Consider the following 72,089-nt stretch of genomic DNA (forward strand, 5'->3'; position numbering starts at 1 on the left):
TAATGCTAGAAGCGGTGGTGCACACTAGTGCAGGAGCTGCCGGCAAGCCGTGCAACTGGCAGAGGAGTCTGCCAGTCTGTGGACTCCTGAATTGGATATCCTCAAGTTCTATTCCTTAGTGATGAAATGAGTAGCCTGCAGGACCACACCGACTTGAAAAGTTTCATGTAGGTAATCCTGCCGTGGCATGAGAAGTCATTCTCAGGCAAGAGACTGAGGGAGCACTGGAACAGCCTCTACAGAACAACGTGGAACTCAGCGACTGATAGACCTGAGCAAAGAGAGCATGCAAAATAAAGGCTTAAGATAAGCACAAGCAAGAAACTGTAATAAGGCTCATATTAAACATGCAATTTGATGATTTATGGGCTTCTAGAAACCATGAGACATGATATCCTCTTTTATTATAGGACTTGGATATTTCCTTTTAAAAAATTATGCATGCCATTCTTATGGGAGAGGTCTACTACTCAACAGAGGTCATTTTGATCCTAATTTCATGGGCTTCAATTGATATGGATCGATTTCCTTTCTTCCTCTATGTATATTTTTAGAAATGCACAATAACTATATAATATAGATATTTCCATTAGAAACCACAGAGGAACCTGAGAACAGTCACATAGGCATTAGGGCTTCTTCCCAAGAAAACGTGGCAGAATCAACAGCCCAACTGGAGTGCATCTATACCAATCCATGCAGCAAAGGCAAGAAAGAGGAAGACTTGGAAGCCATTGTGCAGCTGGAAAACTGTGATATAGTTGCAATCACAGAAGTGTGGTGGGATAACTTACACAACTGCAGCTCTGCAATGGATGGCTCTAAACTCTTCAGAAAGGATGGGCAAGGAATGAGAGGCGGTGAGGTAGCCCTGTGTGTTTTGACTGTCTAGAGCTGGTAATGAAAGGGTTGAGTATTTATGAATAAGAATCAGGGGGAAGGCCAACAAGGCAGCTGTCATGGTGGGAATCTGTCATAGACCAACCAACCAGGATGGAGAGGCAGGTGAAAGATTCTATAAGCAGGTGGGAGAAGTCTCATTACCACTAGACCTTGTTCTCAAGGGGGACTTCAACTTACCGGATGTCTGCTGGAAATACAATGCAGTGGAGAGGAAATGGTCTGGTTCCTGGAGCGTGTGGAAGATGATAACTTCCTGACACAGCTGGTGAGTGAGCCATCCAGGGAAGGCACCCTGATGGACTTGTTGTTTGCGAACAGATTAGGACTTGAGGGCGATGTGATGGTTGGAAGCCCTCTTGGGCATAGCAATCATGAAATCAGAGAGTTTTTGATTCCCAGAGAAGTAAGGATGCGGTTTAGCAGAACTGCTACCTTGGACTTCCAAAGGGCAGACTTTGGCCTATTTAGGGGCCTCGTTGACAGAGTCCCTTGGGAGGCAATCCTGAAGGGCAATGGAGTCCAGGAAAGCTGGACACTCTTCAAGAAGGATATCTTCAAGACACACAAGCAGGCTGTCCCCATGTGCTGAAAGACGAGCAGCCGGGGAAGAAAAGTGTCCTGGCTGAACAAAGCACTTTGGCTGGAACTCAGGAGAAAAAAGCAAGTTTATGAACTTTGGAAAAAGGGGCAGGCGACTCAGGAGATCTACAAAGGTGTTGTGAGGCTATGCAGGGAGAAAATTAGAAGGGCCAAAGCCAAATTATAATTTATTTGGCTGCTGCAGCAAAAGACAATAAAAAAATTCTCTATAAATACATTAACAACAAAAGGAGGGCTAAGGAGAATCTCCATCCTTTATTGGATGGGGGGGGGGGGGGGGGAACAGTGAAAAAGGCCGAGGAAAAGGATGTGATACTTAATTCCTCCTTTGCCTCAGTCTTTAATAGTAAAACCAATTGTTCTTGGGATACCCAGCCCGCTGAGCTGGAAGACAGAGACAGGGAGTAGAATAAAGCCCCCATAATCCAAGGGGAAATTGCTGGCGAGCTGCTACACCACTTAGACACACACAAGTCTATGGGGCTGGATGGGACCCACCCAAGGGTACTGAAGGAGCTGGTAGAAGTGCTCGCCAAGCCACTTTCAATCATTTATCAGTGGTCCTGGCTATCTCGGGAGGTCACATTGACTGGAGGGTAGCAAATGTGATGCCCATCTACAAGAAGAGCCAGAAATCCAAGGAACTACAGGCCTGTCCTTCTGACCTCGGTGCTTGGGAAGGTTATAGAGCAGATACGCTTGGGTGCCATCACATGGCATGTCCAGGACAGCCAGATGATCAGGCTCAGTCGGCATGGGTTTATGAATAGCAGATCCTGCTTGACTAACCTGATCTCCTTCTATGACAAGATGACCCACTTAGTGGATGAGGGAAAGGCTGTGGATGTTGTCTACCTGGACTTCAGTAAAGCCTTTGACACCATTTCCTACAGCATTCTCCTGGAGAAACTGGCTGCTCATGGTGTGGACGTGTGTACTCCTCACTGGGTAAATAACTGGCTGGATGGCCAGGAACGAAGAGTTGTGGTGAAAGGGAGTTAAATGCAGCTGGCAGCCAGTCACAAGTGGTGTTGCCCAGGGCTCAGTATTGGGGCCAGTTCTGTTGAACATCTTTATCAACAATCTGGCTGAGGGGATTGAGTGAATCCTCAGCAAGTTTGCAGATGACACCAAGTTGGGCAGGAACGTCGATCTGCTTGAGGGTAGGAAGCCTCTACAGAGGGATAGGCTGGATCGATGCGCCAAGGCCAATGGTATGAGGTTCAACCAGGGCAAGTGTTGGGTCCTGCATTTGGGCCACAACAACCCCATGCAACGCTACAGGCTTGGGGAAGAGTGGCTGGAAAGCTGCCCAGCAGAAAAAGACCTAAAAGTGTTGGTCGACAGCTGGCTGAGTATGAGCCAGCAGTGTGCCCAAGTGGCCAAGAAGGTCAGTGGCATCCTGGCTTGTACCAGGAATAGTGTGGCCAGCAGGACTATGGGAGTGATTGTCCCCCTGTACTTGGCACTGGTGAAGCCCCACCTCGAGTACTGTGTTCAGTTTAGGGCCCCACTACAGGAGGGACATTGAGGTGCTGGAGTGTCCTAAGAAGGGCAACAAAACTGGTTGAAGGGTCTGGAGCACAAGTCTTATAAGGAACAGCTGAGGGAACCAGTGTTGTTGAGCCTGGAGAAAAGGAGGCTGAGGGTAGACCTTATCACTCTCTACAACTACCTGAAAGGAGGTTGTAGCAAAGTGGGGGTTGGTCTCTTTTCCCAAGTAACAGGTGATAGGAGGGTAGCTCCGGAGCTCAGTTCCTTGTCCTCTGCAATGCCTTTTGTTCTTTCACCCCCCGGCATTTACCTTTTCTTAGAGGTACAGCACAACATGGGCCTGGAGAAGTGCTTACAATCACATCTCACTACTCACTCACAACTAATATCCTGGGTCTGGCTGGGATGAAGTTAATTTTCTCCATAATAGCCCCTATGGTGCTGTGTTTTAGACTGGTGACCAAAACAGTGTTGATAACACACCAGTGACATAGCTTCTGAGGAACTTGCACAGCCTCGAGGTCTTTTCCACTTCTCTCACTGTTCCCCCTGGCGAGAAGGCTGTGGGTGGGCAAGGGCCTGGAGGAGAAACAGCCAGGACAGCAGAACCCAACTGACTGAAGGGATAGCCAACAGTATACACTGCCATTGCCAGCAATAAAATTTTGGGGAGACTTCCACCGAAGCAGCCATCACTCAGAGGCTGGCAGGGCACCGGTCTGCCGGCGGGAGGTGGTGATTGCTTTTGCCCCATTTGCCTTTTTTTTTTTCCCTTCATTTGTTAATCTGTCTTTATCTCCACCCACAAGCTGCTCTAACTCCTGCCCTCCCAATTCTCTCCCCCCAACCTGAGCAGGTGGGGGTTGACTGCCAGCCAGGGTCAGCCACCACACAACACACAGACCACAGAGCACCAGCATTGGCAACAGACACCTGATGAGCAACTCAGAGAAGGACTTGTGCAGTGAAAACATGCTCAAGTTCCACTCCTGATAGTCCCCTCACTGCCTCAGCAGCAGGTGCTGAGCTTGTGACATTTAAAAACGCTGGCATCCATGGCAAGACCTTCCAGAAAGACTTCAAACTTCAAGCACTTTTACTGAGAAAGGCAAAAATCTGCACTCCCACTAGAGCAGTAGAGTAAGGTTTGTAAACAAATATGAGCTCAGACTTCTGACTTCTGCTACGCAATGTGGTACTTTTTCCTTTATTTCAAAATAATGCTGCTGAGAGAAGAAAATTCCCCACCAGCTTGAACTGTCATCTGATCTTCAGACCAGAATCCTAGCATGGGTCAGGGGCATAGAACATTGAACACCAAACACCTCTCCAGTTTCTGTTCCCATGACTTTTAATTCTGTCAAAATGGATGGGGTTTTCACAGTGCTGTTGGAATTCACCTATAACTCTTCATAAGCATTTCAAGGGTGCAAACTGCAGCAGACATAGTGAGCTTAAATCTGTGTTTACCTTCTGTTCTTTCCCCTATCTCAGCCTGTTGAATACAGCTGAGGGTGTTTGCTTACAACCATCTGAGAAATAAAAACTTCAGCTGCTCATTAAGCGTTAACTCAAACCCCCAATGAAATTTAAACATTGTGTCCCTTCTGTCAGACCATAAAAAGCTGGAGAAGGATGATCTTACTATAAAGAAGTGTACCGGTCTGGTGTGATTAACAGTTCATCCTTATGTCCAAGACAGCTGGAGCATGATTTATGAGCAAGGTTTGCATGAGAATCAATGCCTACATTCTTCCCTGTTAGACCTGTGCAAGGCATGGTCTTAAAAAAAATAAAATATCAAAACAATAAAAACACATGCAATCTTTCGGCATGAGTACTTTTCAAGTTTTATTTATAATACTTGTGCACAGTAAAGGCAAACAATTCTGCATTTTCTTGTAACAAAGATGTGACTTATAAAGCAATTGAACTGATACTGTGCATTAAGAGTATTGTATACCTTTTGCTTAGTAGTAAGGTCTAAGCTTTGGTATAATGACCTGGCCACAGACTTGGGGTTAACAACTTAACTGTGAAGTAATATTTTGAAGACAATAGGTTACATAATCTTACATTTAAAAAAAATTGCTTTACCAAATGAAAAAAATAATGTAAATTAGTTTCCATTGTGTTATAAAGTATTTTTTAAAATTAACCCATATTGAGGAATTCCTCTGAGAACTGGTGGCTGAATTGAATTCTCATCTCAGTATCTTATATACTCCATCTTTGTATTCATCACTGAAAGTAGTACAGGTTGAATTCTGTATTACTCAATATAGGAAAAAGAAACACAGAATAAATAGAAAATTACTGGAAAAAGTATAGACAAAATATAGATTTATTCTCAAAGAAACAAAAAGAATAGTCTGTCTGAGGGCTGTCTTAAATGGAATGGAAAAATCCATTTTATAATACAGCATTGTTCCATTGTAGAATGAATAAGCAAGGTAGGATGAAATAAGGCTATTTTTATGTAGCTTCACAGTAAAGAAGCATCTCTCAAGTGTGGCAAATGCTTTTGTAATTAACTACTGCAATTTCTGGTAGAAAACTGAGTCTTCCCATGATCTAGGTGCAGGAAAATTATCTTAATACACAAAGTCTTCCTTTCTAGCAGGAAGACTGAAAACACTCCATAGAAGGATTCAAAGACCTAAAATTACAATGTTAGAATTCCACCCACACACCCCCCACCCAGAATCCATTACCAACTGCATTACCAGTCCTTAACCATAAGCTTTCTCAGCATACAGAGGCAAAACTATTTTCATAAGGATTTTAATTCTCTAACGTGCAAGTATTCAAGACTAACTAGTCTACCATAGTTCTCTGGCTGTACAGTAAAGTACTGGGGTACTTTGTAATAGAAATGTAAAGCCCTATTGACTGTGCAGTGTGGAGAAAAAAAAACAACAAACCACACACAACCCACACCAAAACCCTATTTTCAGATACTTTTTAATCAAGTAACTGTGGGTAGAGACCAACTTGTATAAATACATCTGTTTAAATTCGCTGGATAGAATTTGCATAGTGAAGCATTACAATGTTAACAGAAGAACTGCTACGAAATGATTCACATGATCACAATCGAGCAATGTCAAAAGTAAAAATTAAATTTAAACCAGACCGCTCGTGATTAAAGATTGGTCCTTATTATTGACACACATGGAATGAATTATCCCAGGAGTACTGAAACATTAATTTTACAACTGAAGGCAGTAACTGCACAGAATAGATGTTAAGTAAATGACTTAATATAAAGAAAGCTTTACAAAAGAAAACAGCACTCACATACATCTTGTGGAGAAAAAGAGCATGAAGTGTATAGAACACAATTAATACTATGGATGTGTCAACAGTTCCTCAAAATTAACATGAGGTTTACATTCTGTTAGGGCTCAAAGTACTGTTCATGGTAGTTAAACGTAACAAAACAAAAAAGCAGCTGCTTGCCTGACAGATTAATAGATACAAGATACCCAAGCCTGCAGCATTTAGCTTAACACAGAAAGTGATCTTATATGCACATCCCATTAAGTTCTATGAACAGACAGTTAGTAGTTCTGTAAAGAAAAATGGATCCAAAGCAGCAGTTTAGTGGAAAGTGAAGACGGGTACAGAAAAGAACTTACACAAGACACAAGACTTCCAGACTCTCAAGGGAATTCAAAAGATTTCTGCAAGACAGATTTCTTGCCCATTTACAAAGAACAACTGGTAATTACAAGACAAATATAATAATTAAACATACAAGCTCTGGAATTGTACAAAGATACTCCTTTCTTGTGGCTGAGATGCATTGTTAAGAACAGTGCTAGCTGAAGGGACCTTTGCAAAGATGCAATGTAACCTCCTGCAGTTACAAGGGGACGTGACTGAAGAGGTAAGACACAGATTCACCATTGTGTGTTCTTCGAATTGCCTCAGCCAGGATCATGGAAATGTCAATAAACTGAAAGAAAAAAAAAAAATAAAATCAAGATAACTTCTACGGGATGCCAGGAACAACCAACTATACAGTTCACAAACATATAAACAAACATTCAATTTACCATTGTGCTCTCTTACCTCTTCTAGGAAATAAAAGAACATTAAAGCATTAGGTAACGTATACATAATAACTGCATTAATACAAAGTAGAAACTCAAAAAAGTGAGTAAGAAAGCATTGAATAAGATTGCTGCACAGGCGTACTGCCGAGGACTGCTGGCACAGGGCATGTTGTCAAAAAGAAATTATTCTAGCCATCAGATGGCAGTATTTACTTGACATAAATACAGTTTAAAGGAAGTATACCTTTTAAGTACTTGCCTTGTTTGAATAAATATCAAATAAATTTTAATCTTTTTCAAATTCAATATTGCATTAAAAAAAAAAAAAACACCTTTTACAATTTCCTCCACACTGTACTATGGAAAAACTTCAAAAAGGACACAACTACCTAGAACAATCTCATGTAAAAGCTATTGACATAAGTCAGCTTTGTATTTTCAGTCTGGTTTTTGAAAAGAAACGTATATCATTGTCATCTTGAGCATTTTCATTAGCGTATTTAAAAAAAGTCATTCCCTAAGGTTTCTGTGGCATCCACAATAACATAACTAAGGTTCCTACATACAAATATAGGATGATTAATATTGATCAAAAAAACCCACTCCAAACCCCAGCCAATTTTATTTGTCACTCTTTCACAGTCAGGCATACTCAAATCTGTTGCAAACACTAACTGATTTGCAGCACTCTACTGTACTACCTGAATCCCCTCAAAACAGTTTTTGACATGCAGGCTGACCTCTTCTCCCTGGTGACAAGTGATAGGACGAGAGGAAACAGATTCAAATTATGTCAGACGAGGTTTAGATCAGATATTAGGAAAAATGTTTTCACTGAAAGGGTTATTAAACATTGGAACAGGCTGCCCAGGGAGGTGGTGGATTTGCCATCCCTGGAGGTCTTTAAAAAAAGGGTAGATGTGGTACTTGGGGACATGGTTTAGAAGTGGTTTTGTCAGGGTAGGTTAATGGTTGGACTTGATGATCTTAAAGGTCCCTTCCAACCTCAGCGATTCTATGATTCTACGTTGGTCTGCAAACAGCAGAGCGGCACAAGGTATTTTATAATAATATTTTCTTCTCAATGCACAAATTCTAGCATCAGTGAACAGTAAAATACAAATCCAGAGTTTAAACGGATGACAGAAAACCATCATTGTACCTGGATTTTTGGGCAGTGTTTCATCTTCTCTTCTTGGGGAATTGTATTAGTTACTACAACAGCCTCAAATGATGCATTGTTAATCCGAGAGATAGCAGGACCAGAAAAGATGCCATGAGTAAGAATGGCATAAACTTTAGTAGCTCCAGCAGATACTAACCTGTAGAACACAAAGGAGAAGTATGCTGTGATGCATGTTTACATACATGGCTATAGATGAAGCCAGATACAAGTCTCTGTAAAATACATTTTACATATAAATACCTCCTGAAAGCTACAGGAAGATACAAATATCTACAAAATAATTCAGAACTTTTGCAGGTTATATGAGTGAGTGTCACAAAAAATAAATAACTGCTAATTAAATAAAAAAAAGGTTCTTATTGGTAGCAGTGACACTAATCTAAAATGCTGTACTTTTGACTGTATCAACACAACACACAACTGAATTCCAGTATAAGTTTTTCTACCTATCTTAATCAGGCAAAAATGAAGTAGGTTGGATGGCAGTATTCACAACTCTTGTGCCTCCATTATTGTCCACCTTTCTTTTCATTTGCAATTCAAACACTTCTGCTTGGAAAGAGTTTCTGCGGAAGAAGAAATGTTAATGATTTAAAGCCTAGCTTACTGCAAGGTTGTGGGAAGACATGCTGTTGATCCAAGCATGCAGTGAAATGATGCAGCACAGGAGGAAAAAAAAAAGTACACATCAAAGAACTAGAACACCTTATGAATGAGTCAGAATCTCTGAATTTGGTTGTGACCGGCCTGTCTGCCTCCAGACACTCAGCTATGTTCTAGCTGCTTTTCTAGTCTTACACAGGGAGGCCCTGAAGAGTGGTATTTTATCAAATCATAGCATAAGCACAGTAAGATAGGAAAAAAGACAAAAATCATCATCTCATTTTGAAATGACTCAAGAGAATCAAAAGTTTTCTGGTCATTCTCAGCATTACATTTGGCAGATGCAACCTACAAGGAGGATGCACTAAGACAGGGTGAGTGTGTACCAAGGGTGTGTACTGAAGTTTGTACTCAAGCAAGTTGATCTGCTGTTTCTGAAAATACATTTATTGGTTCATCTGCTTGATCTAGGTTGCAGAGATAAAATGAGGCCTAAAAAGTATTTTAGTGAGCAAGTCTAATTAGCACAAAGTACATCTCACCTAGATTTGGCATTAATGAAAAGCACTACTTCATACCAAGAACGTGATATAGGGCAGTATCACCCAAGCAAAGGCATCTTTCTTCGTAAACACTGCAGATACATTGAAGGTTTCTGATGGTTTTAGACTTTGCTTTATAGAAATCTATTGTAGGCAAATAAATAAATGTTTCTTTCATAACAGGAGAGAAATAAAGGCACCCTATTTGACAGGAATTAACTGTTAATTAATTTGATCTGCCAAGGGTACAGCCTAGAAGCACACCTTGGGGTCTGATAAAGATTACCATGCGGATAGCAAACAACTGCACAATCCCACTTTCCAAAATTCCATCAAATTTCCATCAGAGTGAAAAGAAACACAAGACTATATGAATACCAGATATTTTTGACATCCCTTTTATCTAGATGCAAACAGCAAGCCTGCAACTGAAGACTCTAAGAATGATCTTTACTTCAAAACACAAACAGTAATGTGTAGTTCACTTAAACTTTACCCTGTTGTTTTGACATGGTTCCCCACAGCATTCTCGTAGGGAAACTGGCTGCTCATGGCTTGTACGGGTGTACGCTTTGCTGGCTAAAAAACTGGCTGGGTGGCTGAGCCCAAAGAGTTGTGGTGAAAGGGAGTTAAATGCAGTTGGTGGCCTGTCACAAGCGGTGATCCCCAGGGCTCAGTATTGGGGCCACTTCTGTTTAACATCTTTATTAACGATCTGGACGAGGAGATTGAGTCCACCCACAGTAAGTTTGCAGATGACACCAAGTTGGGCAGGAATGTTGATCTGCTTGAGGGTAGGAAGCCTCTACAGAGGGATCTGGACAAGCTGGATCAATGGGTCAAGGCCAATGGTATGAGGTTCAACCAGGGCAAGCTCCAGGTCCTGCACTTGGGCCACAACAACCCCATGCAACGCTACAGGCTTGGGGAAGAGTGGCTGGAAAGCTGCCCAGCAGAAAAAGACCTAAGAGTGTTGGTCAACAGCCAGCTGAATATGAGCCAGCAGTGTGCCCAGGTGGCCAAGAAGGTCCGTAGCATCCTGGCTTGCACCAGGAATAGTGTGGCCAGCAGGACTATGGAAGTGATTGTCCCCCTGTACTTGGCACTGCGAGGCTGAACCTTAAATACTGCATTCAGTTTTGGGCCCCTCACTACAAGACAGACATCGAGGTGCTGGAGCATGTCTAAAGAACGGCAACAAAATGCATGAGGGGTCTAGAAATAAGACTCACGAGAAATGGCTAAGGGAACTAGGGTTGTTTAGCCTGGAGGCTAAGGGGAGACCTTATCACTCTCTACAGCTACCTGAAAGGAGGGTGCAGCAAGGTGGGGTGTCTCTCTTCTCCCAAGTAACAGGTGACAGAACAAGAGGAAGTGGCCTCAAGTTGCACCAGGGGAGGTTTAGGTTGGATATTAAAAAAAATTTTCTTCACTGAAAGGATTGTCGAGCATTGGAACAGGCTGCCCTGGGAAGTGGTTGAGTCACCATGCCTGGAAGTATTTAAAAAACCATGTAGATGTGGAATAGCTTAGTGGTGGTTTTGGCAGTTTTAAGTTAACGGTTGGACTCAACAACCTTAAAAGTCTTTTCCAACCTAAACAATCCTATGATTCAGGCAGGAAGTACCACATGGACCCGTTTTGGATGCAAGACTACTTGACACTCTCATAGTGTCTACAAATACATTGGACAGGAATATAAATTCAAAATGCTCTCAACTGAGACATATTATCTTTAGAAAGGATTAGACCCAAGAGCAGTAATGCTACAGCACAGTTGAGCAACATCAATTTAAAACATCCCCTTGTCTTGCTCCTCAGCAGTTCCTTCCCACTTTCAATGCGTGCTATTTACAATCATATGGGGATTGGCTTTGCTATAAACAGTATCAAAAATACAAGGTCTTTGAATGGAAGATATAAAACCTCAAGTTTTAAATCCAAGCTTAGATTGCAGCCCTTGACCTACCAAGCCAAAGTTGGAAGCACATGTTTGGATATGAGTGGATGGGCAGGACAGCACTTCAGTATTGCTTAACTGTAATGCCTCACATTTGTTCTTAATGAATTTCAGTCCATTTCTCCAATTTGTCAAGATGATCTTGAAGCTAGAGTTACTGCCATACATATTGAGTTGTGAAGCTACAGCAACAGGAAGAGTTAATTTCAGGAATCTGCAGGTTTTTTTAAAAGGCTACAGATATTACCAAAGTTCAGTGCAGTCAACAATGACAACTTCTGTTGTCAAAACCCTACTGCTACCCTGAAATGTACCAGCATAAAGCCAGCTGGAAAACCGTAAGGTACTCCTTTCTATTTAGCACTGCTAGGGCCTCAGTTAAGATAGTGGGTCTACATTCACATGCTCCACTTCAAAAAGTGAACCAACTGGAAAGAACCCAGAGGGCATCAACAATGGAGCAGAAGTCTAGAAACCATGTGAAAAGACTGAACAAACTGAAGTTACTTAGTCTAGAGGGGAATGAGAACACTTCAACTAACTTCCAGACCAAAGACAGGAAAACTTATTCTCACCTCCCCAGACAAAAAGGACAAGTAGTTTTATACTGAAGATGTACATTAAAGATTAATATTAAACACATATTGAACACTGGGGAGAAAATACTTTCCAATGTTCAACCTAGGAAAGCTTTATGAAAGATTGTCTACAGAGAGTGGAAAGGCTCCATGATGAGGTTTAAGAGAACGATTTTCTATCTGTTGTTTCTGCCTTGGAACTGAAAAATGCACTAGGTGGCCCAAGTCTCTTCCAATTTATATTACTTTTTATTTATCCTTTTCTCTTTCTAAATACAGATAATAAATTTATGCAGATATTTTCTCAATTCCACGTTCTAAAGAAGGACACAGCTTGATCACAGGACTGTGACCTATAGGCTCAAGGATCAGAGTGACTTTATTCTACAGAGGTCAGGTTGGGTTATAAGCATGCAGGACACAGCAACTGCATTCATCAGCTATCTGCAGGTTACAGTACAGTGAGACAGTGGGCCAGTTCATAATAATACTTACTTGTCTGCCGCATGACATATTGTGCCACATGTGTCAGCCATGTCATCAACCAGAATTGCTACTCTGTCTTTCACATCCCCAACCAAGACCATTCTGTCCACTTCATTTGCCTTCTTTCTTTCCTTATGAATGAGAGCAAATTCCACATTCAGTCTGTCAGCAATTGAAGTAACCCTAAGTTACAGGAAGAAATACAACACACTTAAACTATTTTAAAAGAAACAGAGGCATGCATGTGTATTTCTCATAAAACAGTTATGTTTCCTTGCTTTCAAGTTACTGCAGCACAAACTTTTGCTAGTAATGAGACAGGTTAGAAACAATTTTAATTCACTGCTAATAAATACAACCAGAGAGTCTTACACTACAGAAACAGATTTTTTTATTGAATTGACTTTGGTTTTCTGTCATTAAGTGCCTGGCTTTGAAAACATTTCACAGCTTTTATTAGGCTGCTGCAATACCTAGTAGCACTAGATAAAGCAGAGGTAGCCTCAATTCTAAACCTAAAGCAGCGTGCACTTTAACATCTGAAGTGAAAATAGCACTACAGGAATGTGAAAACAAACCAATAGGAAAAACCAAACCAGCAAGTTAATCACGATTAATAATTCTTTTAGCAGTACTTGACTAGTAATGAAGTAGCTTACTTCATTAGCAATTCCCTCAGCAATACATCTGCTTGAACAAGATCTTTTAGAACTATTCAGAGTGACCTCTGGTGGCCAGACAAACATCCAATAACAAAGTTAAATTTGTTACAGACTTCTGATTGCTTTTTTTTTTTTTCATTTTTTTTTTTTTAATACACCAGATCTGGTAGGTATAAAGACACAGGAATAAATAATACTATGCTTTTCTATGCTGGTCCAACCTTGTAGTCTGTCTTTGAGAATACATTTAGAATGTTAACAAGATTAGTAACTGCACAATTAATAGAGAACATAGTTTTGTTTCTTTACTACTTAAATATGAAGGATTTGTTAGTTACTGCATTTCAACAACTGGGTGATAAACAAAAACCCCAAATGTTTTGGCTTTCTTTGAGTAATCTTATAATTTCATAGTAAGTCTCAAGACCTCAAAGGCATTAAAGATATCAATAGAATTTGTATGCCTTATTTCAGTCACAAAATTTAATAAGCTGAGAAAAAAACAAGCAAGTGGTAAGAAAAAAAAAGAATTTAGATATTTTAAATGAGTGCAAGAACATGTGGAGTTTTTTTAATTTCTTTAATGCTTACAGATTTAAATTTTAAAGCCCAACTTTCTTCACAGTCTATTCACATTTCATTAACCCATGAATTCTTTTAAAGGTCTACATGTTTTAAAAGGAAAGGCCAAACCGTTTTCTTTATATTACTGGAGGTGAAGGAGAGGCTGCGAATTTATTGAAAGCAACATCTTTCCTGCTGCAACAGCAACTGCTTGGTTGCATCACAACGGAAAGGTATCAAAACCAGACTGTATCTACCTATGTTAAATACAGCGAAAGCGGTCCTCAAAAAATAAACTCATGATCAACTTGGTAATATAGAAATATTTGCTAGGGAAAAAAAAAAAAGCCATCTTCTGACTTGAATTCTAAACAAAGGCTGTATCTTGTTAAAAAAAAAAAAAAAAAAATCAAACCAGAAACAAAAGTGAAAGCAACAGTATTCAGATAGGAACAAATGAATTTAATTGACTGAGTCATCTGAATTTTTGAAAGCTTTCTACAGTTTATATTCTTCAGATCTTTAACTTGATTAATCCACACAGGAACAACTATGGAGTTCTAATCAGTCTTATTTCCCTATTAATTATTAGAACATGAACACTCACAACAGACCCAAGGACTTCAATTAAAATCAAATTATGACAGTCTTGCACATTTGTCCCCATACTGCATTCCAAACGTTTAAATCACTATGGGCTTACAGGATTCTTACTTCAGTTGTCTTTGTTCCCATTCAGTTTTGTAGCAGCAGCATGACCAACAAAACTTGAAAATAAGTATTTTGCCTCAATAGCATGCTTTATCACCACACCAGCTGGCGTGCCTCTGAGCTTTCGCATTGCTTTATACTCAATAGATAGCAAATGAAAGATAGTCTGCAAAACGAGTATCACACGCTGTGAATGAAGAAACACTCCAATGAACTAACTTTTCTATTTTCACTTTTTGCCACTGAAAACAAAACTTCACTCCATTTTTTTAGTATTCACAGTGCACAATTTGGGGTCAATAGGTTTACAGCTGGAATGCAATAACAAAGAGAAAAGAAACACAACTTGAGCAAGCTCTTACCTAAATGCCAGCAGGTACAGCGGGGATAGGCCATATGCTTTGACAGAGAAGGAAAACAGGCAATTCCAGAGCGAAGCAGGAAGAGGCGCAGCAACTGGACTAAAGAAGCAAGCAGCAGGAAAAAATCTCTTCCCTCCTGCGGAGGGATTCAGCTAATGAGGCCATATCCAGGGAGAGAGAAAAAGATATTCTTTAGAGTATAGAAAGCTCCTGGATGTTTTCAAGCATGAACAACATTGAAAGAACTATTCTGTTTTTACAATGCAGTTGGATTCACCAGTGATGTACCCTGTCTTTTGCACAATTCATAGAGGAAAAGAGAAGACTAGACAAACTAGTTCACTAACCACTAACTATATGGAAATCTAACAGTTTTAGGCTTGTATAGTACCTTTTTGCACCACCTGCATCAGGTGAGACTATGATGCAGTTTCTCCACTCCAAAATGTTCTCTTTAATCCACTGCAGCACTGCAGGTTCTGCATACAGGTTATCTACTGGAATGTCAAAGAAACCCTAGTCCAAAAGAGAAAAAGAGCTTCATGAATGTATGTTTATGTCTTACCTGGAACAAAGACACAGGAAAAGAATCAAGCCTTTGCCTTTCATATATGGTAGAACTTTAATTAGTATTTTACACTGGCCTAATTCTGCCCTCTGATATTACTATCAAATGCAGCATAAGTTAGACAAATATTAAGGTCTCAAAATCTCACCCACGAGTAGCGAAATAAACAACAGCTGTTCTCTTCTGATTTTTAGATCATTTGAGATCACCTTCAGGCACCCAAGTAAATTCATGCTTGTGAAAAGCTCTCAAAAAACGCCCAGTGAGTAATACTCAATTTCCACAAATTTGAACTGCTTGACACGGATGGTAGTATTTCAATATGGGGAAGTTCCAATTTAGTTTACTTGAGCAGTAGAAACGGAATCTTTCCTTTTGTGCAAGTCGTAACAGCAAGAAACATGTTAGACCACAAATGAAACTGCTTTTTGTTTGCATGACAGCCATGTAGCATAATAGGAAATTCTGATTAAATAGAATACCTGAACTGGAAGAGAAGGTATTTTCTAGAAAAAACAGGTATCTTGAAAAGAGGTACACATGAGAGTGACAAATTACGTCTGCTCCGTCTGGGATTCAGCAGTAAGCCAACTAAAGGTTCCCAGCCTCCATTTCCACTTCTCGTAAGAGAATATTGTCCTCTTGGCTGTAACCACAAAACTCTACCTAGTGCAATACTATAATCTCTGACCATGCCAAGATTAAAAGAACTCACCCCAGATCAGTATATTTTATATTCTGGGAGCTCTTTGCACTAGACTTGGCAAATTCCACAGAAGACTCCAATGCACAAGTATTCAAAGTTCCTGCAAAATCACCCCATAAAAATCAAGACTGGTCTCTTTCAAAAAGGAGATTTAATCAGAAACGGGTAGTGAGACTTTCTCAGAACCATGAGAATTACACTTCTGTACATTGCCTTTCAAAACAATGAGAATCAATTTCACATTAATTCAGTAGAGCGCCTAGTCACAGCTGGTAAGAACTAATAGTTACCTGGATCTGAGAAGCATGTAAGTCCATGGTGATGATGTGATCAGCCCCTGCTACTGACAGCATGTTGGCAACAAGTTTTGCAGAGATTGGAGCACGACTCTGAGGAATAAAGCACAAAGGTTTTAATTTTAAAAAGACTTCAATTAGATGCAAGAAGTCAGAAAATTAGCTACTTCTCTTGATTTTTCCTTTAGAATATTTGGAATCTAGATATGAAGAGCTCCAGAACTTCAGTCAAACTAGCCTGTCAATAGCTAATCTTGCTACCAGGGTTTTGAAACTCATCAAAACATTTAGGAATATCTAAATCAGTCTGCACACTCTGCCTAATAATGCTTTGTAGTAATTTGACTAACAAGCAGATAAAATTAAATAGAAGAACTGGAAAATTATATCCTTAAAACTTTCTGTTAGCTTTTCTATAACAGAAAGGCAGTCAATCTCCATTTCTCTAAGCCACTACCCTACATTAAGATCCAACACTCAAGCAACTATCCTGTTCTAAAAAAACATTGCCAAAAACAAAGATTGAACCCAACTTTTGAAGACACTGCTTTAAAACAAAGTTAGTATCAAGCATTTCTTCACAATACAGTAAGGCTTGTAACAGATCCATGTTGGCAAGGTCTTCTACCCTGGCCTATTATTTATTCTTTTTTGCTAATTCAGGCTTAATTGTTAGATGAAATTAGGAGTCTAGAATTCCCAGAAGGAACGGGGGGACAAAAAAAAAAAAAAAGAGAAGTGAAAAGAACAAAAGAAAAGCAAAAATCTAATTAGAAAAGTTAATGCCAATGTCAAGAGCTTTTTAAAACTGACAAGGATGCAGAACAAACAGCGACATAAAAAAAACAACGATGGAAAATCATGACTGGAAGGTACCTTGAGCCAAAGCTTTTCCAGATTGTTTTAAGCTCTGAAAAAAAGCTATGTTGCCCTAGACAGCTTTCTCTAACAGAAATACTAAACAAACCTGGGTTTTTTTGCCAGTCTTTAAATAAGGGTAATAGCTGTCAATAACATTAGTATGAAGGCAGAACTGCAATTCAGAGATTCCATCTCACTGTCAGACTTATCTTTGCTGGCACAATATTCTCTCCTGCTACATCTCTTTATCAAACGGCTTTATTTAGCCTCCTAGGAACCCCCTCTCCCTTCACCCCATACACACAACTGCAGAGTATCTCTGCTGTCCTTCCAGTGATGCTCAAGGGCATAACCTAAAATAAGATGAACCACTGCCAGTTTAACCTGGATGCTTTTCTGTCTGTGTCATATGAAGGAGCCAGTATTTCCTCAAAACCTGTGCTAATTTAGGTGGAAATTTAGCATTTCTCTGTTTTAACCTGCAGATTGCCAACATACTTCCAGAAAAGAAACTGAGATATTGCAGACTTCCTTATGGCTCGATCAAGTTTACCATCATTATAACAGAAATTCTTCATTCTGAAAACCATTCCTTTTGGGTTTAGCAGTGATGTTCCGTGAAACGCAATTTGGTCTGTATAAGATGCACAGAAGATATATGTGACAACTAGCACTTCCCTAGATCTCTACAATTCAGGTGCACATAGCTTCCATAAGGGTTTGTTATCATTAGTACTTCATCACAGATGATTTTTCAGTTACTGAGAACTATGCTGCTCCTCATTTAAGGCCAGTTCTGTAAGATCCAAGTCAGCCATAGCTTTCTGGATATTTCTATTGGTAGTAGTAAAATTTTGGTTCATGCTATTCAAATTCCTGATCACTTCAGTTCACCTTAGCAGTACAAACTGATATTTTAAAGCTGGGCTTCAAAATAGTCTCAAACCTCTAGCAACAGCTAATAAAACAAATTTAATAAAACAAATCTACTCTTCTGACTCTACAACACTGTTCTCTTATCAGCTCTTTGCTAAGATCTGGTTTGATGCTACAGCTAAGCTGGATTAACAGGTGATGGTGAAACCAGATGTCTGCTCCCCCGATTGTCCCATCCCTTCTTCCCAGGCTATACACTTCCACCACTTCCCTTGTGCTGCACTCTAGGACTTGTCTGAACTCACAGCAGTCAGGTGAGGCAGCTAAATGGAAGAGAAGGGAAAAGAGGATGGCAAACCAAGACCACCCATCCTGGTAGAAACAAGTAACTAGCTCAGGCTAGCTGCTAAAGGCAAATTACATTCTTCCCAGAACATGGCTTGCCATTTCCACTCCATCTGGCATAATGATTTTCACTTTTATGTTTTTCCATTTCTGTTCAATGTGAATACCACTTAGCTTGTCTCACATATCAATATCACGAGCATCACCATCACAAAAAAAAAAAAAAAGCCACACACCCAAAATACTTTCCTGCATCAAATACTAATGTATACGTTACCAGTTGGTACTTCTTTCAGTTGCTGGCCTTGCAGGCTGCCTTCCCAGAAGGAAGAACTTGAAGGTTTTACCACTAGGTAACTTGTTTTAGCAGACATGCACACATCAGAGATTGCCTACATGTTGGTGGACAGAGGGTCTTGGAAGGAAAGATAGCCAGACACGAATACCTGTTTCTCAAGAATGGGCTAACAGGAGATTAGGACAAATGAAGTTTGCAGCTATCTGACAGTTTCCTTTACACAAAATTGTGCATTAAAGAAAACACGCATGATGTTCAAAAGGATTTAAGATTTGATTGCTTGCATAGAAAATAAGTTTCATGCTACAATATGATCCAAGTTGAAGATTATTTTAAAATCAAAGGGAGTATATTCATGGGAACCTCAGATAACCTGGCCTCATTATTCAGAAGCTTGGATGACAAAGCTAGATGAGAACTCAAGATTTTCTTTATCTTGGTGTTTGTAAGGTTTGCTTCTGATCAGAGAGGCAAGAACACAAAGAGATTCACATTATTCATTGTTCCATTTTTTTGACACAATTTGAGATTAGTTTCAGAATTATTAGTGTGAAACGCAACATTACATTATGTACAGAAACTAAATTTAAAAAAAAAATCACTGATATTTTAGTTCCTAAGCAAATTTCCCGCTTACGTATCACAAGTTATATAAATGATTTCTTCCTTTGTGATGCATTACAAATTTATTCACAATTCTTAAAATTACCAGCAGCATGGGGGAATCCACAAAGCTAGTATGAACAACCTCACAAGAGTAACTATGCAAAGGACATGTCACTGAAAGTAAGAGTTGTCCATCAAGATTAAACTTCTGTTGCCTTTAAGCATCTTATTACATTGTCCTGCTCAAAATGCATCAAATGCATAATGAACAAAAAAAAAAATCCAAGAAATTCCAAAGATTTATAACTGGAACTTTCACTTCCAAGAAAACCAGTTGTGAAGTGTATGGATACTGAATGTTCACTAATGTATTACCTAAATTTATATTTTCAAAAATGAGATATGCTTTGAAGCTTCATAACTTAACAGCCATTATCTTGAATGTCCAGATAAATTTTTAACTGGAAGCTAGGAGTTTTCTAGTAGGAAATTATTCCACAGGAATACTGTCATGGCCTAGGTGAAACACAACTGAAATCAAGAAGTGAAACTGAAAATGTTCCCAGTTATACATAATGTAACCCAGTAAGTTTCACCCTTTAAGGCCATATTAATGGAAATGCATAGCATTAGATTAAAAAAAAAAAAAAAAAAGGATACCTACCCAACGCTCCACGGACCCCTTCTACAAATCAAAAAAACAAAGTTACATGAGCTGTAGAACACCAAACTCACCTGTGACTCTACTTCTAACTTATCTCAAATGCATCTCTCCAGCATCCTACATGAATGTTTCCTGTCCACAGCTTGGAAGGTTAGCTTAATTAGAGGATGCATAAATGCAAGTGTGGCCAAAGCACAGATACACTTGAGCTAATTTTAAATTAGCTAGATTGTGTATGAGAAATATTCTAGTTTATGACAGCACTTGATTGTGACTAAATTAATTTACCAACTTTTCCATGATTCTCAGCAAGCCTTTTTTTTCGTTTTAAACCTGTTTCTCATTTAAAACTAGTCCAGGTTTAATGCTAAAATGACTGGGTAGATTACATGGGCCTTGTTATGAACAATTTTTTACTGTGAGGCCCTTTCCTTAAATATATAAATCAAGAGCACTTTCATTGTTCTCAGCAATCATAACTGCAACAGAGGCACAAAGAACAGAGGGTTATTTCAAGCAGCAAGGACTCAGTCTATTGAGTTCTTTATGGATTAAAGTCAACAACTTAAATTCAACCAGAAAACAGCATCCAGCTAGTGAAGATTATACTGCTTCATTTCACAGTCAAGCTAACTACAGCAATATCTTTCACCAGAGAGAAGAAAATCTATGTATAACCATAGGAAGAAAATGGCTGGCTGTTTGCTGATACTTCAGGCAGCACACAAAGCTTGTGCACTCAACATGGGTCAAAGACCAAGTGATGTGATGCAATCCAACAGCAGGAGGAAAGATATCCCTGTCAATAAGCTGCCCAATGTTGACAGCTATATTATAGCTTATTTTGCAACACGGAGGTCAACTACCAAGGTTGATTTGCAAAGATGGCAAACATTTTCTCAATTGCAAAACAGAGGTTAAAAAAAGAAAAAAAAAAAAAGAAAAGAGAAATGGCTTGCCTAGAATTGCAGAAGAACCCAGAGAACAGTCTGGAACAATGCTCAAAATCTGTGTTAATCAAAACCACTTTCCTAGGCGATCCATCTTCCGATGGCATTTCCAAAAGACAAAATGGTCCTGGGTGGCACGCTAGGCCAACACACTGTGGGTTTTAAGTGTCTCTTGGAAGTCTACCATGTGGATTTCGGGTACCCTTGACAAGGCATAACCTAGATGCATGGAAAACTTGGCACATACTCATCCTTTTCCCACACCAAGAACTTACAGGATGGTCCAGCAGAGCCTTCCAATATGAATTTGGAAATCAAAACATAGCGAGATGCTTCTCTTCCATTTCATCAGTGTTTACTGCTTCTCTTTCAAGCTCTTTTGATAAAAAGAAGTCTTTCAGCTCTCCTGATTGAGGGAGAGCATTATTCAGTAAAAAACACAGAAAAAAATGAAGTTCCAAAAGATATGGGCATAGAATAGGGAGCTGCTATTTAACTCCCGAATTCTGTTTTTGGAAGTGTAACAAGTGGGTCTTGATACTATTAGTATGCTGTTAGAGAGCCTGCACTTAAAGAATGAGACTATACTAGAAAATAACTTTTCTGTATTTAGCTTTGGTCTCAGACAACACAGGCTGAGCATTACATATTTTGTAATGTCTGCTATTATTTTTAGTTTCTGCATTACTTCTCAGTCCTGTTATGTTTATATAAAAGAATGTAGAGAACAACAGAAGGCTTTCAGGATGGTTCTCTTGACGCCCAAAGTGAAAGGGAGGGGGCAGACCATTTGTGAGAAGTATTGGAGGGGAGCAATTTTCCAAAATGACAGCCATTGCAATACAATCTTAAAAGCCAAATTCACATTTATTTTTGTTAGTTCTTTTCAAATGACTTTAGATAAAAGTAACATTAACATAACATATTAGAGGTTTTTTTTGTATATGTAGTAGAGAGAAAAGTTTTGTTCCATATCTTTTAAAATCAAACTCATTTGCTATAGAGAGTTTGTTACTGTGTTATCAACTTCGCTGAACTGGTATATTCATCAGTTACGGCAGACCAAATTCAGAAAAAGGGCACTAAAATCAGAAGAGTATTTATGGGGTTTCCATAAAATTTTTGGTCTGCATCAATAGAAATAATTAAAAAAAAAGTTTTATATCTGTAATAATCTGCCTTGTGGCACAAAATGTTTTTGTTAATTATGGTTATTCATTGCAGATTTACTCAGTTCCTTCCATTTGGCTCTCTGTTTAACCATATAGGGTAAAACCCACCAGCATAGTGGTTACATCACTTCAGATTTAGGATTTACTTCCATGCTATTGAAGTGTTTAAAAGGGTGTACTTTCTTCATATATAGAGGTTAAAAAAAAAAAAAAAGCTAGAAAAAGCAGGAAAAGGAGTCCCATCAGGTGAGGTTTACTAGCAGAGTACTCTGCAATATACCACACATACAGGATGTACCTTCTTTTTCAAACTGAAGGCATGTCAATTATCAAAATACAAGCAAAAAATAATTTATTGTCTCATTTCATTCACCTATAAATGACAGAATTTAACATTTTACTAAAAAGGATAAAAAAGCCGCAAATCTTTCAAATCACTTAAATGTTTATGAAAATGTGTTTCATCTCCAAGAATTTCAAGTAAACAAGCTGAAAAAAAAAAAAAAAAGCCTTCCAAAGTTACACAGTTCTTACCTACCTTGTCTTTCTTATCTTGCCTGGCATATGGAAAACATGGAATTACAGCAGTCACTCTGGAGGATGATGCGATCTTGCAAGCATTGATCATGATGAGCAGTTCCATTAAGTTGTCATTTATTTCTCCACAGCCACTCTGGATGATATACACATCTTCTCCTCTCACGCTTTCACCAATCTCTACACTGAAAGAGCAGGAGATGACCATTTAAACACTTGAATTACTGGAAAAGCATTATAGAAAAAAAAACATTAACAAACTTTTAATGGGTTTATCTCCATTTAGACTAAGGTTTCTTTTACAGCAACTTGGGTAACTGTCCCCTTGACACAGTCTATTTCAACATAAGCCAGCCTAAAATTTACTTCAGCCTAAATATGGTCTTCATAAGATCAACACCAAGCGACATGTAATTATGGCTATTGCACTGATGCAGCTGACATTGTTATTAAATTTGATACTGCTTTTTTTGGTTTAGTCTGTATATTCTGCATCCTTGCCATCTCCCAAGGAGATGACCATTTAAAGAATAACCTAAATAAGTACAGAAACATAGCCGACTTTAGAGCACTAAATACTACCTGTATCAAAATACCTCCTTAAAAAGGATAATTATTTTTCTATGATAATTGTTACTAAATTCAAAAAACTACTGCATTTCAGAAGAGAAGTATCAAACCATACCCCAAAAGCAGATGTCTGGTTAAAATCTATACCAAGTAAAGTAATTTACACTTCTGTCCAAGTAAAGTATTTTTTAAACAAAGAAAATCTTAGTGAAAAGGTAAGAGGACTCATCAAGAGGGCTCATCAACAGCTCACTGCAACTCAACAACTCTCACGTTGTGTCAGTTGTTCTATTTACTGTAACTGGGCTTACATAATTTGGTTCCTTATGATAGCATCTAAGAGTTATTTTATTCTTCCACGGATTTCAAGGCAAATTCTGGCACTGATCACTGCTCGCACCACAGAATTCAAGAATTAAATAGACCTTACAAATAAAAAGGAAAATTAAAATAGATCAGTTGAATGGATATTCTCTTGCAATTCTAGACCCAAGAAAATATACTGTTGAACCACACTAATTTTTCCACACCTGTTGATCTAAAATTTACACATAAAAACATCACACTAACCTTCATTTTTCCCTTGAATCTATGTACAATGTACAAAACCCAGAGTTCCTAAATAATGAGGCAATCAGACCTTTCAAACCCAAGATCTACCAAGTTAGTCTTAATTATTGAACGCTTAAGTATCTTGGGCCCTTATTGAACAGGTTGAATCTTTACCCAAGACACAAATAAGCAAAAGTTTCTAGCTGGAAACCATCCAAATGGCCCAGATGTGGGTAGAATAGTTACTTTGATGAGTCCTTCAACACTGAGGCTTGTTCTAATCAAACACAGTCCGAACAACTTTCACTTATCAGCTTTCAGGGTGCTGTGTGAGGCTCATTAGCTTTCTGTAGCTAAAAAACACAAAGAAATTTACAGCTTAAAAACATCTTAATGATATGCAAACATTTGATTTATCACCATCAAGGTAATTGAGGTAGTTGCTCTCAGCTCCCCCATTTGACTCCTCTGCAGTCCCAAACAAGCTATAAAGAAGATCCTGTCTTAATTTTTCTCCTTAATTGAATACATTTTTCACCTAAGAATGCTCCTAGCAGGATTTCTTAAGGCCAAAAGAAAGCAAACCATGTTGCAAACATCAGGATCTCTGTAAGGACAGAGGTGGTCAGGGACAGTGTCATCTGTAGATGTGTCAGTATTAACCCTGGAAACCTTTTGGAGGCTTTCATCGTGGCACAATGACAATTTTTTTTTTTTTGTCATAAAACTGCTACTCCCTGTCCAAATTTTTTAATCAACAGAATAGGGCTGTTCAGAGAAAACTGTTTTGATCAACATATTTTCTTAGTTTGTTTTCCTTTTTGGAGCTGAAAATGTTTTGGTGAATATAACTTAAGTTCAGCAAGACACTAAGAATATTCTGTAATTGGAAGAACTGGTCAAGCTTAGTTAGAAGCCCTACCAAAAACAGTTCTCGTGTTGGAATATCAGAGTTCCATTTCGGAGAAGAATAAACAAAAACAAATATAGAGAAACCTGTCGTTGCTTCTGAACACACAAATCCAGCTCCAAGTAAAGCACCTACCCACTAACTTATGGACACAGCCTCAGCCATTGTTATAGACTCATGGGTGTTATGAGGGCTCTGAAAAACGGTAATTGCCCCTTGACTTGGTACTTACACAGACCTGCTTAATAGCAAGTGTTGTCCATACCACACCTTCAGAATAAGTCCAAAGAAGACCACCACCACATGCAAACGCTCTATGGCGCCTCTTTCAACCCAAGACTGTTAAGTCACACAGCAGTTCTGAAAATTAACCTAAGAGCCTCTACAAAGAAGAAAGCAGAAAAAGACTAAGAAAACACCGTCAATTTTCAGGGGAGAATGTTATTAGAGTGACAAAGGAGGGCAGAATAAGATTTTAGTACTTGGGGGGGGGGGGGAAGGTAACCACGTTTCATAGGTACATTATGTAACAGGGAAAAAAAAAACACAAAACTTTGCTGAATGACAAAAATACATGATCTTGAATATTCATTATATACCCAAAGAAGTCTGAATTATAACACTCAAGAGTTGTTTTGCTCCTTTAAAAAACAGTCATTTCTAAGCACGCCTCTAAGAAATAATAGGTTTCAGAAGGTCAGGGAATATACTTTGAGATAAATATAGATCTGTTTAATACAACGGACCTGAAGTGATGCTTCTTCCATTGCCATTAACTACTATCTTTTCAATGACCTTGGGCTAGTGATAACTTTTTCATCTCGTAACTTAGAAAACAAAAATGCTACTACTTTCTCTCTTAGTGCGTTTGAAAAACTTCTGGTTATGCTTTTCAGGCCAGAATGACATACTTATTTGGCACACAGAAATGTCAAAGTATGTGTATATGTATATAGAAATAACTTCTGTATCCACTATAAGAGGTATGTGCAGACTAAAATAAATCAAGCTTAAATTAATACTTGCACGGCACTCAGGAGTAACCCACCTAAAGTGCCAGAGAACAGTATTATGTAATTACTGCATTAAGATCTTCTCCTGATCAACTGGAGACAGTCGTGCAACAGATCAGTATCTCTTATTGTCTACCTTCTCAAAGACGGGTATTGAGAGATATTGTGTAGACTCAACCAACAGACACACGTCTGCCTATTTTACCCTAATTGAGACACACATTAAAAGATAATCCGTTGTTGCGTTGCAACTATTTCATTGGACATAGCCTGTATTAACCACATTGGGGGCTTTCTGACAGGTTTTTTTTTTTTTGGTGGTGGCAAAAGGTGTGTCAGCAGTTTTTTCTGTTTGGTGCTTTTTTTTTTTGCTTGTTGGTTTTACACATTCAGCTATAAACAAAGAGTAGTAGACTACAAACTATATTTTCAGATGCCTGAAGCATTGTACCTCAAATAACTAATGGAGAACACCAAGCTAACAGCAGTCAAACTTTGTGACAGTTATCTTATTCCACTTAGACTGTCTATATCATGACCTAATTAACTGTTTCGAGGGTAATATTTAAACAATTTCACATAGTGAGGACACAGAGGAAGGACACAAGAACAAGCTCTTGCCTCAAGATTACAAACTCTGTTTGCTTTATGCAATTTAATCAAATTCAGCTATTTGGTAACACTCAGTTTAAATAAACCCCTTGTTCAAGAAGAGTCAACAGAAACTGTACATTAAAAGCTCTGACACCACACAATTGTGTTTTAAAGTGAAAATTATGAAAATTAATACCCCACAAAAATAATTAACTTTGAGGCAGTTCCTTGGAATCCACAAGCACAAGGCTCTAGCTGGGAAAGATAGGCATAAGACAAGACATGATGAAAACCAGGTTTGAGTGTTGGTATCTGCCTTCATCTTACAAAGGCTGATTTGAGAGTTCAATTTAATAAGTAGAAACTTGAACAGACATTATCATGAATTAAGGATAAGGCTCAAACCCACTTACGTTACAAACATTTCAAAGGCTGAAGTGTCCATTAAGCAAAACTCAAAATCAGGAGTAACAGCAGGCTTAGCTCCTTCTGAGCTAGATTTATAGTACACTCCCAGAACTTATAAGGGAATTTTAAATGTGTACGCCCTAACTAAAAAACCAAGTTGTGGGAAAGCAGGGGAATAAATATGCAGAGCCAGGCTAAAATGGTAAATGTAAATCCATAACTAGGATCCTGTTCAAATCATGCACTTAAAAGGGCTCTATGTACCTTTAAGTAATTACAACAGATTCGGTTTCTAGCCATGCTTACAATAAGTAAGATTTCTCAAGCAATTTACATGCCGATGAAGTAGATGTGTACTTCAGGCACTTTTAATAACCAGAGAAGAGGCCAAAATTTAAGGTGTAGAGTCCTCATACAGCGTGCAGAAAGAATCAATAACTCAAAAGTCATCAAAAAAAATCCGCATGTTGAATTTATAATTCATTGAAACCCAGCCAATGGAAAGCATTAAGCAGAGGGGTGTATTTGACCTCTTACCTTTGTGAACGCTTTTTGCATAGTAAAGTCTTTTGATGAAAGACCTCCAACTTACTGGGCAAATATTTTGACTGCCATGATGTTGTATAACAGAGCAACAAAGAAAAAATAAAACTGCCAGAGTTGGTTTTAAGTGTATAGGTAACCTGTGTCTCCTGGCACCCATGGTCCCTCCTCAATTTCAAGCTCTTCCACTTCGATTAACAGCTCCAAGACCAATCCCCGACTAGACCTTCATGGACAACTGTCTTGTCCTAATGGTGGGCACTGGCATGGTGAGTACAACAAGACAGGAAATATCTTCTTAACCTCCACTCTGGCACACAGCCTGCCACTCTCAGGGAAAAACACCTTCACTTGAGCAGCTCTGGGTTGAGGCACGTGCAGTCTGAAAGGAACCCTCAGAAATTTAGAAACAAAGGTCTAACGAGTCTGAGCAGAGAGTCTTCAAAGGCTGAGTGCCAAATGCTGCCGCTAAGGACACGTGGGATCATCAGTCATTATTCACACAGATTGTTTTTTGGTTTTACATTTTAAGCATTTAGCTTCTACTTAAAGATAAAACGCACACAGTATACAGCAAGGTCGATAAAGTGGAAGTCTCAAACCAAAAGCTTTGACACATTTTTGGGCCTTTTGTGATTCAGAGCAACAAACAACATGGGAATTGGCCATATTTGCTGCATATTCAATTGCCTACATAAGCAAAACACACACAAAATGCAATCCAGAAACAATTTTTATCTTACTCAAGCAAGCTGGTAAAATCTGTTTCTCTAGCCTCCCCTCGCTCATGACAGCATAAGTGAGCACGGATAGAGGGAAACTGCCACCTCTGCTGCCACCGGCAGAGCACAACCACCCCAGTTGCAAATCACTTGCTCAGTGGCTGGGTGGTATGAAGAGACACTTCACATCCCAGCATGTCCCAAATCCCTACCGCCTTCAGCTGATTTAACACGAGCTTATCACCTGAGCTTTCTTACTCCATGATTAGGGTTCTGCAAACACCATAACCATCTACTCCAGTGAGGGCGATAGAGCTAATGGCCCCCGTTGCAGCTGAACCCAAAGGAACCAGGGTACAAGAGATGTAGCGAGGTAATGTCTCATCTGAGACAACTGCAGTAGAAGAGCTGAAGGATGCTGAAGGGGAGATGGCAGAAAAATGTTACAGCCCTCTGCTCAATTATCAGTGCTATATACCAGGGATGGACAAAGTTTCCAGGTTTGATCCTGATTTTTTTTTTTCCCAATTATTTACTTCATAGAACAAACTGTTTTCATTACCTTACTTTGTGTGAAATACAGACTGACATCCATCCTTGTAAGAATTGTCCAAGGAAACATCACTTACCTTTTTTCCTACCTTCCAAGATTAAATTTCAGTCCAAAATACCAGTTTTATTTATTTACTTACAGGCAAGTGGCCCTCATATCAACAACAGAGATTTTCCCATACGGCAGGCAATGTCCCTTTAATAGTCAACCCATATTTTTTCTCTGTAAAAGCTGAAAGGCATACATTTAGGTCGATATTTCTGAAACAATCCAGCTTCAGCAATCAAATAAGGCTGCAGGTGGGCAGCTTCCAAATTCACGGAATTTTTCAGAGTTGGAAGGGACCTCTAAAGATCATCTAGTCCAACTCCCCTGCTAAAGCAGGATTGCCCAGAGCACATTACTCAGGACTGCATCCAGGCGGGTCTTGAAAATCTCCAGAGAAGGGGACTCCACAACCTCCCTGGGCAGCCTGTGCCAGTGCTCTGTCACCCTCACCGTAAAGAAGTTTGTCCGTGTATTTGAACGGAACTTCCTGTGTTCTAACTTGTGCCCATTACCCCTTGTCCTGTCACTGAGAACCATTGAAAAGAGCCTGACTCCATCCTCCTTCAAGCCACCCTTTAGATACTTGTACGCCATGATAAGGTCTCCCCTCAGCCTTCTCTTCTCCAGGCTAAAGAGTCCCAGCTCTCTCAGCCTTTCCTCATAAGGCAGATGCTCCAATCCCTCAATCATCTTAGTTGCCCTACGCTGGACTCGCTCCAGCAGTTCCCTGTCCCTCTTGAACTGGGGAGCCCAGAACTGGACACAGTATTCCAATTGTGGCCTCACCAGTGCAGAGTAGAGGGGGAGAATGACCTCCCTCGACCTACTGGCCACACACTTCCCTATACAGTCCAGGATTCCATTGGCCTTTTTGGCGACAAGGGCACATTGCTGGCTCATGGATAATTTACTCTCTACCAGGACCCCCAGATCCTTCTCCTCAGAACTCCTTCCCAGAAGGTCCGGCCCTAACCTATACTGGTGCTTAGCATTCTTCCTCCCCAGGTGCAGGACCTTGCACTTGCTTTTGTTGAACCTCATTAGGTTCTTCTCTGCCCAGCTCTCCAGCCTGTCCAGGTCACGCTGGATGGCAGCACGGCCCTCTGGGGTGTCAGCCACCCCACCCAGTTTGGTATCATCAGCAAACTTGCTGAGGATACACTCTGTCCCCTCATCCAGGTCATTAATGAATATATTGAACGAAATTGGACCAAGTATTGACCCCTGAGGGACACTGGTGGTTACAGGCCTCCAACTAGACTCTGTGCCACTGATCACAACCCTCTGAGTTCTGTCCCGCAGCCAACTCTCAATCCACCTTGCTGTCACCTCATCCAGCCTACACTTCCTCAGCTTCCTAATGAGGATGTTATGGGAGACAATGTCAAAAGCCTTGCTGAAGTCAAGGTAGACGACATCTACAGCTCTCCCCTCATCTAGCCAACCAGTTATAACATCACAGAAGGCTATCAGATTGGTCAAGTATGATTTACCCTTGGTAAATCCATGTTGACCACTTCCAATAACTTCCTGTTCCTCAATGTGTTTGGAGATGACATCCAGAATGAGTTGCTCCATTACCTTCCCAGGGACAGAGGTGAATTCATACGTGCCAGGCAGGACACGAATTCCCTTCCTCTTGGATCTGTCAAGAAGATCTGCAAAAAGAGTCACTTCAGCCAGTCAATCTGACAGGAAGAATCAAGGAAGCTCACGGGAGTGGGTGGGAGCAGTAATTACTTCCTCCAGGAGAGGTGTGTAAGAGGATGCCATCTATGACTCCAGTTTCTTCATTTTGAGAATAACAAGTATTTCAAGGACAGAGTTAAAATAATCTTTGGAGAAGCAAACATAAATAAATGTATTTTCTTACAATATATGGTAAGAAGTGATGAATGTTCAATGATAATTTTATCAGCTGACTCACTAAAAAATACCTGCACTGAGATTTAATTGTGTATCAGCTATAATTAATGCCATCTCAATGTGTTTTGAGACAATTTTGCGTAAAACCTCAGAGTGTTTAACATCTGCATGCTTCTGTTACATGTCTGTCAGAGTTTCACGATGCTGAGGCTACAACAGCCGTGCCTGTTTAAGGACTTCCATTCCTTTCCTCTCCCTCCAGCCTGCCAAACTCCACTGATGACAGTTGCTTGTGGGGTTTGAAGAAGATAAACTGACCGAGGCCCCACTGCAGCCCTAACACTTTGCCAGATAAGTGAGAAGGTGCCACCCAAGCTCCTACCATGACACTGGCTGGCACTTAATTGACATGGAAGCTTTGAATACTAAACAGAGTTATCTTCCACAACCAGGTTTTATTGAGCAGCTCTCACTGCTTTAGTTAGGGTTGCTTGACTTTGGTAGTCAGCTGAAGGAAAGCATTTCCATACAATTTAGATGGAAGAAGGAAAAAATAGGGCAGTAGTCAAATCTACTAGCAATTTTCCTCACTTCCTCTAGTACAGACATTACATTTCTCACAGACTTGTGAGAATACTGAATGCCTAAATCAGAAGGGAACTGGGATATTGCCAGATACGCTAGAGTCAGTATAAATTAAAAAGAGAAGCCTTTCCCATTTTAAGTGTTCTGGAGTTGGGAACCTACCTGCCCATTTAGCCACAGTGCCTATCAGTGGTGGTCCTATCCCCAGCTAAGCTTAGGGTACAGTTTTAGTTCCTCAAACCCACTTACATCTGCTGAGGATTGGGACTGAGACCTGTTTGAGTTGAAATACAATGCAAAATATTTAATGACTCTTCCCTCCACTCTATTCTGCAAGCCAGACTAACTGCAGTTCTCAAGTAAAGGGTTTCTACCTAGGACCCTATGACAGTGATTTAAGCCTGGGGCTGCATGCATTTATCAATTTACACATAATTTACATTTTGTTTAAGAGAACGCAGCAAACAGCAAAAAAAAGTTTTTAACAAAATGTGAATCTTCTCTGCAACTTGCTAACTTAACAGATCTGACAAAGCAAGAGTTTGTTGACCCTCAGGCCCTGGCTTATCTGTTTGCACAGGGGTTTACCCAAGTGCCATTGGGAAGGTTTAAGGTTCTTTAAGCATTTTAACTATCAGGTTCTAGTATTCTGCAATATTTCAAATGGATTTCGTAATGCTGATACACTTGTTTATAAATTCAAAAATACAACAAAAGGAGAAAAAAAACAACACCAACACTGTGCTGGTTATCTTTATATAGGAAGAAAAAGTTTTGCTTACACACACACGAAGAAACTTTGCTTTGCAGACAGACTGGCAATCCAGATGCCTCAGCAAAAGACCACTACAGCATAAATATCTTATCAACTTTAGCTGTAGTTTAATTTCAAATACATTGTTGAGGAATTCTCTTACTACTATTGCTGATTATTTTTATTACTAACATCAATCTACAAAACTGCAAGGCCAACATCCTGAAATAAGTTGCGAAGGATATTGAAAAGATTACCCACTTAAAACGTTATATAGTGGATGCAACTGTAGAGGAAGGGGAAACAAGAACTTTGGTTTAGAACCACAAAAGTATGAAGTTGTGAAAAAAGAAACCAAAAATAAACACTTAAGGACTTAAAGTGTTAAGGCATTTTAAATTGAAGGGAAAAAAAAAAAAAAGACAATGCCAGCCTCGCAGGTTTACAACAGAAGCAACCAGAAATAATGTTTAGATTAGATACATACCTCATATCTATACCACCCTACTTGCCCAAGAAAATAAACTGGCACTACTAGATTAGCCAAACCACTGACATTCTGCAGTCACCACTACCTACTTGTTTAATGGCAGAGGCCAATATTGCACACCTGGAAAAATAGGTGGAATGACAGACTAAAGATTATTGCATCCTGAAGCCTAGAATTAACTTACCTCATAAAATATACAAACTTTGGCGATAAATTTCTACCTTGGATGAAATCCAAATCAATTAATCTCTTCTTAAAACATAGCAAACAACAGAACTAAAGATAAGCGTCTCTGGAGAACAAACATTTGAAAAAAATAGACATAATTTAGCAAGAAAGTCATACAACCAAATACACAAGTTAAGTTTTATCATGCAGAAAAGAGATCAAAGAGCAATAAAGTGAGTATGGGGCTGGAAAGACTTGAGAGAAGATTTAAACCTTCATTTAATCAGGAATGAATAGAAGAGTTAGAGTGCAAACATGAAGTTGCATAAACACCAATGGAAGAGGGTTCACAGTAATGCCAGTGAGCATAACTAGAACAAGAGCAATTAAACTGAGAATGCAAAAACGTAGACAAAACAGAAGGACAAGCTTTGAGAGAGCAATTTTAGAATACACCATGTTAATCTTTCAAAGGAAGCAATGAAAACACGCTTGTTCGGGAGATTCAGAACAAGAACAGATAAAAATAAGCGTACAATAACCTCAGAGGCTAGCCAGCTACTTGCAGCCAGGAACTTGTCTTTCAGGATCAGCTGGCAGCCTAGTCTCACACACCTCCATAGAAAAGCAGTTGCAGAATCTTACCAGCTCATGGGATGAGCATATATTCTGCCATCTCGATTTAAAGCTCATCATTAAAAACGAGTAAACAAAGCAGGTGGGTCAGAAAGCTAAGGTGACAAGCTAGTAAAGAGAGGCAGCATTGGTAGAAAAAGCACCGGCAAGTGCGTTCTCACAGAGTCAAGGCGAGCAAGCTATCCTCATGGCTTCACGCAGGACTTTTTGCGCTGTTATCAACAGAGTCACTTTCTGCGCTTGGCTGGCCAGGATCCTCACGCACCTGCGCTTTCAGTAGTAAGCCAAGGCCACCATAGCCACTGTATTATCCTCACGCAGGACCAACAGCCCGGGACTGGGGAGGGGCACCACACGCACACCCCCCGGCCGGCTGATCGTGCAAAATGAAGAACCAGTCACAACAAATCCTGACCTGCGGTCCCACCCAGGCTCTTTTTCAAGCATCTAATCCATCCTCGGCATCCTGTTCTTGCATCCACGCACGTACAGACCTACTCACGGAGACCGCGATTCATAAAACCAAGGTGATTTTATCTTTAGGGAGAGAAAGCTGATCAACGGTTTAATTAACTCTCTGTGACCGGTGGGATGAGCCTCACGCTGCGGAGAAGCTGCCTGCGGCCGGCTCCACCCTCACCCCCCCCCACCCCCCAGGGATGCTCTTCCACCTGCCCGGGGGACGCCGGAGCTGCCGAGGGGAGCGCTGCCGAGCCGGGACAGCTCCGCTGCGGCCCTTCTGCTCCGCAGGCCCCTTCTGCCGGGGGAAGGGGCAACGGCTGCCCGCCTCCCCTCGCCTCGCCTCACCTCACCTCGCCTCACCCCACCCCACCCACCTGGTCTCCTGGTTGCTGAACTTCTTGGTGACCACCTTGCCCAGCTCCAGCCCGAGCCGGTCCGCCACCCGCTGGGACAGGTCGTGGTGGGAGCTGCCGCTGAAGAGCACGATGTTCGGCATGGCCGCGGTGAGAGCGGGGACTGCGTCGGGGGCAGACGGGAGAGAGGAGAAGGGGAGAGAGGAGAGAGAGAGCACGGAGACCACGGCGCGGGGTCAAATAACCGTCGCGGCGGGCCCGGGCCCGCCCCCGCCCCGCCGCCAGGAGCGGGGAGGGGCCGACGGGCGGGGCGAGGCGGGGGCCGCGGGGCACCGGTAGTGCCGACGGCCGCTAGCCAGCGGCTGTTGGGCGGTGTTAAGCTGGCCGGGTAGCGAGGTACCGCCCTGGCTCCGAAGCGGGGTTAGGCCGGGCTTTACCTCAGGCGGGGAGAGCTCTGCTGCCGCTTCTCTTTCCGCCCTTTGAGAGAGGGACGAGGGGAAGCACCTCTCCTATGAGGAGACGCTGAGGGAGTTGGGGCTGTTCAGCCTGGAGAAGAGAAGGCTCCGGGGAGATCTTGTTGCGGCCTTTAAGTCCCTAAAGGGGGCCTAGAGGAGAGTTGGGGAGGGACTTTTTACTAGGGCATGTAGTGATAGGATGAGGGGGAATGGCTTCAAACTGGAAGAGGGAAGATTTAGAATAGATATAGGAAGAAATTTTTCACTCTGAGGGTGGTGAGGCACTGGCACAGGTGTGCCCAGAGAAGTTGTTGATGCCCCATCCCTGGAGGTGTTCAAGGCCAGGCTGGACGTGGCCTTGGGCAACATGGTCTAGTGGGAGGTGTCCCTGCCCATGGCAGGGGGGTTGGAACTCGATGATCTTCAAGGTCCCTTCCAACATAAACCGTACTATGATTCTATGAAGATCTTAACAGGGGTTTGCCTACCTGTGCAGTTGGGTACGTACGGTTCAGGGGATGCTGTCACCTGAAAAAGCCCTCGTCAAATACAGCTATAACTGTATTTGTCGGTGTAGGTTTAGTTCGATAGGTATCTAATTAGTTTTAAGCCACCAGAGCTGTCCTTGAATAACCTGCAGCTGATTCTATATATACCCCATTCATTTTCCATTAGCATGTTTGTTTTTCTTGGTCGTTGCTTAGAAATAGGCTCGTGTACAAACTACTGTCAGAAAATTGAACAAAGACAAAAAGGTCTTAGCTTTCAGCTGACGTAATTTTAGCTTGCATATATAAAAATAAATAAATTGCGTTGGATACATGAATTGAGAACCACCTCAGTTTTCCTGCTGTAAGCAAACCTTTGCTTCAAGGAGAGCACGTTGAACATGTGTTTAGTCATGCTCTATCAGTGGGATAATTCACAACCAGGTAAACCAGAGTGTTGCATAGTTCACCTCTGCAGACAGTTTTATAGCTGGTCAAAACATCCTATCAAAGTAATTTTACAACTGAACGCTGAATTTTCAATGAAATCTAATTTCTGTAAAAAATTATGTTTTTTTCCAGTAAGGAACTTTCTCCATTAAAAGAAACCAACAAAGAAACCCAACCAAAAAACCACAAACAAACAAAGCCAAATCCAAAAAGAACAAGTGTATGTCCCAAACTGAATGTTTTAATCAACAGCTGAGTAATAAATGGGTTGGGGAGTTAGGGGTTAATAGTTTGGTTTGGTAGCATTCCCATTCTCCGTGGCCTAAGCCTTCCAGCCAGATACTTCCACAAATCATTGCTAAGTATTGCACTGTTTCAGAGGCAGTATAAACAGGGGACTCAGCTTATGGACAAGAATGAGAACAATAAGTATTGTGACTTACCACAGCATAATTTTAGAATCTACTTCAGCGTTTGATACATTGCCAATACCTCAGCATATGAGGACTGTTTTATGGCCCACTGTCCCTATTGCCTTCTTTGTATTTTCTTCTTATGCAATTAAAAAGAAATAGTTTTAGCGGTAGTACTGTAGGCTCATAATAGCATCTGAAAGTCAAGCCTGTGTTTCTTCCAGTTCATACATCTTCAACAACTGATTTTTTCAGCTACATTTTGTTCTCAGTTACTTGCAACTCCATGTTTTGCCAGCTGTCCTGATTCCATTGTGATTTTTCATATTGGTTATTCTAAAATCTTCAGCTTCTGTGATGGGAGATCTCAGCTTCCATTAAGACTGAAGGTTTCAAATCTGTGAAAACGAAAACTTGCTAATATGACCTCAGGATTATCAGAACTAAAAGCAGTGCTAGATGGAAAAGGGTAGTTTAACTTCAACATAATGTAATAAAGGAAAACCATACTTCACATAGACTCAAAACAACAGCAGAACGTTTGAAATGGTCTGCAGAAGACAAAAAACCAACTTGGGCTGCCAAGAGCTTTTTTTTAATATATGTTTGGCAGCACTGAACCCTGCAATGAACTAGCTTGCTTGGTGAATGTCTTTGCCTGCTCTTTTTTTTCCTCAAGGTATCCAGTTAAAACTCTTGTCCTCACATGCAGTTTAGTATATGTTCCTCTATTTGCTGACTTAACAGGATACCCAGAGAGTTCTTATCAGCCCACTAAGACTTTTGTGCCCAACAGCTAATTAGTGTTTATCCTGTAGCTACAATATAGAAACTGCAGTCATTAAAACTAGTTGTGGAGGCAGACATATAAAAGAAATAGTGCTGATTGACATGCAAAGTATGATTATCTTTCCTTTGATTGTGATAGACTAAAACAGTGGACCAGAATTCAAAAGTTTGCGTCATCACCACTTGAAGCTTTGCACTTTTCTAGAGAAAAAAAAAATCACTATTTCCATTCTTTCTCTTTTGACTTAATGAGAACAATAAGGGAACTACCTGCCTACCAGGAGAAAGTAAAACTTTTGTAGGAAATTGCTTTCTTCCTTTTATTATCAGATTGTGGATAGAAACAGTCTTGCCTGATGTGGGATGTAATAATCAGTGAAGAACAAGAAAATGCTGTAAAATTGTTACACCCTGAAAAAAGTCACTCAAAGTAACCCAAGGCTTTTGTAGTTTTTGTATCACAATGACTTCTTTTTTGAAGACCATTTTTTTTTCTTCCAAATTACAAAATATCTTTATGGGGGAATATCTGTTGGGAAAAAAAAACAAACACAGCCTTTTAAAAGAACCAACAAAATCCCTGTTGGGTCTCTGGAAATACAATCTGAATATCAAGCTTATTTCATTCCTTCCTTTCACGGTCATAATTTGAAAAAGACTTCATTGACCAATTTCTACCCTTAGTTACAGCATTTAATTGTCAAATGTTAGCAAATCGTGGATCTGGTCTCCAAAGAGTTATCATGAAAAATCTGAGGTTTAAAATAAACAGTTGCAGGCTATTTTTATTTGTTGTGTGTATTTTTAACTGTTAGTGCACATTGGGGTCATTATTTCAAGATTTTCTCAGAATCTCCCTGAACGAAAGCTAATATTTGCCTCTAATCACTTGTCTCCAAGGGCTTTGGCTTGAAGAATAAACAGCAAATATTGGAGGCCTTGATATGGAATAGCAGCAGTTGACAGCATTACAGTCACATCTGTCCAAACGTATTATCTCTGCATTTTGAGACCTGTGATTCTATTGTCTTCAAATGTTGATCTGGTTCTTCCAAAGCTTGTTCTATCCTGCAAGTATAAAAACATAAAAAGTTTTTAAATGAGTAATGCTACTGAGAAAGCAAAAAGTTTTGTCATAAGACCCCTGTAGTTCCTACCACCCAGTAACTTAGCATCTTCTTCATGATCTCGGCCACCCACTGCCCCAAATTACCCTCGATGTTCCCAACTTCCACATAGCTCCAGTCATCTCCCTCCCAGCTGTCTTCCAAATCCCCATTGCTTCCCTGCTTTGCTCCATGGCTTCCAATTTCTGTGATTGTTTCTAATGTTACCTCTGGATATTTTCTGAATACTGAATATTTCAGCTGCCGCTTCTCTTTCAGATCCACAGCTCTATGATATACTTACTATTCAGCTGCTATTGAAATCTCTTTGATCACTTAGCTCCACTTTTCTTTGTCAGCAGAGACAGCTCCTACTGCTTCAACATCTTTATTCTGTAAAAAAGCTTACTGCCCTTCTTGCATTTATTCTGAGGGAAGATGCTAAACCAAACAGCTTTCATAAATTTCTCCTAATGCATATCATAACACATCTTTCTCGGCTCTAATAATCATCTAACAAGTGGCATCTTATACAATGTGTGATCAATGGAGAAAAAAGAAAGAATTTTCAAACTGCAGGTTATATAAACTTAACTGTTCACTGTGTGCTTTGTTATCAGGACATATTCACATCAATGGCCTAGACTGTTCTTAGTCCCCTACTTATCTCCATAGTGATGTTCTCTTCTTCTCTAACAAATTTTGTCTTAAACTATCTTTAATTGAGCAACAGAAAATGTCTTTTGGTGCTGAGAAACCTGGAAAACTTGTCACTGTTTTTTGAGTCTGAGCTTTGATGGCTATGTTTCAATGGCAGTAAGCAATCATTTTGTTATTCTTGTAGTTATGACAGGTTACCAAACTTATGTGTATATGTGACCTCATAATGCTGCAGTTTTCCCAGACAGCCTTACAAAGTACCTTTCAGGATTTTCATATCTAAAAAGGTACTATGGAGGAAAGGGCCAGACTAGGTGATTTCTTAAGATCCTTTATAAATTTTATTTTTTGTAATGCTACTATTATTCTAGATTTTGTCACTGCCAGGAGTTTCTTATGGGTTTCACAATGGTATAATGCTTCATCACTTAGACTTTTTCCATATGAAGTCATCATACAGTCATGACTTGTGTTCATACATCAATGCTTCTCTTGGACTATAAGCACTAGCATTTATGTCCATTATAGAAGTGTTTTGAAGATTGGGTAAGTTAAAACATCTTTTTTTCATTTACGGTTTTTTTCTTCTGTAGTAAATGATAAATTGTTCTTGACTGACCCAGCAATGGATTCTCATGGAGAAAAAATAAATTCTAAACCCTCAAGAATTGTCATGTATTAAAATCTTGTTGTCCAGCCAGCTTTGTTACACATTTGATTCTTTCTCAAGATGAGGTCTCAGTTCCTCAAGTTTCTGTTGCAGTTTATCCCTGTTAGGAAGCTCCAAGTTGAAGGGAGTAATTTACTTAATAGGAAGCAAACTGATTCCCTTTGTTTTGTCCTAACAGTTTAGACTGGGATCCTTCAATTTGGGTTTCTCATTGAATCGTGAAACATTTTAATTTTTGCACACAGATTTAGTCCTTACTACTAGGTCATTTCTCAACTTTTTCTAGGAAAACAATCATATGCTGGTTTAATTCCTTTCTCGTTTCAAATCTTTTCTCAGGCGTTTATAGAACTTCCAGTTTCTACAATACCTCTTACTTTAATTCTTTTTCACTGTTTTTTCCTTTCTGCCATGATTTTGCCCACTTGAGGTCCAAAGGAACATTAGCTCATCATCTTCATCCTTGAAAACTGCATCTCACCTCTAGTACTAGGGCTTTTACCTCTGATTCCTCCAGTTATTCAACCACCAGTCTTCAGCATCTTCTGTGTTACCACTTGCACGAGTAGATAACGGCAAGGCAGCAGACTAATCTTGAAATTAAATATTTCTTCCTAAGTCTTTATATAAACAAGATTGCTGTTGCTTCACAGAACACAAGCTCTAAGGACTGCACTATTGGAGAAAGAAGTGTATCAGTGCCAAACTAAGGTGGAAGGAGAGAGCAGATCAACTTTTATCAGCCATTCAGATATCAGAGACAAAAGACAAAAACTGTCCAGAAAACCATTTTTTACCCCTTTAAAAATAGCCTAGTACAAAATAAAAGATCAAAGATTTCAGTTTCTTTTGCAAGACTAAAGCTTGTGCATTCTGCTTCAGGCTAGTTTAGAAAGTTTTAGCTTGTCTTTCATTGCATCTTGATTCTAAGTCTGGGCAGCCACGGGGCTCCAGCTTAGCCTGCAAGCCTGTCTGTTTATTCTCCGCTCTAATCTTCTGCTAAATCAAAACATCACCATACTGTGTCTCAATTCAGTCAAATCACATTTTCCAAAAGAAAACCATTCTGCACAGACATTTTTGACTGGCAAAAGATAAGGAAAGAGAAGCAAAGGAGAAGAAAAGAGATCATGATTTGAGACTGCAGTCTTTCACATCATACTTTCACAACCACAGGCATTTGCTTTTGGTGTAGTCAGTAGGTGGAATGTCAGATACCTCTGTCAGATTCGGTCTGACCCAGTATAGCCTTTTTCATGTGATTACATTCCTGTGTTCTGACAGCATAGAAATCCAGGGTGTTAAGTCAAAGTAAAGAAAAGTCTCCCTGAAAGCAGACAGCCCCTGGTCTATTTTGAAAGTTGCAGGGTAGATTGCTGTGATGCCTGTGATGCTCATTCTCCTAACATTATTGTACTACCGCTACTTCAAAAGCAAGATAATGTATTCAGATTACATAGGCTTTCCAGCAGCTTTGGGTAAAACTCGCTAAGGGAAGCTTTCAGGAGCTATCTCGTTGTTTGTCTTGCTGTGGTTATGCAGTGAGACCCAGGAAGGTTTCCTTGCTTCCGCATCGGAGTGAATATTCCATGTCAGGACAAGACTTGCACATGGACCATTAAATATCAACCACCTCTTGATAAAAAGCCCAAGCACACCGAAAGGAAGAGATCTGGGTTACACTCTAAAAACAAACCAAGCCTGAAAAAGAGCCCATCTATTGCTGAGTCAAAACTTCCTTTCCCTTTCCTGTCCCCACAGTGTAATTGCTATAAATGCTGCCAGTTATTTAAGACACGGGCATAGAATCTTCGTAAAACACCAGACAAAAATATAAAAAGATTAACAAAGTAGAGCAGAAATAAAAATGAGCAAAATATTTTTTCTGAATCTGAAATTATTATGTATCCCTACAACTTGGCTATACTCACAAACAAAAATGATAGAGATAGATACACCAAATTCAAATTAAGTGAGTTTCTTTGATATTCAAAAAAGTCCTATATGGCAGCTTCTTTAAACCTTTTCGCAATATTTGAGGAAAAAAACCCCAAACCCAACAGAAAATACTTTTACCTACCTGTGTATTCTTTCCAGTTGATAAGTATTAGACTTATTGAAATTCTAACTAAGGATTTGCAAAGAGTGGAAAAATATTTTTCCATAAACATTTTGAAGAACATGGAAACAACTTCACCATAGTTTTATTATTTGAGACAGCTGTAAAAGGTGTGTGTTTCATTCAAAATTGATGTGAGAAATATTTTCTTCACTAGGTAAATACAGGCATGCAAATCAAGTTTCACTAACACCAGCATAACAAGTACCGAGAAATAAAAATTACACAAAACGTAACAAGACTTGGTACCCCTAATCTACCACAAATCACTCCCCCTTCAAAAAGTTTCTTCACGTTGCCTGTTTTCATATATAAATCAAACCAAATGAAAGCCATGTCACTAATACTTGGTTCTTTTTGATTATTCCAGGCTGATTTCAATGATACCTTCATTAGTCATGTTCAGGATTGGACACACTGGGTTTTACTTCATTCTTACTCCAGGGAAAAATTACCGTGGCTTGTATTTATTAGCTTCACTCTCATTAAAAATCAGAAATTCTTTCACGCTACATGATCAGGTGCAGACTTACCATGAAGTGGAAGGAAGGAGAGGGAGAGATCAATATACAAGCACTGACTACTTGCATTCCCAAGTTATGCAAAGTAGGAACTGCCATGGGCCCTCTGAGACCGCCAGTTGGACTGCTAACCTCCTTAGTGAAAGGGTCATTGACTTGTAAGGGTGAAATATACGTAGAGTACATTTCTATTTTAAAGTAGACCAACTTACGTGTTGAATGTGACATCACAATTGTTAAGAGACATGGATTGTTTAAAAAAAAATTACTACCTGACCAAACAGAAATTATTAAAACAGACTTAAAAATACAGCAGCTATTTCCACACAGCTTGGCAATTGCACAACTGAGTACAGTTGCTTCACACTCTAAAGGTTTCCTTCAAGATGAGAAGGAACTAGAAACTTTCAAGTGTATATATGTAAGCTTGACTTTGCAACAGCTGAAAGCGTTGGTCACACAGGTCCAAAAAGCATTTCTACATCTATGAGGTCTTGCGAAGACTTTTGATACTTTAACGTACAAAAAAATCTGTAGCCTTTACCAGAAAAAAAGAGTTATAAATGTGGGAAAAAAAGTGTATGTCCTGTGCAACTTGCTGTAGGTGACCCTGCTCTGGCGAGGGGGTTGGACTAGATGATCTCCAGAGGTCCCTTTCAACCTGGACCATACTGTGATTCTGTGATTCTGTGAAACCTGCTTTGGACCATCCACACATTAATGTTCACTTCTTTTATGAGGCTAGGCAGAGAGGAATAAATATTGAAGAAGTACAACGTGTCGGTGCATATTTATTTCTGAAATTATTTTAAAATGTTATAAATTTCTCAGTAGTTTTATAATGGTATAATAATAAGAGATCATAAAAGTACTACATGAGTTTGTTTTCTGTCTTGTTTTGTATCCTGACTTCAAATTACTCATGAAGCTCTGCTCTAATATTCTATGAACCATACCAATGAATAAAAATACTCATAAATAAAATACATAATAATGCATCAGTTGAGGAACTTTATGATTTGGATGAAGGTTAAAGTTGTGTATGTGTATGGATATACTTGTTGCATTATGTTCAAGGTCCATTTTCATCAAATCATTCTCCAGGGTTCATGCATTATTTATATCAAAACAGGACTCTCTATTTTCAAATCTTCTTTAAAATCTTTAAATCTTTTAAAAATCTTCACATCTTTTACTTTTTCCCTCTGCAAGTCCTATAAGCTTGTTTCCTGCTCATCTTTGTAGAGCCACCTCTCAAAGGAAAAGGAAAATATGGTACATATGTGATTAAAAAGAAATGACTGCAAAACCTCAAGCCACTTCTTGCCAAGACGGATTTCATGGTAACAGAGATCTCCCGGCTTCTTCAAGAAGTAAAAGAGTAAAATATCCATGTTCTCCCCCTTTATCTACCTTGTTCTTACATTTCTCTTGCGTAGCTATGTTGGAACCTCCACAGATCTTCATAAATTCTATTATTATACCCATGGACACAATTGCAGCACAGCTTTTGCCAGTGGATACTCCAGTGCTAACAAAGGGGCAAGGTTTCTCTCTCGGTAGGAAAGGTGAAGTTAAATTATTGCCACAAGCAAATATTCTGTATCAGGAAAGGTGAAGTTAAATTATTTCCATGAGCAAATACTCTGTATCAGTAGCCTTGGCGATCTAGTGGCAACGACATAACATTTAGCTTTGTTAGAAAAGCAAAAAAGGACATTTGCTGCTCAAAAAGTACAACTGTATAGAACAGATAGCTGTTACAGCAGCATATATAGCTTGAATCCTCACCTGCTGCTTGCACAGACCTCTGTTTCTCCTGCTGTTCGGGTGATACTGGTGAATCTTGTATACCAGGGGACTGAGAAAGAAGGAAGGGGTCACAAGAGCAACAGAACAGCTAAAAATAGGGTGGGGGAGAGAGGGTTTCCTTCCCTTGCTTCTCGACAGGCCTTCTGAAGTCTCTACAACATTCCGACATCCCACTTATCCTCACCTAAATCTTCTCCTCTGTCCATCCCCCAACACATTAGCACCTCAAAACTTCCTAAATCCCATGGCCTGAGCAGCTTTCCCAGACTCCAGAACATCACTGACATTTGCCAACCTCCCCCACATGCTTCCTTTTAGCACTCCAACCTTTTCTGCCAGCTCGCTCAAAACTGCATTTCACCTACTCGCTGTGAAAGAAACTGTGAGCCAGCTCTTGATCAGTCTCACTATATGGAGGAATAAGACCCATACTCAGTACAGTGCTATGAAATACTTCCGTGCCAAAGTTTAAAGTAGATCTTTATAAAGTTTAGTTGCATCTGTTTAACCTGACATGTCTCACTGTAGAGCTCTGTTCACAGCTTTACCACGTCTGAAACACTGCAACATTTAAAAGTACTATTTTCAATAACTTCTTTTCCCAGTGAAAAGTCAACAAGATCTATATTTAAAACTGCACAGAATGCATAATTTCAAATACTTAAACCATTAAACGTTAACCAAGTGCTGTGCAACTAAGCTCTGAGGTGTTGTCTCAGTCCCCCTTTGAGATATTGACATTATAATCATCAGAAAATCTTAAATTACTTCCTGAATTGTGGTTTGGAACCTGTTTTGATTATTGTTTAACTACAGCTTCTTAGCTATGGGTAGGAAGAGATAAACTTCAGTAAGCCTGGTCACATCATGGCCACCATTGCCACTAGGAAGAGGTAAAAGCAGAAATGAGGGCTGTAATGGTTAAAAGGTCCTTTTGATTGTGAAAGGTAAATAGATGTGCTCTGTTGACTAAGGAGAAAAATTGCAAGAGAATGGAAATACTGTTAAGGTTCATGTCAAGTATGTATATACTTGAGCTGTGAAGCTCAAGAAGAAATGAGATGCAGGCTCGTTTAACCACAAAAATCTGCAAAAATCGGGAGGAGGAAGGATTTTTTCAAACTGTCAGCAGAAGCCTACAAAAGACTTCTAATGCTACATGGAGTCTTCAAATCTATTGGAAAAACAAATGTAAAGGATACAGCAATCTTGTATACCAGTGAATGAAACACATCCAAGAATTTTCCTTTGCACTGAGGCAAAGTAGCATGTAATTAAGTAAAATCTCTTAGCTTCCAAATCAGTGTCTGCACACAAACTGCCTATTGGTAATGACCCCCAGAACAATGATCAAGAAGTATCTGGGGAAAGCACTAGCTGGAAAGGCCAAGCTCACACCAGGGCACAGTTTAACAGTTTGTTAGCATAAAGGATCATGCTCTAAAGGTCAGCAGTACTCTCAGGAATGCTGAAATCTCCTGGTATAGGCACTGTTATTCCAGGAAGTTCTTATGGCAATGATTTCTCCCCTGCCCCGTGCTCCCTCCAACCCCCCTACCCCCAACCAAGCAAACCAGAAGCAGCTACTGGTGAAGTAGGTGGCTTTACCAAGAGTTTTTCAACAACGTAAGAATTAAAGAGAAATCACGCAAGGTACAAAGACATCCCTCCATAAGTATGAAGGAATCAATATAAAGGATTAACACACAGGGATAAAATAAGAAAATCAGAAGGGTTAGGTGACATACCAAGGGTCAAAAAAAAAAAAGACAACCAAATACAAGCCCATTTGCTTGTAAGGAAAGGAATACTTTCTTGGAGTAAACTCTGATTTTGACAAACTGATTTACCTCTGGAAGTGCCTATAGCCACTGACTCTCAAGGAAACCAAGGGCAAAATTAGGTATTTCTGTTTACTGTCAATAATCTGATAGACAGTTCATTTTCAGTGTTAAAAGGGATTGCTCTACACAGAAAGAAGAGTGAAGAGAGTGGAGAGGTAGAACAGAAAATTCAAATAGTCAAATGTAAACATTTCTAGAAAGTAAAATGCTTTTGACACAGTCATCCACAGTATCCTTATAACCAAAATAGCGAGGTGTGTACTACTAAGATGGATGATAAGGTGGGTGGAATATTGGCTTGCTCATCAGGCTCAGAGCATTGTGGTCAACTGTACAAAGTTAAACTGGCAGCTCGTTACCTGCTGCATGCCTGAGGGATCAATACAAGAGCTAATACTCTTTAATTTCTTTAATAATAACCGGAACAATAGCGCAGACGTGCACACTCAGGATGTTTATGAACAATACAAAATTGGGAAGAGTAGTTGATATACTGGAGGGCAGGCCTGCTCTTCTAAGGAACCTCAACAGGCTGTCGAAATGGGCCACCAGGAACCTCATGAACCTCAACAGAGGCAAATGGCCAGCATCTGGAGAGCAATAAGCCTGGCCACCAGTACATGCTGGGAATTGACCAGCTACAACAGCTTTGCAGAAGAGGACCTAGGGTTCCTGGTGGACAAGTTAAATATGAGCAAGGAATGCACCTGTGGCAAAGGCAGCCAACGGCATCCTGGACTGCATTAGCAAGAGTGGCCAGCAAGCCAAGACAAGTGTTCCCCTCCTCCTCTGCTCAGCACTCGTGAGATCCCTTCTGGGGTGCTGTGGCCAGCTTTGAGCTCCCCAGTACAAGAAAGACACTGACATGCTGGAGTGCATCCAGCTGAGAACCACTAGGATGGTTAGAGGGACAGCACACAGGATGGAAGGGGAGAGGATGAGAGAACTGGGCTGGTTCAGCCTGAAGAAAAGACAAAGGGATATTGCTGCTGTCTCCAACCACCTACTGGGAGGTTACAGAGGTGGTGGAGCCAGACTCTTTTCAAAGGTACACAATGATAGGATGAGAGGCAGTGGGTACAAGCTGGAATGTGGGGAATTCTGATTAGAGACAGGACAACCTATTTCACCTTGGGGTGGAGCGACACGGAAACAGGTTGCCCAGAGAGGCTGTGAAATCTTCATCCTTGGAGATACTCAAAACTCAACAAGACCGTGAGCTACTCAGTCTAATTTGATCTACTTTGAAAAAGAGACTGGACTAGATGACCCACAAAGGTCCCTTAAAACATACAAGTTTCTATGATTATGAAAAAGTGCAGATTGCTTTTGGAGGCAAGATCCAAGAGTTGGATCTGCAGGATACCTGAGAGGAAGCACCCCTTTCTTTTTTCAGAAACTGTTTCCTCTGATAAGTATTAACCTGCACTAGAAACTCATAATTTGTCAAAATTCTAAGTAGTTTTCACATCAAATCATAACATAAAAATATTCCTTCAAGGCAGCAAAACCTTGGTATTCCTGTGTCTTGACTCCTCCCTACCTGTCAAAACATAATGGCAACAAAAGTGAAGCCATGACAAGCCTAACATGTACGAAAGGCAAAATAACCTTTCCCAGCAGCCTGAAAAGTAGAGAGCTTCCTTGTCACCACTTGAAATGATTCTTGGTCTAAAAGCACCTAAAGGAGTCTCTCTGCTTACGAGGGAAACCTTTTTGCCACTGTTTTACACTTCATTAGGAATCTTTTACCCATTCCCAACAGTTCCAATCAATCACCTGTGCAGCACGAAAGGGTCTCTGTGCCAAGGACTTAGAATTGGTCCATTAATTTAGATTTTCTAGTTATAGAATTAATGTTCTGCACGTAAGTGCTTTGTCAGTGACAGGTGCTTCAGAATTATTTAAATAATAAGCACCTCTAATGAGCACCACACTAAACTACAGTACTCCCAAGGTGATGATGGGGACTGGGGGAGAACTCCTTAATATTTATTTGTTGCCTACACGCTTGTCCAGTACAAAAAAAATCAGACATTTCTGTCCGGCAAACCAAAACCCATTAGGGCAAAACAAACCTGCTGCTAAGACTGGTTTGTTTTCTGTAGGTATAAAAATTCTGGATTTCACCCAGTGCTGAAAATAAGTAAATATATAAAATATAGTAAGCCTACAGACAAAGGGACTGATTTTCTTTTCTCTACACCTGAGTGTAACTGCTTGGGTACAACAAAATTTCACTTCCTGCCATCAGGTCTTACACAGTTCCAAAAACTAGTCTCAGTTTGTCATTCTTTATCCTGTTTTTAATGATCAGAACAAAAATAAACTAGACATGGTTTTCTTCAGTGGAAGGTGACTTTATACTTTCCAGCCCAAGTATTCTTACTGTTTGGCTTAAACATTCTTGTAAAAGGGATGAACTAACCCCTATTTTAATTTAAAAGAAAACACATTGTATGTTATTCCATGAGGAACCTTACTGCAAGTAAGGAGGTTGGAAATGGTCACAAGTACAGCTGAGTAACAGCAGTCAGGCTTTAATTGCCTTGGGAAAATTGGGGCGTTCTAACAGCCACTCTAAATATTTTGTATATGTCTTCATATTCCCAATTATTCTTCCGTTTCACACTGTACATGTCTTTTCCTCCATGTTTATCACTTTCCCTTCACATAGCCTGGTGCTCTATATTCTAATCTGGGTCTCGTCATAGCTGCATGCGTATTCCATTTCAGTAGCTCTCCAGAAGAGGGACAGAGAAGCAAGGCAATATGCAATCGTTTTTCATTAAATAAATACATTGCAACCTGATGTAATCTTTCAGTAATATTTGTCCCTTTTCACAGTTTCAGAGCTAAATCCTTGACTGCAAGGTCTATGGGACAAGGCTACTTTCCCCCCTTATTTGTAGTACAAAAGTTGTACATTATGGACATGATCTGTAAATTGATATCTTAGTTCCTTTCACTTAAATGTGAAGACATTAAATTATAAAAACATACTAGCTCGGCCACATCCAACTACAAAACTAAAAATTTTAAATCATGTAGTTTCATGGTCAAACTTTTGAGATCCATAAATATGTCAAAGAAACCTTTGAAGCATCAGTAGAATAATACACAGATATCTTGACCTGGATTTCATGATTTTCCTCTGGAGTAACTCTGGAATTTCATGCAAAAGGTTCTGTGGTCTAGCTAAACTCTTTAAATCACTCCTCCCTATAGAAAAGAAATCGAAGGCAACAGTACCACAAATGGACATGGACAGAACAATTGTCTCGTTAGGGGGAGTGCACTGTGTTCTCCCAAGAAGGAAACATGCCTGTTTTCTTTTAGTGTTTCAGCTGAGGCTGGTACGTGCCTTGCCTTTCTATAGGAGGGCTTGGTCCCAGCTTTTTGTAGATGCTGAAGGAGGAGTTGAAAATGACTGCCACCATGCAGCTTTATAAATCTCCTTGCTTTTCTTCAAGTTTTTTCTCCCTTGAAAAACAGAATAATCCTTGGGGCACTGAAGAAGAGTTGTAGCTCCAAACAATATTACTTTATTTTCCCCAATATCCTTAAAATCAGGGGAAGGTGATGCATCCCTTCTCCTGCACAACCTGTTTACTCTGCCTCCAGTCACCGGACTGCTCAGCAAAAGGGCACTGGACAAAGACTATATAGTTGCCACTTGGCCCACCCCTATAGAGATGAAGTATACAGAAGCTAGGCATGAACTCTGAGACGCGATGAGGGACCTACCAAGAAGGGAACGCAGCTTTTATTTCTATTTTTACCCTTGTCAAAAACATCATAATATTATTAAAATGAACATTCATAAAGCCTTCAAAAGCCTCTGGAATACATAGGAACAAAATATTATTGCTTTTTGTTATTTTGCAGGCAGCCCTAAGGCCCATACCTGGAAGTAGCCTCAGATTAAGATATAAAAATGTGAATCCAATTTTATTGCTGGGAGTAGCTTAATTTAGTTTGTTGGGAAAATGGATAAGTTCTTCATTGGTTTTCCAAAGGCAGTTTTGGCGCTGTATTGTCTTACTTATTTTTTATTTTATGCAAATATTTACATTTTATTTTTATGTATATGATCATACCACAGTCAGATTAGAATGGCCCAATTACTTTTTACCTCATTGTAATTCTACGATGTTCTGGCACTGTAAAAGAAGCAGTGTTTAGGATTCAGATGATAAAACTCTGGATCATATCCAGGAGGATCCTTTTAGGCCCATTTCAAACCTACTGGCTTGTTATTCTTCAAAGGTCATTTCAGATTCAAGTAGTACTCAATTCACATCATGTTTAACAAAAGAAGAGTAATATTAAAGTAATTCTGTTACCCATGAAGCAATGCAGAGACTGAGGAAGGAATGAAAAAAAAAAAAAAGAAAAGAAAAGAAAAGAGACTGTCTTAAGATACATGTAGAAAAAAGGGGAACCAAAAATGGACAGAGAAACCCTGCTGAAAACTCCATTCCTAGGTTTCAAGAAAAAGCTATTATCTCTAATTCTCAGGAATGACTTGCAGACCACTTGCTCAGACCACAACATAGCTCAAAGCCCTACACAATTAATCCCTTTAAACTTGCCGGTACTATTAACCTTCTCCAGTCACAGAGATCCAGCAGGTCAAATGCCTGTTTCTGAGAGCCGAAAGGGATCGTTAAAAGCAAAATTAGTCAGCGAGCTTATTTATTGTAGCAAGTTAAAAATTAGCTACTACTTTGTGGCTCAAATTGCAAGATAAGCAGAAAAAATGGTTGCAAATTTTACCTATAACCCATGATTTTTCAAATGGACTCAGGGAGACACAAACGCAGAATGCCCACTGCTCCTCTGTGGAATCCAAATCTCTTCTTGGAGGTAACAACATGCTGATGAATGTCTAGCTTGATTCTCTCGCAAGTTTCCACATATTTATTAGTATCAGATCCAACAAATTGCAACTGAGCTCTGAAAACTAACTTAGGTTCTTTCCAGCTCTGTAATACTGCATCTGAAGCCCTCACGCGTGCCCTTATCTATACCCAAAATGTTTTCAGATGACCCAAGCAGCTTTATGAACGTTGATAAAGTGAGAGAAGAACGCAGTATTCCAGAATGCTATTCATCTAGGGTATTTTGTCCAAGGAACATATCCTATGGGACTCGAGAGGGGGACAATACATGGAAACAGAACAAATTCATCTTGTAAATGAAGCTGTTACATATGGATGGAGCTGATGTAATGTCCCATCCGCTATGCTAGAGATTCCTATTCAAGCATGCAGTGTAAAATAAAACTGCTGTCACAGGAGCGATAGTGGGACGCATATTGTGATTATACCCAAAGTGGGTTCAAAATCATCGAAAACACAAGAAACAATGAATCTGAATTTCACCTCCTGGTGTCTCTGACCACTGAACTACAAAATATAAAGACAAGTCTGCTTTCTTCGCAGTCAATGGTGCTTGGCGTTTCTAAACCTGAATGCTTTTCTTAGCAGAATTATTTAGAGAATTTTACCCTTATTCACAAATTGTTTTGAGATGGTGTAGACAATGAATTTACTACTTTACAAATACTGAGTCTTATACATACTGCTGCATGCCTCTGCTTGTTTTTACTGTTAGAGCAAAGAAAGCATGGACGCTTCTTTGAATTTCATACCTTCATATGAAAAACATACCTTCACACCCTCCCATCTCCATAGCAAAATGTATCTCTTCTGATTCTTTCTATTCCTCCAAGGAAAAAGGTATGAGGGAGTGGGGGGGAAAGATGTTGTGTGTCTTGTTCTTTCTGTGTTTTGGGGTTTGGGGTTTGGGGGGTTTTTTGTGTTTGTTTGTTTGTGTTTGTTTTTGTTCAATGTAACTCTGGTCACAATTACACCAAAGGAAAAAAAATAAAACCAAAAAGCCCCAGCATCTCAGGAAGGAGAGGATGTGTGCTTTCAAAGGTCAGAATTAAGTGATTTTCACAAAATAGTATTTTTTAAGAGTGTCATTTTAACAGCAGAAAAATTCAGCATAATGGGACTGACAGTTCTAAAAGATGAAACAGTGAAGGACATGGATTTGCCCGTAAAGCTCCTTTCTTGGCCAGGTGTGAGGCCACCTACTGAATTGTCTGCACTCCCCAGGCTGAGCGAGCAGTGCAGTCTCTCAGGGAATGCATGCTAAGATGGTTTTACTGTATAAATTCCTATCTGAGATGCTCTGCTGATGTATTAAATGATCCCCCCACAGCTTTTATACCTGTACAGATTTTACAGTAAATTGAGAACTTGAATGAAAAAAGCGTGAATCACACAAAACAATTTAAACTAATTTCCCTCTAGGTGTTACAGGCAGTAATTATTATTGACCTTTAAATTTTTTAAATTATTATATTAACAGCATTAATAAAATGTTAGTCATTAATGTTTCCCCATAATTCTGCAGAGAATAACTAGCAATTCACCAACGCTACAGGCTTCTGTGATTTGATCCAGTCTTACAGACTTAATGGATGTGATTAAATTATTTTATGCAGTGTAAACATTTGCAGTGTTTCTCTTCTTGCTCCTGTTCCAACCTAAGCAAATAAACTGACTGCCAGCATCAGTCTCATGCTTCTCATGTGAAACCTACTGTGAACTTTCAAAGCCCAGTACTGTAAGAGAGAACCTGATGTACTTCTAAATAAATTCACAGATTAATTTGCTTAATAGTTTTGAACAATCAAGGTTATGGCCCCAGTCATTTGTCTACAAGGTATTCTGTGGGAAATTAAATGCAACTCGAAGAAAATAATTCTTCCCTTTTTCTTTCGCATTGCTTAAAATGTCTCTTCAGAATAAAGTATTTTCCCACATCCATTTTCAGTACACAAATAGTTTTTCTTTCTTGGCATTTGAAAGAATTTTTCAGGAAATAAAATGACATCACTTATATGTTGTACTTTTGTAATAAAAGGTTGGCTCCCTAGAATAAGGAAATAATCCAGCATAACTGAATGTGGATTCGTTGCAGAACTATTTATTTAGCATTGCTTTCCTTCACACGCATCTCATCTGGCATTGCCAAATCCCTGATGAGACTCCAGTTTGGATGTGGATGCACCGACTGAAAATTTCCTTCGAAGCAATATGAAAAGCCTTTACCTATCAATCCTTAAAATCCCTAAAAGCTTTCTAACTTGTTATGATTAAATGAGTTATTCAAGATCATACAATCAGTCAGTGGCAAAATCAGGAATGGACACCAACAGTATTTGAGGATTTGGCTTCCTATCCTGGTATCTCCGATAACAAGCTCCTGCCATGTGCACACACTCATGCTCTTCCCTGGTATGCCACCACGCAGCTTTAAAATAATTAACATTTGACCTGGTTGGAGAAAGCTGGAGGGCAGGTTGTGAAAGAATCGGTTTCAGGACTACCTCTAGGTTACGAGAGATGCACTTTCAGAGTTTGGTATCTGCTCAGATCCAACTTTTACCCAGAATATTTTGAACAAATTCCATTCACTGCTTCCAAGTCAGACAGTGGTAAAAGAAACACTTTCACTGTTACAAAATACAAGCACTTCCTCAGAGTTCTCAAGCAAAAATGTTTACCCTTTGTAACTTGAAATTTGTCACATTATTACTGCCACACAATGCACTGCAGAAGAATACATTTTTTCTATATCAGTTATTCAACTGAAATTTGAATTTCAAATGTATTTATGACAACCACATACTAGGATTCTCAGCAGCTTTTCAAACTTCAGATATGACACAGTACACTCATTGCCAGAGACATGCTTAAAAGCAGATAGAGATTAAAGGTGAAGTCCTGCGCTTCTGTAATCAATAGCAGAGTTTCCGAAGAGCCTGGGCTCTGCGCTTTCTGCCTCTGTTGGTGGTGTAAAACGCACGCCCTGTTTTCGATAAAACATCGGTGAGATGTGGGTAACTTGCCTGTGGCTGCAGCAGAGAGATACACTGAGGTCAAAATTTTTCTTGCTGAGTGTTTCCACAGGAGAGTTGTTTCTTACTCCCAGATCAACCACCAGAAAGACCTCATGAGAGTAATGAGAAACCTGGGGCCTGGGGCTAATGATCCCTGTCCTAAGTCTCTTGCTTCTTACAATGACTTTCTGAACACGTTCTCTTATATTAAGATATGAACAAATTTGCTGAAATAGGGCTGTCCCGCCTAATCAAGCTAGCAACCAGAGGATAGGACAGGACTAAGATCTTCCTTTTTGCAGGGTTATTTGCTTGAGGTTTTTTTTTTTTTTTTTTTTCTTGTTAATTCAGTTCCCAGTTGGTGACCTTCAGCTATTACGAAACGTAGATGGCAGCAATAGGAACCAGGACAATTGCTTTTTCTAGCCAGGTGGTTTCAACACCTTTGTATACAAACAGTCTCTAGATGGTTCTCATTCAGCATGCCCCTCAAAATCATGGGTCAAGGGAGCTGATGCAAACTGTGGCATCCTCCTAATTAGGTGGCATTAGGTGACTGTCTTGGTGACATCGGGGCTCCACAGTTTTCCTTGGCTACCTGGGACTTTGCAAATAGAATTTAGAATGTTGCTCTTGACCTAGAAATGCATGTAGGGCTAGTTTTTTTGATCATCCATGTCCTCCTTTCGCAATATCAGTCAATATTAGCAAACATGTTCAGCTGCTACATGTTAAAAAAGATTTTTTTCCTCTCTCTGGAATTCACTCTTGAAAGCCACTTTTAATATGGTTACTCCTATTATTTCAAACTTTTAAGGCAATCCCTGAAGATGGCGTTTCTCTTTGCTTTCATTTAAGTGAGAATTAATTACATTCTTCGGTTGTTTCATTTTTTTTTCTTTCCACGAGGGTGAGAATATACTACCACTTTTATTCTCGGTTGGGTTCCTGATGTTCACACCTGTCAGAGAGCATTGGGGCAGGCCACACAAAGAATAGTGCTCTGAATAACAGCCACCAGGGCGGAGTGGACGGAAACATTTTTCCAGTGTTAGATACATCTAAAGAACCGAACAAACCAGAGCAGCAAGGGTCTTCCACCTGAAAGGTCTGGACTTAGACAAAAGCCCTCCACCTAACTAACTGAGACAATACTGCCGAAGAGGAACATGCAGGGAAAGCATGTGTGGCAGAGCTGGGCTTGGTGGAGGCAAACAGTTGTGTTATGAAGCTGCTGATGTTCACACTAAATGACGTTCGGTAAGCAAGATAATACCAAGGCTGACAAGAAATGTTTCCATGAGGACGTTGGTAATGTGTAGAGCAGGACAATACCGGATTGTGTCTCACACAGAGGGAAAGCTATTGGTAGGTAATGGCTGGAAAGCCAAGAGTGCTTCTTTTTGTCACAACTTTCACTAATAAAGACCTGTGATGAGGTGTCTAGCACAGCTAATGATGGACACCACTTCTGACTAAAATATTAGAGAATGGGTTGGAGAGTACTTAGTGATTTTCTACTGCAATGGACCTTAGGAACTCATGCCAGGGCACTCAAATATTGGAGCTGAAATGCTGCTGGAAGAATGAGAACAGAAAGAGGTGGAGGCACTGAAATCAGAGGATTACATTGAGTTCTTGAAGTCAGTAGAAGTATCCAAGGGTAGTATCTAACTATGTTTAAGTTTATGTAACCTCAGGCCTTAACCTCAAATATGTAATATAAGCTGAACACAGGAAGTAACACCTGTACAATGGTCTGTAACAACAGTGAAAACTTTACTCATGAATCCTGCTTTCTTGTTTTCTTTTGTTTGATTTTCACAGTTCCTCTCCTTTTAAAGTCATCCAAAAAAAAAAAAAATATCTGCTGTTAAATGTAACTAAGGTTTTTCCTTGTCTTCCTAGATCTGAAAATTCTCCAAAACCTGGGCTGCAGCCAAATATTTCAGGATGTGCCCAGTCAAATAAATTTGGGCTATAAAGCAAAGAAGCTCCTGGAAATGAGAAGTGAACTGACATTAATGGTAGGATGCATCTCATCAACATTTACACATTTACAAACTAGACTTCTATAACTGCACTGGCTTCCCTGACCCCCTACACAACTCTTATTTAGAGTCAGTGGAGAAAAACCCCAGCACTTCCTGGGCGCAAATAACAAATACTCTGGCTTCTTTTAGATATCTTCATTAGGATGAGAGGAATTCTGTTGCAGAATTGCCCCGTGTTTTTCTGTTGCCTATAAAGTGAAGGTGGAATGATTAGTATTTGTCTGATAAATGCCACCCTGAATGTCAATGCAAAACCATCATTGTTCTGTCTGATAATAGACAGATGCAACAACCAACTCTCCTTACCTTTCACTGTGCCAAAAGATGCATCCATGAATTTAGAATGAGGCTTTTTTGGTCCAGAAGTGGCAGTAGAATAAGTAACAAAATGGATAAGCAGAGTCAGTTCATCCCACATTTTCAAAGGTAAATTCAGTTAAAAGAATCTGTACCAAACTTTTGTATTTTATTGTGAGATTCAGAGGCTCATATTAAATATTTGCTTTGCATTTGATCTCCATTTAGGCTGACTGAAACAGATTCTAAAATCTGTTTCTGAAAGGCTATAAGCTTTGAGAAAGTTCAACTCTGCCCATCACTCTCATAATTTGCATGCACAATATTATTTCTAGGATTTTCCTTAAGTGATTTCTGTGCTTTTTCTTTTGGTTGTTCTAGCTCTTGTAAGAAAGATAAATATGCCCCTTCTGATTTGCTTGTTTAACCTCATAAGGGTCTACTAAGATTAATTTTCCTTTCATACATTTGCTAATAAGGAGACATTAGCAATCAGAACATAGTCCCATTAAGCATTTGATTCACACTGGATAGAGATGTAGCGTTACATTTCTCTAGCAGCATTGGCCTTGTTCAACAGTTCTTAATGAAGAATTGATTTTGATGCCATCTTTAATGAATACATGAACAAAAAGATTAAGTCTTTCAGTCAAGCTTATCTGAGACTCTGAAAATAATTGAGAAGCTTAAGGTGACAGACTGAGACAAGACTACTCTAATGTAACCAAGCCACTAAAAATACCAGGCTGCCAATACGGCTATCAAATACTGATTGAGTGTTCGTACAGAAGAAACAGAGGTGAATATTTGTTTCAAAATTAATTGGGAAATATTCCAGAATGATCCGTTGTTCTCCCTCACACTTTGTGCATACTCAAGATACATCTAACAAGTGCAAATGCTGCTGCTTACATGATAACCTGTTCAAACTGGGGCAGCATCTACTTTTCCTGGGTAGCTTTAGACAATGTGGAATAAGAAAAGACAATTGAAAGTGGCAACACAATTTAACTTTCGATTTTTGAGTCTTTTAAGAACATCATCTGTATCTTCTAATCTTCTATGACCAGAGATATTTTTTTACATACCTAACCCAAAGTAATTTAAAAACATTACTTTTCTTAGTTTCTGTGTGTTTTTTGTTAAAAGTCACGTCGTGATTTAAGTAGCAAACCTGAAAATGTCAGAGATAGAGAAGATGTATTTTCCAGTTTGAGTGAATTTTCCTTCTATAATAAAAAGTATTCACAAAACCAAATTTGCAAATTTTTCATCTATAACTATTCCTTTGCCATGTACTGTGACTTTAAAAATTCTTCTATTGACCTGACGGGGTTTTATCTTTTGAGGTCTACCTTTTGAGGTCAGAGAGTGATATTGCAGCAACTCATGAGGGTGAGCTGCATATAGAGAAAATAATAAGAATGGAGCGTAAATGGTTTCCCTTGCTGTGACTGGGTAGGTCTAACCTGGGTAGGTCATGGAAGCAGTGAAACAAATATTTAGGTAAAGAATCAACTTTTCTTTTTACTTCCCATTGAAGTGTTTTTTCCCTCTCTTTCTCCCTCCCTTCTTTAGTCCAACGGACCCAATGGACCTACACAATTACTGAGACTGGAGAATAGCACACCTTTGAAATCACAGTCTTGGAAACACTTATTTGCAACTATATGCATACACATGCACTTTGGAAATCCACAGAAATATGTATTCAATTTTACAGTAAAGAGTATAGAATATTTCAAGTTGGATAAAAGACAATTTATTTCTTGCTGGTTTTTTTGTTGATCATTTTATAATTTGTATTATCTTTCATTCTTTTATTCCCATTTCCATTTCATTTCTTCTCTTGCTGTAAATAAAAGTGCAGAAAAGAGTAAAATGTACTCAAACATTTGATTTCACTTTGATTGCTCCTTTCACTACTGGAAGACCTGAGGTCATATTAAAAATACTTCTAAACAACTGCACTGTTTCTCTCTTTTCCCCCCAGTTGAAATCTAAAGATAGTGGACTGACTATGATAAGAAGCTATCTAGCATTTATATTACCTGATCTAGCAGACAAAAAGAAAACACATTTAATGCTCCGACACATGCCTTGCTTAAATGCATGACTGTAAAGGAGTTCTATTTTTCTTGTGTAAAATTGGCACACGCAGTCTCTTCCCAATTCCGCGCGGTCAAGTATTTAATGTATAAGGGAACTAAAACTACGAGTTTGGCTATGAAAATCAGAGACTCGGTATTAATGTAAAATGACTTGATTTCTCCTGGTGAAATCAGGAACCTTTTAATGAGAAGAAAGGTCAAAAAAAGTATTGCCTCTCTTCAAGGATACTTTTTTCTGAGAATCATCATCCAGCAGCCCATGCTTGCTGGTGACACCGCTGTAATACAGCAGAGATCTTTAAGTCCCCTAGACCCTTGAATCTGAACACATTGCCTGTCCCTGCCTCTACCCATCCCCTAGCCTTAGTTCACACTTTTTCATGAAAAAATGGCATGAGTTTTTATGTAATACTGGAATAATTTCTAGTTGCTTTTTTCCCCATTCTGCTTGGAAAAAGGGCTGTTCTACTCGGACAGGTCACACAATTCAATGTTGCAAAGAGGTTCTAATGGCACTGAGTTCTCATCCTCAAGTCTGAGCCTCTCATCCTACTTTCTAGTTTTGTCTGCTTTTCCCCACCTTTGAGCTTTGCCAATGTTTCATCTGCTTGAAAAAAGTCATCTTTGTATTCAATGCTTCTGCTTTGCCAGGACTGGCGCACTCACTGAGGTTCCCAGTCTGTGCTATTTTTAAGAATGAAAGGCGACACCAGCTTTCTTTGCTAGTACGATACCAGTCATCTTTTTCGACTTCTGGGAACTCTCTCCTTGGGATTTCAGGTATCTTCTAATCTATGTCACCATTCCTTCCCCATCTTTGCTTGCTCAACTGGCCTTTGACACATTTCAGGCAAAGTCCAATTCTTTGAGAACTGCCTAAACTCTGCACCTTTAATTTTCTTTGAAAAACTGAAATAGCTTGAAAGCTATTCATGTATGTCTGATGGGGTTTTGGTTTATAGGTTTCATTGTTCCATTTCTTTGCCATTTATGAAACAGAAATGTCCCCAGCTTAAAAGTACTATCAATATTTCTGTCACGACAACTTTTATTTACGGTTATGTGGCTGTCTCATCTGACCTCGCACAGTTGTTTGGCATGCCTGTTGTTAAAGGCACACTGAATTTAAGATCACAGAATCATCAGAGTTGGAAGGGACCTCTAGAGATCATCTAGTCCAACTCCCCTGCTAAAGCAGGATTGCCCAGAGCACATTACTCAGGACTGCATCCAGGCGGGTCTTGAAAATCTCCAGGGAAGGGGACTCCACAACCTCCCTGGGCAGCCTGTGCCAGTGCTCTGTCACCCTCACCGTAAAGAACTGTTTCCGTGTATTTGAACGGAACTTCCTGTGTTCTAACTTGTGCCCATTGCCCCTCGTCCTGTTACTTGGAACCATTGAAAAGAGCCTGGCTCCATCCTCCTTCAACCCACCCTTTAGATACTTGTATGCCATAATAAGGTCTCCCCTCAGCCTTCTCTTCTCCAGGCTAAAGAGTCCCAGCTCTCTCAGCCTTTCCTCATAAGGCAGATGCTCCAAGCCCTTAATCATCTTAGTTGCCCTTCGCTGGACTCGCTCCAGTAGTTCCCAGTCCCTCTTGAACTGGGGAGCCCAAAACTGGACACAGTATTCCAGTTGTGGCCTCACCAGTGCAGAGTAGAGGGGGAGAATGACCTCCCTCGACCTACTGGCCACACTCTTCCCTATGCAGCCCAGGATTCCATTGGCCTTTTTGGCGACAAGGGCACATTGCTGGGCCATGGATAATTTACTGTCTACCACAACCCCCAGATCCTTCTCCTCCAAGCTACTTCCCAGCAGGTCCGCCCCTAACCTGTACTGGTACCTAGCATTCTTCCTCCCCAGGTGCAGGACCTTGCACTTGCTTTTGTTGAACCTCATCAGGTTCTTCTCTGCCCAGCTCTCCAGTCTGTCCAGGTCACGCTGGATGGCAGCACGGCCCTCTGAGGTGTCAGCCACCCCACCCAGTTTGGTATCATCAGCAAACTTGCTGAGGATACACTCTGTCCCCTCATCCAGGTCATTAATGAATATATTAAACAAAATTGGACCAAGTATTGACCCCTGGGGGACACCACTGGTTACAGGCCTCCAACTAGACTCTGTGCCGCTGATCATAACCCTCTGAGTTTTGTCCCGCAGCCAACTCTCAATCCACCTCACTGTCACCTCATCTAGCCCATACTTCCTCAGATTCCTAATGAGGATGTCATGGGAGACAGTGTCAAAAGCCTTGCTAAAGTCAAGGTAGATGACATCCACGACTTTCCCCTCATCCAGCCAACCAGTTATAACATCATAGAAAGCTATCAGATTGGTCAAGCATGATTTACCCTTGGTAAATCCATGTTGACCACTTCCAATAACTTCCTGTTCCTCAACGTGTTTGGAGATGACATCCAGAATGAATCGCTCCATTACCTTCCCAGGGACAGAGGTTAGACTAACCGGTCTGTAGTTCCCTGGGTCCTCCTTCTTGCCTTTTTTGAAGATCGGGGTGATGTTGGCCTTCCTCCAGTCCTCAGGCACCTCTCCTGTTCTCCATGACTGTTCAAAGACGATGGAGAGTGGTCTAGCATAGATAATTGCAAGACATCTGCTCTGTCTTCACACAGCTCCAGATGCCCATCCCTCATAATAAGATCCTTTCTACAGGCTGATGAGACATTCTGGAAGTTCAGCCCAGTCTTAATATAAGACCCTGTCTCAAATAAAATCTTCCAAGATAAAACCTTCCAGATAAAGCCTTCCAAGCCAAAACTGAAAAATGATACAAAAAATTAAAAAGAATGTAAATATGAACATCGGCTACAAATATTAACCAGGTTGTTAACTAAAAGTGCTCATATACTCTGTGAACTGTTCTACAAGGATACATGAAACCCCTAGGCTTTCGGGAACAACAGCATCTCTGGGCTAAGAGCAGCAGATTCACTTGCTCTGTGCACTGGGGTCCTGTACAGAGGCAAAGTCCTGTAGCTGGGGAGGAATAACCCTAGGTACCAGTACAGGCTGGGGGACAACTGGCTGGAAGACAGCTTTGTAGCAAAGGGGAGCTGGTAGGCAACAAGTTGAACGTGAACAGCATCCTGGGCTGCATTAGCAAGAGTGGCCAGCAAGCCAAGACAAGTGTTCCCCTCCTCCTCTGCTCAGCACTCGTGAGACCCCTTCTGGGGTGCTGTGGCCAGCTTTGAGCTCCCCAGTACAAGAAAGACACCGACATGCTGGAGTGCATCCCGGAGAGCCACCAGGATGGTTAGAGGGACAGCACACAGGATGGAAGGGGAGAGGATGAGAGAACTGGGCTGGTTCAGCCTGAAGAAAAGACAAAGGGATATTGCTGCTGTCTCCAACCACCTACTGGGAGGTTACAGAGGTGGTGGAGCCAGACCCTTTCCAAAGGTTCACAATGATAGGATGAGAGGCAATGGGTACAAGCTGGAATGTGGGGAATTCTGATTAGAGACAGGACAACCTATTTCACCTTGGGGTGGTGCGACACGGAAACAGGTTGCCCAGAGAGGCTGTGAAATCTTCATCCTTGGAGATACTAAAAAATCAGCTGGTCCCAGATCAACTTGACCTTCCAACCTGAGTGATACCGTGACTTTGCATCTCAGGCATTGCAGAAGCAAGGCCACAGTCTGAGCTCTCCTTTGTGGGGTTCAGAAGGCATAATACCTCTTAGTCTGTAGCATACGTATTTTGAGTGACAAGCTCATGTGACTGGGGGAGAACTTCCTGTGACATCCATTGCTTTGTATGAGCACTGCTTTCAACACAGGAGTTCTATGCCCCATTTTCACAGTAGAAAATTATATTGATTGTTACTTCCTCTGTCTTTTATTCTACTGCAAGTCTCCAGTGTTTCCAAAAGAAATTTAGAAAACTGTAAAAATATCTTGGTCAGCTAAATTAAACATGCATTCAGTGATACAGCCATGCTGAGAAACACGTAACTCTTCAAAACTTTTCATTAAGAGAAATTTTCACTCTTCAGTTCTTTACAGTAAGTGAACTTACTTGTGAGATACTCAATATGGATTCAACAACTTTTTTATAGCAGAGATATTTTGTTGGGTTTTTTTTCCTGTTTTGTTTGGTTTGTTGTTTTTTTTTTTTTAGCAAGGAAGATCCGGATAAAATTTTGGAAATATCAGATGTCCTTAGGGACTAGAAGTAATAGAAGCAGGATAAACGTGCAGTCTCAACAGATAATGGTAACAAACTTAACTGCTGGCACTAATCAATGCCAGAATGATTAGGAGCTACTGATATGCTGATACTGAAAAGTGTAAATGAGATCATATTATGCACATATGAGGTACTGTCAGTAGAGATAGATGACTATTAATGGCCTGATTAAGTAGATTCTGAAGAATCTCCTATATCAAAATGTTAAAAGAGCTTGTTGAATTTAACTAAAGAAAACCAGAGGGAACCTCACTCGATATGAAGTGGGAAGATGCTATCAGACGTTGAAGAGAACTGCTTAAAAGGCCCCGGTTGCAAAAAAGATGAGTATTATTTTAATCTGGAAATAAAAATGAAGTATCTGGCTATGGAATAAGTGAGGTTGTAGAACAACTATCCAGGAGGACCAGGTACAAAATCCATCTGAATATCAATACAGCATATAAAGGAATTTGTTGGGGTTTTTTAACTCTAGAAAATTGCTTAAAAAATGAATTTAAAAAACAGGGAAGTTCCTAAGTCAAGCACTCAAAATTTAGGACATTTCAAAATTAAATCTGCCTGCCTCTGCAAAATTTATATTGGCCTTTCCCACATGCCTGATTTCTGCAGAACTCTTGTTCAATGCACAGGCAGCGGGATGGCATGTTAAGCAGGACATTTAGAAAGAAAAGATACAAGAAGGCGGCAGTAATCGGATACGGCTGTACAGAATGGGATTCTACTCTTTTCCCTGTCAAAGAAATTCGACTTGTTGCCATTTCTAGGATGGCTCACAGCATTCTCTAGTTTTCCCCTTGGAGAACACAAGAAGTTCAAAAAGCTTCTGCTTTTTCCTGGTGTAACCCAAATCTTGGTTCTGACTCTTCAACACTTTTCACTAAGTGAAATGAGCAAATGGGGAAATCTCAACAGGCAAGTGGTGGCCATTGTTTTAAATTAAATGAACAATCATTCACACACAAAGAAACTGGCCTTAATAAACTAAGAATGTTGAAATGATGCCTGGTTTTCAGTATTTGTTCCATACAGCTTTCGTCTAAATTTGAAAAGAATAATAAGGGGGTTCAGGGTTGGGTTTTTTAGGGTCTGCTTTACTTTCTGATCTTCATATAAGAACCACTGTTATGCTCCAGTTGTCTCTTTGCGGGAGAGCTCATGAAACAACCTTAAAGAATTCAAGTTAATTTCATTTTAGGTTTGCAGCCTCTCTGTTTTCTGTTTGCAAAGGTATAATTCAAAAGCACGCTGTCACTCTCAGCTGCCAGCCAAAACTGAACTCGTGCTTTGTCAAGAAATGTTTGCAGGAGCAAGCCTTACAGTAACTCTTGTATCATAATGATCCGGATGGAGCAAGATTGATGGGGTCCGGTCCTAGAAATGTTGCCACAGATTGGGAGAATTTGATAACTTTAAAATTTCTAGATAAATTATTAATAAAGAAACAAACAAAGTAATGTTTGCTCTCCAGGTTGCTCCTACAACATTTTGTGCTTTTATTCTGCAGCGCCAAAAGAAGGGACATAAGTTAATTAACAACCGATTTACTAGAGTCCCGCTGACATCACTGATGATGCACATTCAAAGCAAAGAGTGAACGTGTCTAGATTGCTTTTGATGTAGTTCTTTTCTGAAGTGCTGGCAGAATATCTTAAAACCATCAAAATGTACTTTGCTCTTTGTCAACAAACTCACAGCTTTTAAAAAAGTTTAACCTTCAGGTAGATACCATACTTGGTCATTTTGAACTGAGAAAGAGATTTAATGAAAGCTGTGAATATGCAACGTGAGTAGTTTCATGGAAATTGATGTGCATCCTGAACAATAAATGTAAACAAACAGCTGTTACAATCCCATAAAATGGCCCATCTGAGATTGTGAGATTCGTTTGTACAAAACCTCAGCCTTTGAATCAGAATGTAAGAACTACGTGAAGGTTTTGTGAACCTCTGCCAAATTATCAACATATGTTCTAAAGAAAAGCATGGCATATGCCTAAGAAAAGGGAAATAGTCTTTTGACTTCTCATTTAAAACTATGACATTATTCCTGAAATAATGTTTCACGTTATCCATCTGCCTTTTTTCTACTATTTATTACTGGTATTATTTGCTAATACTGATCTACAATTTACTTGATCCGGGATTTAGAAATATGAGAAAAGACGTAGTTAGGAATCCTGCCCACTCTAAATTTTGCAAAATGCAATTTATGTAATTTCTATACAAACACTAATGAGGATTCAAAAAGATCTATTGATAAACTGTGAACAATCATGAAGTGCTGTTAATGACTCCTATTTAGCTTTGCTGCTAAATAAAATGTTGAGATTTATACAGAACCTAAACACTCCCTTTCAGGCTACTGAATCTCATTGCTCTACCTCCCGCGCCAACGGTAGGATGTGCTTAGGGAGGCAGTGCGTTGTAGGTGTACGAGGGGCTCTGGCAGACAGTGCTGGTGCTCACTCAGAGAGACTGAGAAGGCTGCTACATCCCAACTCAAATGAGTACAGGCATGATGGTGACAAAATAAAATCAATACCAAGTGGTAGAGTACTATCAATGTTATTCATCCGTGCTGTCCTCTACTGGCTTGATTATGCTTTGCAGAAGGGCTGATGGGATACCACGTCATAAAAGTAGGAATGGAAAACACCATGAAAATAATGATAGATGTTAAAAAAACAGAAACATATTAAAAGCTTCACAGAACTTCTGAATCAATAAATTTCAATACCCTTATAATTTCCCAGTTGAGTTCTTTCATTTGCTGGCATTAAGAAAATACAACTTTAAACATCTACAAGTGAAGCATGAACATTTGAGCTGGTTATCCATGGCTCCCTTAGTAATTCATCAGAGAGAAATGGGCATTTCCAAGATGTGAATCCACTTACCTGTTTTCGATGTTTACTTTCAAGTGATGTAACATCTAGTAGTGCCCACTTCTCTCCAGTTTGAAGGGAGCCCAGCATGACTAGCTCACATTTCAATATCTCTAACAGAAACTTCTCCAGTTGTTTAAATGAATCCTAAATTTTCCTGTTTCACTAACCATATTCCACTAAATATCCAGTAAAAGAAATTTATGAGATTCAAGAACCTCAAATGCATTTAAGGAAGTGATATTCAGCCCTAGCAACTCAAAGTAAACCTTTCACATTACTAGGAGTTCTGGAACTGTTCCTTACTGTTCGCTGTTAAATGGAGCTGTGGCTTCGTCGTTAAGCACCTTTGGTGGAATGCATATTCTGTTCAGTCTTAAATCAGCAGAAAGATCAAACAAAAGAAAAAAAACAAGTTCAGAATTACTCAGCATGAAGAATACGAAAAGCAGCCGCATAAATTTATCCAGTCACAGGAACTTTGACAAAACTTTCCTATAAATTCTCACAGCATATTAAAACTTTGTAAGCAAAATATTAAGAAATGCGGGGGCGAACAAGGCAAACAATTAGGTGAGGAAAAAGTCTAAAAAGCTGGGATATGTGGTCTAACTGGCTAAATAACATCCTCAAAATGATACTGGAAATAGCCATACAATAATTGATTGGAATGAATTTATTTTAGAGAAACAATGTGCCTCATGCCTTTCAAGGCACTTAATTGACTCAAAGATGGGAGGCATCATCAATTCAGTGTCACTAGCGAAAGTGAGAGTAGATGACCTTGACAACTACTAACTGATGTGAAATAAAATTCAAAACAGCACAGTGACAAATGAGGCAGGGGTAGTATTCATCTCCCTATGTTCATCACTGAGACTGCGCTGGTCATCTGGCCTCTCTATATTGTCAACAGAAAGAGAGAAAAAAGCATATCCAGGAGGTGACTTATCCCAAACATCTTTGAATGCACCCCTGGAGATGCCTTTCTCTTCCTGCAGTGACTGGAGAGAGTGTTCAGGTGATTTATACCTGATACCCAGCATTTAGACAACTAAAGTCAAGCAAGATGAATTCTACCCTGGGGACAGAAAAAAGGTCCACCGTAACTTTGGAGTTCATCAGTTTTAATTGACTGAGAAAGAACTGAGCATACTAGTAATTCACTGAATGACTCTTAAGCCACCAGTGCGCCTCAGGCATGAGAGGTAAATGGGATCCTGTGATGTGACAGACAAGAAATTTTCCAAAGATATAGAAGTAAAAATACCACTATATAAAGATGGGTCAGATCTCATCTGGAATTTGATGTACAAGCATCAGTGACCAAAGAGAACTATTTAAATCAAAAATGGAGTATTAGAACTAGCTGTTATGAAGAACTGCTTTGGTTAGAAATTAAAAACAGGTCCCTAAACCTTACATCAGTGATATTCTGGAAGAGCCTTCTACAAAGAAAGACCATCAAAAACCCAGGTGCTTATAAGCTGGGTCTTGATGCTGCCTGTCTGCACTGAGAACACACAAGTAGACTCAGTGAGAAGGTAGTATCCTTTCAATCCAAAGGTCCTATGGATATAAGAGACACAAATGGTGCAAATTAATCTGCAAGGACAAAGACTCCCAACGTAATCATGTTTAACTTGCCAAGTACAAATAAGGATGTTCAGGAAGAATAATGTAATTTTAAATGAGATTCCTTTTCAACAAGCTTTGTAAAGAAAACTGCATTTTCCTGAATTTCAGAATAAGCAGGGAAGGAAAAATAAAGCATAAAACATCAGTCAATAAAAAAAATACAGACCACAGTATCTTCAGATGTTGTTTAAAAAAGTTGTCAGTGGGTAACTCAGTTACACAAAACTAAGTTTCTTTTAACAATTTTTACTCATAATACTACAATTGTTATAGGAGCCCTCAAACCTATACTGACTGTGCTGATGTATTGTTTTACATGCAAAACAAACCTTTGTGTAGAATCAGTTTTCTTGTTATCATCCAGTAGTTAATTTACTCATTTACGTGGGTCTTTCACATAGCAAGAGGAGAGAAAAAACACTCAAAACTATTCTTTTAAAATCAGTAAGACTGGTAGAAGAAATTCAGTCAGGAGGAGGAGTAGCAGCATTGGAAATGACTTTATAAAATGTGAAAAAGAATTTGATTTGCAATCTTACCTTCATGCCACGAGCCGAGCCACGTGTGCTGAGCAGGCTGCCTCCACAGAGATGCTTCACTTGTCCAAGGCTCTTCACGACATTCTCTGAGTCTTGGCAGAGGTTCCTTGAACCTTTCCACCAGATGCAACTTTTCTCCTTCTGGATGGCATGCTGGCAGGAATCTCCACAGAAGTATCTCCAAGGCAAAGGTTGGGGTTTTTTCCAGACACCGTATTTTACCTTAAGTCCAATCACCGTACAAATAAAGCAGATGAAAGACATGCCCTCATTTGTTCTGGTGAATACTTATCCTTCCTGACTCCTCAAGGAACGCATTGCTGCCTTGCTTTTGTAGTTCTTCCAGATATTTAAAGAAGATCTTCTTTTTAATATTTTGTTTCAGTGATTTAAAAAGAAGATGATGATGCAGTAAACACTTTCCTTTTCAGAAGGCAGGAACTGCTTTTAAAGTGAAAACCCTGTGAAGCATCCTTGATGAGAAACGTACATTTCTTTTTAAGACATGGTTTTCAAGAGTAAAAAAGTTAACAATGAAAGGAGGGAGAAATAAAATAGGAAATAGCAAGGTCTGGTGAAAAAAAGTGTAAACCAAGAAGAATTAAATATAATTATCTACAATGTATGAAAGAAAATTGAAATCACCGTTATAAAAAGCCAAAATGTAGTATGATAAATAGCTTGTATTTAAGTGTCTCATCCAAGCAGTGTCCTGAGCGGGTAACTATGTTTCTGAGACACTACATTTGTTGAAACTGCACTAAATTGTAAGGTACATCTGGCTGCTTCAGGCAGTGATGGTTCAGCTTTATTAAGGAGAAAGTCAGCTGTATAATTAGCTGTACTACATTTGTGCCTACAATTTCTCTGCTTGTAGAACTGACCTGTAGCAGAAGCCCTAAAATAAGTACTCAATGGAGCTGAAACACGCTGACTTTGGACTAGAACTAGGAGAGGGAGCACAGGTGGTTGATTATCTGCTCTTACTACAGAAAGCAGTTGAAAATAAGCTGGAGATGTAAGCATGGGTTTACGTACTAGGAAAAAGTTTGATGTTGGGACTGTTCTTTCTGAAGGTTGTCAGATCTTTGGGCCATCCATAAGGATTCAAGAGGCATCAGAAGTTGCAGAGAGGATGACAGGATGATCAGTCTCAGCAAAACTACAGACCAGGAAATTCTTCAGGCATCTATGACCTCTGTGTTGCCGACTCAAGGACAGACTATATCCTTAGCTGCATCTGTGGCAATTTCAAGGGCAATAGAAGAATCAAAGTAAAACTGGATCCTTTGGCATCTCTTTCAGCAAAACCTGTCCCGGCCATCTGGAAAATGGTATTCCGATGAGGTAGTGCTAAGATGACATCTTTCCATGGACACTGGAAGACTTCCTAACTTATTTTAAGGAACTCAACACTTCTACTGAAACCAAAGCCTGGAGCACTGGCTGAAGCCTTCAGGTTGTCACCATCAGCATCTAAATACACCACTTTCAAATGTATCCTATGTACAAACATACAGTTTAGCACATGAAAAAGAACGCTTTCAAGGATAAGCTATTGATGACATTTACTGTCACCCATGCTGTCATTTTAAAGGCAGAAGCAATATAGAGGAATCTTGCAATGCATTGCCAAAAAAGGATTTAGAAAACATCTTTTCTCTCTGAAAAGCAACTTGAAAAACACTGTAGAAAAACATTGTGTAACATCTTAATGTCTCCTGTTACAAATCATGAAATAAAAATGTTTTTTATATTTGTTGTTACCAGTTCTCTGCAAATTCTGTATTGGAGGCTACTATCTTCTTTTGGCCCTTTGTTTACGGTAAGAAAAAACAGTAACACTGTGTATTATTCTAAGCTTACTTCCATCTTTGTTGACACACACTGCTGTCCCATTATCCGTTAATGGTAATTCACTGGTGGAACAGAGAATAGAGATTGTCCTTTGAGGAAGAAATGTAACTTACTAGTCACTAGTCTTCTTTAGGATGCATGGTCTATAAATAATTCTGCTCTGAGGGTACACCTACACCTTATCACTCCAGACTGCAGAGATTTTTCCTTTTGCAGTAACCGTGGAGGATGTATTCACACTGTTGTCATCACCTTTGGCACAACGGCATAAAAAACATAGCATGCCATAAACGGTTTTAATTCTTTCTCAGCCACAGAGACACCATCTGAAACCATCTAAGACACTGCTAATAAAGCTCAGGATGTCTTCTTTCCTTTTTTCACTCTCAAATTAATATCCACGTTTGTTCACACTGTGTGACTTTATACAATTACCTGCCATAAATTACCTAGCAGAGGTTCTTGATGTTCCTCATGCAAACAGCACTTCTACATTGACTCTACCAAGTGCTGTGGCAGCTCTTGAGGCAGCTCACAGCGCCTGGGGAAAGAACGGTAGATGTATAGCAGTTCAGTAACTCAACAGTCCCACAGAAACTGTATACTCAGTTGGAAGTATCAATTCCTAAGTTTTATAGCAAACACTGAAACACAAAGCATCCATCTAGATAAGTACTGGATCTGTCAGAGATACACACCATCTGTATGTTCTGAGAAAGTCTGGACTACAAATATAAAGGGGACTAATTTGATTTTAAAAATACAAAATAAAGCATGTTTCTTAGAAGCATAAAGGAAGGTTAAGAAAAACATAAATCAAATTGACGTTAAGACACCACCTTCAGCAAAAATGATGGTTGCATATTAAAAGATGGTCTGTCTTCAAAGAATAAGGTCAAAGGAAGATCCACAGAGTTATGAATTTCTCTCATTTTTTAACGGAGAAGATGACAACAAAAAAAGCCACCTTTTTTGGAGAAGGAGAATCCATGAAAACGTGGAACACCAAATTCAATTTCCCATAACTCACTTGCCTGGTAGAGGGAAACATCTCAATAATCTTAGAGATTAAGGCTGAGATGGATGCTAAATTGACTTCAGTAAGGGTAAGGAACTTACAACAAAGGACCAGACTATTTCAGTTTCAGCAGGTAACTCAGAACAGTCTGAACTGATGGGAAGGGGAGGAAGACCAACAAACTCATCAACCCAAAAGCCTAACCTAGTTGATAATGTGAATTCCCTTTCATTACTTATAAAGCTTTCTCTGAAAGAGCGAGCCTTCCTGCATCTGCAGCATGGGAAAAAGCATTTCAGGACCGAGATGAGTCCAACAGCCCACATTTGGCAATAAAAGTTACAGGAGTAGCAGCAGAAGTCTCTTTGAGAAAGGGAGGAGGCCTTGATATTAAAATTCTGCCCGACCGCTGCAGTGGGCACCCTTCGTCCTGCTCAGACAGAATTTTGAGAAAGTGGTGGAGGGCCTGGTAGATGAACTACTAATAAATTAGTCTAGTTCTCTGTGACTCTCTGCCAAGGACTAATCAAATTCTGGAAGAGAGAAAGAAAACCTATGCACACCCTCTCCAGGTTAACAAGTTCAAAAAAGGATAGTCGAGTGGTGAAGCCCTCACTTGAGTGATATTATGGATATGATGGAAAGCCTTGCGTGCAGCTCAGATGAAGTTGAACTCCATGATACCGATGTGAAGCTTCCAGTCCTTTGAGCAGTCCCTGTTTGAGCCTGTTGCCCAAATGGACTGTCAAATCCAGAAGGAACACATCTAATGCTAATTCTTGGAAAGGTGGAGAAAATCTAAGGGTCATTCTCCAGTGGAAATTGCCTTGATGCTGCCACCACAAGAGAAAGCTCTCATACTTCAAGGAACAGCAGTGTTGACTTAGGGACTTTGTGGAGTAAACCCTTGGTCACTTAGACTGAGAGGTCCTGCCTTCATCTTCTTATGATAGAAAGATTAGAGGGAAGCGCCTCCTTGAGCACAAGTCTTAGGACAACCATTTCTGGTTGCACCAGAATGAAGGGCCCCCACTGGTGCTACGGATGGTGGCAAGCATTCCAACTCAGCCAATATTAGCGTTTGGCAGTTTTGGTCTTATGGATGAGAAGAGGTTTTTGTGGATTCTCAGGCTACTATCTAAGCTCCCGATGCCCTCCCATCCCACTTTTAAAAGTATGGCAAAGGGACCACACAAGAGCATGCCTTATTCTGAGGCAGTAAAGGCCTCTCTTATACAGGTAACAAGATATAATTCAAATCTCACAGATCAGACAAGGCAAAAAGGTTATCCTGAAATAAGACACCGATCAAGATTACATGAACAAAAAATAACTTGGTTGGCAGTTGAGAAAAAATGAAATATCTCTAGGCAAACGTGTCAAATATGCTGAGAATAAGAGAAGATGGTTGCAAGTGCAGGTACCATAAAAAGCAAATATCCCCCAAACATGAGAAATAAGGACCACATAAACCCAGTGTGACAGGACACCCAACTTAAAAAAAATAATTTAGAAGATTTTATTAGTGGAGCGTGAGACGTAACACATTCCTTTTCACTCCTCCTTAACTCTACAGTCTGAGAATAAATGATTATTTTTTCAGAATGACAAAATGAACTTTAAAATACAACTAAATAGGGCCTATTGCATAAAAATGTGCCATTAATACCACAATCCTATTTTCAGAATAGAAGTGCACTTCAAAATCAATACTGAAAGGTTTACATTTACTGCAGTACAACAGGCTGCTAGGTTAGTTTGCCTTTTTTTTTTTGTTATGAAATCAGAGATTCGCTCCCAGATCTCGTGAGCCTAAATTTGCTCTCCCCAGAATCCATTGCTTCAAAGTCCCCAAAGGGAGTGTCTCATGAATTTTCACCCATCAGCGTCTCCCAAAGTCCATCAGCACTGACAGAAAACTTCATATTTCACATTGAGAACACCTACAGGAAAATGTAATTACTTTAAAAAAAAATAAAAATAAAATGGCGAGTGCCTCATGCTCTTCATCGCTTTGGCCAATTCTATCTTGGATAACACACACGGGCTGTTCCACAGGTAGCACAGCAGAAGCTTGCAATCACTTTGCTTGTGATCACTATCTTTTTGTGCAGAACAGCTACTCCGGAACTTGGAATGGCAAATTATAAAGGCTGGTTAATGTTAGTGCCATGTGCTCAGCACTCAGCTACTTGTGACATGAACCAAGTTTTCATTTTATACCAGTTTATTGCTCAGTGCAATGAGGATCTGTCTTTTAACACATGCTGCTACAATACTACAGTTATACCCTATCAAGCCAAATTAATCCCTGATAAAATACTGCTAACTTTAACTGGATTTCAGTGCAGTGATAGGGTCTCTCTTAGATATAAACTATGTAAGTGACAAAGTTACTCAGAAGCC

The 72,089-nt window shown here is 39.7% G+C and overlaps 1 protein-coding gene across 4 annotated transcripts; it reads right to left on the reverse strand.

Moving 5' to 3' along the window:
• Positions 1-6,782: 6,782 nt before the first annotated feature.
• On the reverse strand, positions 6,783-34,016 carry PRPS2 (phosphoribosyl pyrophosphate synthetase 2). 4 transcript variants are annotated; one of them, XM_082490699.1, is made up of 8 exons: positions 33,840-34,016; positions 22,593-22,776; positions 19,933-19,953; positions 16,277-16,375; positions 15,104-15,228; positions 12,423-12,596; positions 8,221-8,380; positions 6,783-6,958 (listed from the first exon to the last, which is right to left on the reverse strand). In XM_082490699.1, the coding sequence occupies exons 1-8, from the start codon at positions 33,959-33,961 to the stop codon at positions 6,866-6,868; spliced, it is 978 nt and encodes a 325-aa protein (XP_082346825.1). In that variant the 5' UTR covers positions 33,962-34,016; the 3' UTR covers positions 6,783-6,865. The 4 variants fall into 4 exon arrangements, with proteins under 4 accessions (XP_082346825.1, XP_082346822.1, XP_082346824.1 ...); XM_082490696.1 differs by lacking the exon at positions 19,933-19,953; XM_082490698.1 differs by lacking the exon at positions 19,933-19,953 and having other exon boundaries at positions 22,584-22,776.
• Positions 34,017-72,089: the final 38,073 nt, after the last annotated feature.

This window comes from Vanellus vanellus (assembly GCF_965231255.1).
Source record: "Vanellus vanellus genome assembly, chromosome: 1".
NCBI classification, from domain to species: domain Eukaryota; kingdom Metazoa; phylum Chordata; class Aves; order Charadriiformes; family Charadriidae; genus Vanellus; species Vanellus vanellus.

Bases quoted from the DNA above. Each gene is read 5' to 3' on its own strand.
- PRPS2 (XM_082490699.1), bottom strand. From the start codon at position 33,961: ATGCCGAACATCGTGCTCTTCAGCGGCAGCTCCCACCACGACCTGTCC. The intron at 19,954-22,592 runs GTAGGTAAGAAC...TTTGATTTGTAG, and splicing joins GGCAAGATAAGAAAGACAAG to AAGGGGTCCGTGGAGCGTTG. The intron at 15,229-16,276 runs GTAACTATTAGT...CTTTTGGACTAG, and splicing joins TACATGCTTCTCAGATCCAG to GGTTTCTTTGACATTCCAGT.